This window comes from Coregonus clupeaformis, chromosome 12 (assembly GCF_020615455.1).
Source record: "Coregonus clupeaformis isolate EN_2021a chromosome 12, ASM2061545v1, whole genome shotgun sequence".
Classification (NCBI taxonomy): domain Eukaryota; kingdom Metazoa; phylum Chordata; class Actinopteri; order Salmoniformes; family Salmonidae; genus Coregonus; species Coregonus clupeaformis.
Window position 1 is genome coordinate 53,920,866 of NC_059203.1, and position 51,259 is coordinate 53,972,124.

Sequence of the window (51,259 nt, forward strand, 5' to 3'; positions counted from 1 at the left end):
CGCGTAGGATGACTACGGTGGAACTCAGTCAGGAGGGATGGATCTAAAATGTCCCTCCTAGGCACCCAGCACCGTTCCTCCGGACCGTACCCCTCCCACTCCACGAGATATTGTAGACCCCCCATCCGACGTCTCGAATCCACGATGGACCGGACTGAGTACGCCGGAGCCCCCTCGATGTTCAGTGGGGGCGGGGGGGTCTCTCTTATCTCACTCTCCTGGAGTAGACCAGCTACCACCGGCCTGAGGAGAGACACATGGAACGAGGGGTTAATGTGATAGTCATTAGGCAGTTGCAACTTGTAACACACCTCGTTCAATCTCCTCAGGACTTTAAATGGCCCCACAAACCGCCGGCCAAGCTTCCGGCAGGGCAGGCGAAGGGGCAGGTTTCGAGTCGAGAGCCAGACTCGATCTACAGGGGCGTATACTGGACCCTCACTGCGGTGGAGATCGGCGCTCGCCTTCTGCCTGCGGATGGCCCGCTGCAGATGTACGTGTGCAGCGTTCCACGTCTCCTCCGAGCGCCGAAACCACTCATCCACCGCAGGAGCCTCGATCTGGCTCTGATGCCATGGTGCCAGAACCGGCTGATACCCTAACACACACTGGAAAGGGGTCAGGTTAGTAGAGGAGTGGCGAAGAGAGTTCTGAGCCATCTCTGCCCAGGGGATATACCCTGACCACTCCTCCGGCCGGCCCTGGCAATAGGATCTCAGAAACCTACCCACATCCTGGTTCACTCTCTCCACCTGCCCGTTACTCTCAGGGTGGTAACCCGAAGTAAGGCTAACCGAGACCCCCAAGCGTTCCATGAACACCCTCCAGACTCTAGAGGTGAATTGGGGACCCCGATCATACACTATATCCTTGGGAACCCCGTAGTGCTGGAAGACGTGGGTGAACAAAGTAAGGCAGTAGGGAGACCCGGCATTGGAATGAGACGACAGGCCTTAGAGAACCGATCCACAACAACCAGAATAGTGGTATTCCCCTGAGAGGGGGGAAGGTCCGTGACAAAGTCCACCGAGAGGTGAGACCACGGCGTTGTGGAACGGGCAGGGGTTGTAACTTCCCCCTGGGCAGGTGTCTAGGCGCCTTACACTGAGCGCACACCGAGCAGGAGGAGACATAAACCCTCACATCCCTAGCCAAAGTTGGCCACCAGTACTTAACACTAAGGCAGTGCACTGTCCGGCCAATACCTGGATGTCCAGAGGAGGGTGACGTATGAGCCCAATAAATGAGACGATCACGGACCTCGAGCGGCACGTACGTCCGACCCACTAGACACTCTGGGGGAGTAGGGTCGGTGCGTAACGCCCGCTCAATTTCCGCATCGACCTCCCATACCACCGGTGCCACCAGACAAGACTCCGGCAGTATGGGAGTGGGCTCAATGGACCTCTCCTCTGTGTCATACCGCCGGGACAGGGCGTCTGCCTTACCGTTCTGGGACCCTGGGATGTAAGTGATCTTAAAAACGAACCGGGTCAGAAACATGTTCCACCTAGCCTGACGAGGGTTCAATCTCCTAGCTGCCCGGATGTACTCCAGGTTACGATGGTCAGTCAGAATGAGAAAAGGGTGTTGAGCCCCCTCAAGCTAATGCCTCCACACCTTTAGGGCTTGAACCACGGCTAACAGCTCCCTGTCCCCTACGTCTTAATTACGTTCCGCCGGGCTGAGCTTTTTAGAATAAAAAGCGCAGGGACGGAGCTTAGGAGGCGTGCCGGAGCGTTGCGACAGTACTGCCCCAATACCGGCCTCTGACGCGTCCACCTCTACCTGGAACGCTAAAGCAGGGTCCGGGTACGCCAGCACCGGAGCCGAAGTGAACAGGTCCTTCAGTTTACAAAACGCCCTGTCCGCTTCAGCCGACCACTGCAAACGCACCGGGCCCCCCTTCAGCAGGGAAGTAATGGGAGCTGCCACCTGTCCAAAACCCCGGATAAACCTCCGGTAGTAATTGGCAAAACCCAAAAACTGCTGCACCTCTTTAACAGGGGTTGGGGTTTGCCAGTTACGCACGGCTGACACACGGTCAATCTCCATCTTCACCCCTGACGCGGACAACCGATGACCCAAGAAGGAGATGGACTCCTGGAAAAACAGACATTTCTCTGCCTTGACATACAAGTCATGCTCCAACAGCCTACCCAACACTCGGCGCACCAGGGCTACATGCTCGCTCGTGTAGCAGAGTACACTAGGATGTCGTCAATGTACACTACCACTCCCTGCCCATGCAGGTCCCGGAAGATCTCGTCCACAAATGATTGGAAGACTGAAGGAGCATTCATTAACCTGTATGGCATGACAAGATACTCATAATGACCTGAGGTGGTACTAAATGCCGTCTTCCATTCATCTCCCTCCCTAATGCGCACCAAGTTATAAGCGCTCCTGAGATCCAGTTTTGTGAAGAAACGCGCTCCGCGCAATGATTCAGTCATACTTGCAATCAGAGGAAGAGGATAACTGTATTTCACAGTGATCTGATTGAGACTACGGTAATCAATACACGGGCGCAACCCTCCATCCTTCTTCTTCACAAAAAAGAAACTTGAGGACGCAGGGGAAGTGGAGGGCCGTATGTATCCTTGTCTCAGGGACTCAGCTATGTATGTCTCCATAGCCGCCGTCTCCTCTTGAGACAGAGGATACACATGGCTCCGCGGGAGTGCCGCACCTGTCTGGAGGTTTATCGCACAATCTCCCTGTCTATGAGGTGGCAATCGCGTCGCCCTCGTCTTGCTGAACACGAGTGCCAAATCCTCATACTCAGGGGGAATGTGCATTGCGGGCACTTGGTTCGGACTCTCCACCGTGGTCGCCCCAACGGAAACACCTAAACATCGCCCAACACACTGGCCAGACCATTCCTTGAGAGCCCTCTGTTGCCACGAAATGGTGGGGTCATGGGTGATTAACCAAGGAAGCCCCAGCACCACGGGATACACAGGAGAGTCAATTAGGTACAACTGAATAATCTCCTCATGACCCCCCTGCGTCTTCATCTTTAGTGGCGCTGTGACCTCCCTAATCAACCCAGATCCCAATGGGCGGCTATCTAGGGCATGGACAGGAAAGGGTGCATCGACGGGCAGGAGGGGAATCCCTAACTTAGAACAAAATTTCTGATCAATAAAATTCCCAGCTGCGCCTGAATCGACTAGCGCCTTATGCTGGGAATGAGATGCAACCTGAGGAAATACCACAGGTATACACAAGTGAACAACAGAGAGCTCTGGGTGAGTGGGGCGCCTACTCACCTGAAATGACTCCCCAGTGCGCGACCTGTTGCCCAGATTCCCTGGAGACCCTCCCCAGCACCTAGCCGCAGTGTGTCCTCCACGGCCACAGCTGGTGCAGGGGACGGCCCCCCTCGGGTTCTCTCTCCTTCTCTCTCTAGCGCCAGCACCCCCGAGCTCCATAGGGCTCGGCTCGGAGGTGCTGGGGGATGGAATGGACGGCCCCAACTCGGGACGTCCGTGGGTGGCCAGCAGGGTATCCAGACGGATGGACATGTCCACTAGCTGGTCGAAGGACAGATTGGTGTCCCTGCAGGCCAGCTCTCGACGAACGTCCTCACGCAGGCTACACCGATAGTGGTCGATGAGGGCCCTCTCATTCCACCCCGCATCCGCCGCTAGAGTCCGGAAATCCAGGGCGAACTCCTGTGCGCTCCTCTTCCCCTGTCGGAGGTGGAACAGACACTCCCCCGCCGCTTTACCCTCAGGAGGGTGATCGAAAACAGCCCTGAAGCGGCGGGAGAACTCCGCGTAGCTGATGGTGGCGGCGTCTATTCCCCTCCATTCGGCGTTGGCCCACTCCAACGCCTTGCCGGTGAGACAGGAGATGAGGGCGGAAACGCTCTTGTATCCCGAGGGCGCCGGGTGTATGGTGGCCAGGTAGAGTTCCACCTGAAGGAGGAACCCCTGACACCCGGCTGCGGTGCCATCATACGCCCTCGGGAGCGAGAGCCGAATTCTGGAGCTGGATTCCGGAGCTGGTCTGGTGGGGCTGGCCGATGGTGGTGGTAATGTAGGAGGAGGTGTGGGCACGCCTCCCCTTTCCCATCGGCGCAGGGTGTTCATCACCTCCTGCATGGCGGAGCCGAGTTGCTGGATCCTGGCGTCCTGGCAGCTGACCTGATCCTCCAGCGACTCGGTCGCCGCCGCTGCTCCTGCTGACTCCATAGTATGGTGTGTTGTTCTGTCAGAAGCTGATGTGGATGTGGTGTTGGAGTCAGGCGCAGGACACAGAAGCTTAGTCGAAAACGACTTTAATTGTCACAAAGACAAATACAAAATAACGGCCTCAAAACACAGGAGGCGAGCGATTACGCAAACAGTGCATAAAACACTAACAACTAGAAAACAAATAACATTCACCAGCGGACAGGCGGACAACAACACACAACTGCAAACAAAACCAAAGGAAACTTATAGGTGACATAATCAATACATAATACGAAACAGGTGCACCAACAAGACAAAAACAAACAAACACAGAGAACATCAAGCGGTAGCAGCTAGTACTCCGGGGACGACGAACGCCGAAGCCTGCCCGAACAAGGAGGAGGAGCAGTCTCGGCGGAATTCGTGACACTGACTAATCGCCTCCCCCAGAAAACAACTACCATGAGACATCCACTTTCTCATCAGGACCTCCTCTTGGAGAAAATAGCCCTGTGCGACATCTCCCAACTGTTCCACAGGCACAATTTGTTACCGCAACTCTTCTAATGTAGGGTCAGTCCGTTGCGCCTCGATTAAATCGGAGCGGGATACAGATAACGAGATAACAGGGAAAACAGTAACAGACTTCTTTGTGGTATTCTTGTTAGCCAGTTCCGTGACCAGGTCGTCATGGATCATAGAACGTGTCACTGCACACGCAGAGAACACCTCTGGGAAATTCTGCGCACTCTCATCAGGAATCCCTACAATTGAAGGCTTAGTGGAAACCACTAAAGATGGAAACACGATAGGCCACACACGCTCCCCAGCCAAGTTATTTCCAAGGATCACGTCAATACCCTCAATAGGCAATGAAGGACGCACCCCCACAACAACCTCACCTTTCACCAGTCCACAATCCAACATCAGTTTATGCAATGGAACTGACAGTGTTCAAACCTATTCCCCTAATTAGAACACTATTCCCCGAATCAGTCTCCGCAGAGAAGGGTAACACAGATTCCAACACAAATGATTCAGAGGCACCTGTGTCTCTTAGGATCTTTACTGGCACTAGGTTCTTACTTCCTAACATAGACACAAAACCCTCCGTAATGAAAGGTAAATAGTCGGGATCAATATAGCCTTTCACATGGCCCTGGGCATGAGACAATGCGTCAGGAGTGAACTGATGTGGAACAGGTGCTGCTAACGCTGTAGGCCTCGATTTACCATAAGCACCTATACTGAATTTACCCCTAGACCTAAGAATCGGACATACATTTTTCCAATGACCTAATTCTTGACAGTAGTGACACTCTTGACCAAAGTCAGTTTTACCACAGGTATCAGGCTCAACCCTAGTTGAATGAAACTCTGCCCGGGAACCGAAGTATCTCGGCGAGCGAGGCCCAAATCTCTGCGAACGCCCCCACTCACTCCGAATACGGGGTTCTGCAAAAACATTTTTGTGAGTCAACACATATTCATCTGCCAAAACTGCAGCTTCAGCGACAGTCTTTATTTTTTGTTCGTTAATGTACGTCGCTATACGATCAGGGATTGTGTCCTTAAATTGTTCTGACATAATCAGATCACACAGCCCTTGGATAGTCATAACTGCAGAGGCGAAACACCAGCGATTAAACTGTGAAGATAATATTTGCGCAAACTCAACATGAGTCTGCTGATCATCCCTTTTTAAAGTTCTAAATCTTGGCGGTAAGCCTCAGGGACCAATTCGTAACTCTGTAACACAGCCGTTTTAACCTTATCATAACTAACACTGTCGGCTACACTAAGAGCTGAATATGCTTCTTGCGCTTTACCAGTCAGCACACACTGCAACATCAAAGTGCTATCAGAATTAGGCCAACTCCTAGCGTCAGCAACACGCTCAAACAACGAAAATAATGTCTCCGGGTCCTTTTCATTAAACTGGGGCAACAACCGTAAATTCCCAACAATATCAAATGTGTCTGGATTACGACCAAAAGAGGAACGACCCCTACGTAACTCTGGATCACCTTCCCAGAGCAAACTCTCCCCTGAGAGCTTTCCTTCCCTAACCAACTCTAGTCGCTCTTGTTGCAGCTTGATTTTAGCACGCTCCATATCCTGTTTAAATTCCAATTCCCTTTCATATTTTACACGATCATGCCCTAGCTGTAACAGAAGCAGTTCTTTCTGCTGTTCAAAAAGAAGACTACTATGACTAACCGATGGAGCGGTCATTGTAACACTATCGGGGAGACAACGTGTCCTCAGCAGAGGCTGCCCCAGTGGTAACTTCAAGAATACCACTCTCCATCAAATTGGCCTTCAATATTAACCTAATAGAATTTTTTTGACGTTTATCACTAATTTCAACCTTGTAGTGTTCAGCAACCTTCAACAGCTGTTCTTTAGTACATAATTCTAACAGTTCTTCTGATGGAAAGCGAACGAACTCGTCTACATTAGACGCCATAATCAGGAGAATAAAAAAATATATATATAAATCATAATAATCTCGCTCAAACCCTCTGCTGAGCACACCAGACACAAGAGAAATGACAATCACACTGAGCACCACAGAAGAGAGATGGGATATGGAGCTTCCCCAAAACCTACAATACCTCAACCCTAGTCTTCGTGCGGATTCGCGGTGGGTAATTATGCACTGTAGCCCGCTGGCAAGGAATTAAACCCCCCAGCACGCTGGTAGATTCCCCCAAGCCACGGATGTGCCCCCGAGACAACTGCTCAGTCCACAGACAGCACACAAAAATAACAAACATTTAACCATGCCCAACGTATTCCAAAACAAAACACGTCACTAAGCCTATCAGGGGAAAAAGCTATAGCTCCGGGTAGCAAATGTCACTACCCTACCCAATCTCCCACTGAGGTACACAGCCGATTGTACTCACCTCCGACCGATGTCCCAACAGCGAGTAGAGCAAGAGATTCCAGGCTGGGCCTGGTAACTGGTAACTAACCAATGTACTCTCTCCAACGTAGTACACAACCCCAAACCCAAAGGCAACCAATACTGGGCCTATCAAACTCAAACAAACTAACAAAATGTACAAACAAAGACCCTACAGAATTTGACATTAACTCCACGTTCTCCCAAACACAACGAGTTCAAGATCCCGGACGAACCCCCACTTGTCACGAACCGGCTCAAGTTCGTAACAAAAGGGAGACACGTGGAGACAAGGAATACTCAAAGTATATATTTATTAACTAAAGTAAACTAAATCAAATAACAATGGTGTGTGTAATCAGTAATCAGTAGTGTAAGTGAGTGTTTGCATGCATAAATGTAATATGGAAAGGTGTTGAAAGGTGCCAAAGCAAACAACCAAAAAGCCACAAAAATACCACAACCAAAATCAAAGTATCTGCCTGGAGAGAGTCTCGTCAATGAATGTGGAAGAGGTCCATTTATGCTGGGACACACCCGGCCCAGGTGTTTCCCATGTAGCTGACGACCCTCCTAACTCTGCCCACCGGCATCCTAATAAGGAAACAAGAGCAAAGAGAGAATACGGCAGACAGAGTGGGAGGGTCGTCACACTTTGGAATACAAGGACCCCTCAAAGAAAAATCTATCAGGCAGCAGGATCAAGTATTAGAAATGCGTATTAAGAATGAGTGGTGAAACATAATACTTTGTCATATAGTCAATGTTAATAGGGATGTTTTGGATTGGAAATTAACTGAACTGAACTGTTGTGATCTGTCCTTTCCTGAGGTTACTACGGATGGTGTCGTAATGCAAAGCAGAGATAATTCGGTCCAGAATGGTGTAAACCTCAATAAAAACCAAAAACCCTCTACCCGGCTGAAGAGGAGCAACAAAGGCGTTGAAGACGTTCCTGTCCGACACCACCTCTGCCAGGAGACCTGAATCCAGCATCAAATCAAAGCAATCAATTGCCTTCTCTTTTGTGCCTTTTCTCTCAATAATGTGACAGGAGTCCATGTGGAGTGAGCAGGAAGAGAGAGATCTATGCCAATACAACGTTCTTCATAGTTTGGGTATACTGGTTGGCAAAATGGACAAAACAGAATGATGGTGGAGGTGGGGCGGCTCAGGTGTGACATTGGAATTGGGACATTGCCATGGGCAATCCAAGATGAACTATGAAGCTATCTGAAGGACATAAGGAGGATGCCAGAAGATTGAGTGCCGGTAGAGGAAGGGAGTGTTAGTTGAGGTAGTATGTTGGATTGAGGAGTTATTATACACTGCTAAATTGATAGTAATTTAGACTAGGAATGCATTAAGATACTGATCTGTTGTAATTCTTGTTATGAGGAAGGTAATGCTAAAATTATGGATAATATAAAGGTGCAGTCTGGTAGTGTCAATATGTGCCAAGGTGAGAGTTTTAACTTTGAATGATGGAACCAAGGTGACTGACTAAGAATTGTCATTCAAAATTGGTTTTGGGTAATTCATTTGAGTATGATTATGAATTGTAAGCTGACTGATTGATCTGAATGAAGATATGTGAGTTAAAGATGTTGACACTATTCTTAAACATGTCCTAGGTAGTATGGTTAAAACAATGCTACGTTAGTTTTAATGTGTTAGGAGACTAACACTTATGTTGGAATTATTTTGAGTAGAAATAGTGATATTTTTATTATGAGTATAACATTGAATGCAAAGACTGGGATTGATAGCATAAACATAATATACTTTTATAAATTTATGGGATTAGTAATCCCATTGGGAGGGATATGATGTGTATTTTTAATGGATTATCAGATGAAATTGAGTTAATTATGAACATATAGTTAACATTCTTTGTGGCTAACTGAATTGGGCTGTTTGTTTTTGTCTCTCTCTTCAAACACAGTGAAGGGAGCGGCACCAGGGTTGAATAGAGTTTGGGCTAGACCTTTGTCTCCTTGGTATCTTCTTGATTGATTACAGTTTGAGGGGGTGAGGAACAGGGGAGCGGGTGATTGGTTGGAGTAATAGTTCAGCCGTCCTCAGGGACAAAGGAAGTGGGCGGAGCAATAAAAGAGCGGGAAAACTGAAGAGGACTATATAAGATGGAGGGAGACCTTAAGAATGGGCGCCCCTCTGCAGACGGGTATCGGCTTTGTTGAAAACTTTAATAAAGTAATTTCTTGATGCAACAAAAACTCTGTAAGACCTTATTTGTAATAAAGTATAGTGGTTATTTTCCACAACAATGAGAGCTTTATGGACGCTACACTGGCGTCCAAACTGGGCATCCCCACTCAGCCCCTCTCCATTCCCATGGACATTAGAGCGCTGGACAGGTGCTCTATAGGCCGGGTCACCCACAATACCACCCCCATCAACCTACGAGTATCAGTGAACCACAGCGAGGCCATCCAATTCCTGCTAATTAAGTCTCCTAAGGTTCCCGTGGTATTGGGTTTCTCTTGGCTCCAGCGACACAACCCCTTTATTGACTGGTCCACTGGTGCCATCATGGACTGGAGCCCGTTTTGCCATGCTCATTGCCTGCAGTCAGTGCAGCCTGCCCTCTTCCTTGGGTCCCTTAGCTTCTGCCGCACCGACCCTATGACCTTGGAATCAACCTTCTCCCAGGCACCACTCCCCCCCGGGAATGACTGTACTCGCTGTCGGGTCCGGAGACCAAGGCTATGGAGACCTACATTGAGGACTACCTAGCTGCCGGGTTCATCCGTCCTTCTGCCTCCCCCGCCGGCAACACCCTGTGCCCGTGCATCGACTACCGGGCCTCAACGACATCACGGTGAAGAACCGCTACCCGCTACCACTTATCTCCTCGGCCTTCGAGCCGCTCCAAGGGGCCAACGTGTTCTCCAAGCTGGACCTACGTAACGCCTACCACGTGGTGCGGATACGGAAGGGGGACGAGTGGAATACTGACTTCAACACGGCCAGCGGTCACTACGAGTATCTGATCATGCCATTTGGCCTTACCAATGCTCCAGCTGTGTTCCAGGCCCTGGTTAATGATGTTCTCCGCGAAATGTTGAACCGTTTCGTCTTCGTCTACCTCGACGACATCCTCATCTTCTCCCGCTCCACCCAAGAACACGTGCTCCACGTCCGACAGGTCCTCCAACGCCTCCTGGAGAACCAGCTTTTTATGAAAGCGGAGAAATGCGAATTCCCTCGCTCCATCATCACCTTCCTGGGCTACAGAGTGCAGCTGCAATGTTTCCTGGGATTCGCCTTTTATTGCCGCTTTATCCGGGGTTACAACACCCTGGCTTCCCCCCTGTCTGCACTCACCTCTCCCAAGGTTCCGTTCACATGGTCCCCAGCTGCTGACCGGGCGTTCCGGGACCTCAAACACAGTTTCACCACTGCTCCCATCTTGGTTCATCCTGACCCGTCCCGCCAGTTCGTGGTGGAGGCCGATTCTTTCGATGTCGGAGTGGGGTCGGTCCTGTCCCAGCGTTCGGCCCTGGACTTCAAGCTCTTCTCCCATCGCCTCAACTCCACAGAGAGGAATTATGATGTGGGGAATCATGAGCTTCTCGCGGTGAAGATGGAGTTGGAGGAGTGGAGGCACTGGCTGGAGGGGGCGGAACATCTGTTAATTGTGTGGACAGACCATAAGAACTTGGAATATCTCCGCACCGCCAAGCGTCTCAATTCCAGGCAAGCTAGGTGGGCCCTGCTTTTCACCCGGTTCAACTTCTCCCTCTCATACCGACCAGGATCCAAGAATGTCAAGCCAGATGCGCTGTCACGCCGCTATAGCCCCGCGCCTACACCCCCAGAATCCGAGACCATCCTTCCCACCTCGTGCTTTGCGACGGCACTCAGGGGAATAGGGAAGCAGGTCCGGGAGGCACAGCGTTCCCAGCCGAACCCCGGAGAGGGCCCTGATAATGGAATGTATGTTCCTGACGCTTTCCCCCAGGTTTGTCAGCCCTTTCCCTATCTCCAAGATCATTAGCCCCTCTGCTGTTCGTCTTCTGTTGCCCCGTACTCTCCGTATACATCCCACTTTTCATGTCTAGGATCAAACCCACGTCTCACAGCCCTTTGTCTCCTGTTTCCAGGCCCACCCCTCTCCTCCGTCTCATCGACGGCTAACCGGCTTACACAGTGAGGCGTCTCCTGAAGGTTCGACCTCGGGGCAGGGGATTCCAGTACCTGGTTGACTGGGAGGGTTATGGCCCGGAGGAGAGGTGCTGGGACCCCGCTAGGGACATCCTGGACCCAGGAATGGATCTTTGCGAAGAGATAGCCATGTACAACTAAGTAGTGATGGGAAACTGAGAGGCTTTGATACGAGCCCCTCAAAGAGCCTCACAACTCAATAGGCTTCATCTAGAAAGACATCTGAGAGCTGCACAGTGATTGGTTGCTCACAGCCAGGCCAGACAGACTCTGTTGACAAGTGTTCTTATAACTATACCTGTACAGCATTGTCTGGCTATGTATTTCATCAATACAACTTCACCTGTGTCTGTTTGATAGCTGTGTTTGCTTTGATTGAATTAAATCTACAGGTTTGTGTTGGATGATTTGTTCACATGCATTTTGTATTGATCCGTAAGGTCCATTATCCATTATGTGATGTTGAAAGGCCAGTCTTTGGAAAGAAATGAGCTGCAATACATGGCTCAACCAGGAGAGGTCACTGCTCCACTAGTAACAGGTCTGGTATGGAGTCATGGAGGCCCGTTCTCCAATCTGGGCTTTGAGATCCGCAGCACTGCTGTTTCTTATTCTTCTTCTCTATTCAGACCCTGATTCAGATCAGAGCAAAATCTCGGCTTTGACAGATAGACAAATATACAGAGAGATGTGTGTGTGCATATCCCCCCTCCCCCACCCCACCCATAAAAAAAAAAGAAGAAATGTGGTTGTCCCACTGGATATCATAAGTTGAATGCACCAATTTGTAAGTCGCTCTGGATAAGAGCGTCCGCTAAATGATGTAAATGTAAATGAAAATGCATATCCCTCAGCAGTAGATCAATAGCCTGATCAGGACAGCTCAAATTCTGTTTCAAGTGTTTACAGAGACTTTACACTCTGTTGTCCCAGAGAGTTATAGCAGTCCCCTCTCTCGATTCCTCTCTGGTCTTTTTTGCAGTCTACGTCTATCCTGATGTAAAAGTGGAGAGAAAACAATAAGGTAAATCAGCCTTATAAATTATAAATAGTGTTTGCTAAATTCAATGCAAATCAATGATCAGCACTTGGCTATTCCTACAGGAGCATAGTGTTTGTATTTAGGAATAAACAGTAAACATTTCACAATCGTATCACGCCAGAGAGGCAATATTACTCTGCATGCTACACAAGTGTTTTCTTTCTCTTTCAGCGTGTCAGAAATTACAGAGGCGCAGGCAACGAGCAAGGCAATTTCCTCCTCATTAAAAACCTGCAGGAATGAAGCATTTGGGTGACACACACACAAATGCAGAGCGACGCTGCAGAGCTTTACTCACACTAACACAACCTGACGGAGTAATCAAAGTCATACACATTGATTCCCTCTCTCTCTCCCTCTTTCTTATATATCTGTCATATCTTTCTTTCTCTCTCTCCATCTCCTTTCTCCTTTTTTTGTTTCACCAATTCACTCTCCTTTTCCTTTTTACACTCTCTTCTCTTCCTCCATTTCTCTCCATTCTCTCTTCCTTTTCCTTTCCCCCTTATCTTCCTTTTTCCCCCTTATCTTCTCTCTCCCTCCTCTCTCTCCATCCTTCTCTCTCCCTCCTCTCGCTCTCATCCTTCTCTCTCCCTCCTCTCTCTCTCCCTCCTTCTCTCTCTCCCATCTCCCTCTTCCCTTTCTGTGTTCACATCAGATGCTGTAAGCCTATACACAGAGCATTGCAGCCCAGCCCAGTTTCAACAGCCCTCTCGTTTGTTCTCTGTTTCCTCCCTCTGTCTCCTTCTCCCTCACCCTCTCTCTCTGTGCTGTTTTCTGGGTGGGGGTGGAGAGGTAATGCGATGCAGAGAGAGAGAACTGGAGCGAGACCAAGCCCTATCTCAGTCAGAGAGAACACAGAGGTTCACATAGGGCTGGGTTACACCTCCCCGAGCCTGCTCACACACACGCACACACACACACACACACACACACACATGTAGAGTACATACTGTATAAACATACACACACACACATTGGTGATTGCAATTTCCATTTTCCTTTTGTGTGTATACAGTGCCTTCAGAAAGTAGTCCTACCACTTGACTTATTCCACATTTTGTAGTGTTACAGCCTGAATTCAAAATTGATTAAATTTTGTTTTTTTTCTCAACCATATACACACAATCCCCCATCATGACAAAGTGAAAACATGTTTTTGAAGTTTAGCAAATGTATTGAAAATGAAATACAGACATATCTAATTTACATCAGTATTCACACCCCTGAGTCAATACTTTTTAGAAGCACCTTTGGCAGTGATTACAGCTGTGAGTTTTTCTGGGTAAGTCTCCAAGAGCTTTCCACACCTGGATGTGCAACATTTGCCTATTATTCTTTTCAAAATTCTTCAAGCTCTGTCAAATGGGTGGTTGAGCATGGCTAGACAACCATTTTCAGGTCTTCAAGTAGATTTAAGTCAAAACTGTAACTCGGCCACTCAGGAACAATTACTGTCTTGGTAAGCAACTCCAGTTTAGATTTGGCCTTGAGTTTTATCCTGCTGAAAGGTGAATTCATCTCCCAGTGTCTGTTGGAAAGCAGACTGAACCAGGTTTTCCTCTAGGATTTTGCCTATGCTTAGCTCCATTCCATTTCTTTTTTATCCTGGAAAACCCCCAGTCCTTAACGATTACAAGCATACCCATACCAACTTATTATGTGACTTGTTAAGCACATATTTACTCCTGAACTTATTTAGGCTTGCCATAAGAAAGGGGTTGAACACTTATTTAGTCAAGACATTTCAGCTTTTCATTTTTTATTAATTTGTAAAAAAAAAAAAATGAAAAACATAATTACACTTGGGGGTACTGTGTGTAGGCCAGTGACAATTTAATTTAATTTTGAGGGGGAAAAGTCAAGGGGTGTGAATACTTTCTGAAGGCACTGTATGTGTGTGCATGTGTATGTGTGTGTATCTTTGTGTGTGTGTGTCTGTGTGTGTGTGTGTTTGCGTCTGTGTGTATGTTTGTGTCTGTGTGTGTGCATTTGCATGTGTTTCTGTGTGTATATATTATACACCTGCTGCAGTGCTGCCCATTTGTGAAAAGGTAAATTGAATTTTACAGGCACAAAGCGGAGTTCCCTGTGGTCCTTTGGAAAAAGCCCACTTTGTGAGTCTAAAGCTTTTAAAAGATTTTCTCTCTCTCTTGAAATGGGGGTGTGAGAACGGCTGATCAATACGCTCATTAAAGAGCTATGTCTTTCTAAGGCTCTGTCTCAACGCAGCTCGGCAGGAAACTCAACACACAGAGGAGAGAGAGGGAAACGACCTCAAGTAACAGCTTTTAAAAGAGTTCCTTATCTTAAAACTTCCCCATCACACCTCTGATGATGAGTTCCAAATAACTAGTCAAAAGGAGTTTCTAGTCTAAAAGTAGCCAAACACAGTTCAGAGTTGCCAGTGTAAAACAGGCGGCAGGTAGCCTCGAGGTTAGAGCATTGTGCCAGTAACCATATTGTCATTGTGCAGATGGTTTCTTCAATCTGTTAATCACATATATTTTTAGCAGCCTGTATCTTCTGTTGTGCTATAACATGTCTCTCCACTGAATGTACCCACACATATTCGCACGGCATACGCATGCACGCACACACACACAGGGTTTTTGTGATGTGTTGTTCTTTCTCTTGTAGTTATTATTATACAGTATGGTGTGTGGTAACACTGAGAGGAGATCAACAGCAGGGCAGAAAGGCTGCCCACACAATTAACTCACTGTGTGAGGTTGTCAGGTAGAACACAATTAACTCACTGTGTGAGGGTGTCAGGTAGAACACAATTAACTCACTGTGTGAGGGTGTCAGGTAGAACACAATTAACTCACTGTGTGAGGGTTTCAGGTAGAACACAATTAACTCACTGTGTGAGGGTTTCAGGTAGAACACAATTAACTCACTATGTGAGGATGGTAGGTAGAACACAATTAACTCACTGTGTGAGGATGTCAGGTAGAACCCAATTAACTCAATGTGTGAGGGTTTCAGGTAGAACACAATTAACTCACTGTGTGAGGGTTTCAGGTAGAACACAATTAACTCACTGTGTGAGGGTGTCAGGTAGAACACAATTGAATCACTGTGTGAGGGTGTCAGGTAGAACACAATTAACTCACTGTGTGAGGATGTCAGGTAGAACACAATAACTCTCTGTGTGAGGGTGAAGGTAGAACACAATTAACTCACTGTGTGAGGATGTCAGGTAGAACACAATTAACTCAATGTGTGAGGGTGTCAGATAGAACACAATTAACTCACTGTGTGAGGGTGTCAGATAGAACACAATTAACTCACTGTGTGAGGGTGTCAGATAGAACACAATTAACTCACTGTGTGAGGGTGTCAGGTAGAACACAATTAACTCAATGTGTGAGGGTGTCAGGTAGAACACAATTAACTCACTGTGTGAGGGTGTCAGGTAGAACACAATTAACTCACTGTGTGAGGGTGTCAGGTAGAACACAATTAACTCTCTGTGTGAGGGTGTCAGGTAGAACACAATTAACTCACTGTGTGAGGGTGTCAGGTAGAACACAATTAACTCACTGTGTGAGGGTTTCAGGTAGAACACGATTAACTCTCTGTGTGAGGGTTTCAGGTAGAACACAATTAACTCACTATGTGAGGGTGGCAGGTGGAACACAATTAACTCACTGTGTGAGGATGTCAGATAGAACACAATTAACTCAATGTGTGAGGGTTTCAGGTAGAACACAATTAACTCACTGTGTGAGGGTGTCAGGTAGAACACAATTAACTCACTATGTGAGGATGGTAGGTAGAACACAATTAACTCACTGTGTGAGGATGTCAGGTAGAACCCAATTAACTCAATGTGTGAGGGTTTCAGGTAGAACACAATTAACTCACTGTGTGAGGGTTTCAGGTAGAACACAATTAACTCACTGTGTGAGGGTGTCAGGTAGAACACAATTGAATCACTGTGTGAGGGTGTCAGGTAGAACACAATTAACTCACTGTGTGAGGATGTCAGGTAGAACACAATAACTCTCTGTGTGAGGGTGAAGGTAGAACACAATTAACTCACTGTGTGAGGATGTCAGGTAGAACACAATTAACTCAATGTGTGAGGGTGTCAGATAGAACACAATTAACTCACTGTGTGAGGGTGTCAGGTAAAACCCAATTAACTCACTGTGTGAGGGTGTCAGGTAGAACACAATTAACTCAATGTGTGAGGGTGTCAGGTAGAACACAATTAACTCACTGTGTGAGGGTGTCAGGTAGAACACAATTAACTCACTGTGTGAGGGTGTCAGGTAGAACACAATTAACTCACTGTGTGAGGGTGTCAGGCAGAACATAATTTACTCACTGTGTGAGGGTTTCAGGTAGAACACAATTAACTCACTGTGTGAGGGTGTCAGGTAGAACACAATTAACTCACTGTGTGAGGGTGTCAGGTAGAACACAATTAACTCACTGTGTGAGGGTTTCAGGTAGAACACGATTAACTCTCTGTGTGAGGGTTTCAGGTAGAACACAATTAACTCACTATGTGAGGGTGGCAGGTGGAACACAATTAACTCACTGTGTGAGGATGTCAGATAGAACACAATTAACTCAATGTGTGAGGGTTTCAGGTAGAACACAATTAACTCACTGTGTGAGGGTGTCAGGTAGAACACAATTAACTCACTGTGTGAGGGTGTCAGGTAGAACACAATTAACTCACTGTGTGAGGGTTTCAGGTAGAACACAATTAACTCACTGTGTGAGGGTGTCAAGTCGAACACAATTAACTCGCTGTGTGAGGGTGTCAGGTAGAACACAATTAACTCACTGTGTGAGGATGTCAGGTAGAACACAATTAACTCAATGTGTGAGGGTGTCAGATAGAACCCAATTAACTCACTGTGTGAGTGTGTCAGGTAAAACCCAATTAACTCACTGTGTGAGGGTGTCAGGTAGAACACAATTAACTCACTGTGTGAGGATGTCAGGTAGAACACAATTAACTCAATGTGTGAGGGTGTCAGGTAGAACACAATTAACTCACTGTGTGAGGGTGTCAGGTAAAACCCAATTAACTCACTGTGTGAGGGTGTCAGGTAGAACACAATTAACTCACTGTGGGAGGGTGTCAGGCAGAACATAATTTACTCACTGTGTGAGGGTTTCAGGTAGAACACAATTAACTCACTGTGTGAGGGTGTCAGGTAGAACACAATTAACTCACTGTGTGAGGGTGTCAGGTTGAACACAATTAACTCACTGTGTGAGGGTTTCAGGTAGAACACAATTAACTCACTGTGTGAGGGTTTCAGGTAGAACACAATTAACTCACTGTGTGAGGGTGTCAGGTAGAACACAATTAACTCAATGTGTGAGGGTGTCAGGTAAACCCCAATTAACTCACTGTGTGAGGGTGTCAGGTAGAACACAATTAACTCACTGTGTGAGGGTTTCAGGTAGAACACAATTAACTCACTGTGTGAGGGTGTCAAGTCGAACACAATTAACTCGCTGTGTGAGGGTGTTAGGTAGAACACAATTAACTCACTGTGTGAGGATGTCAGGTAGAATCCAATTAACTCAATGTGTGAGGGTGTCAGATAGAACACAATTAACTCACTGTGTGAGGGTGTCAGGTAAAACCCAATTAACTCACTGTGTGAGGGTGTCAGGTAGAACACAATTAACTCACTGTGTGAGGGTGTCAGGTAGAACACAATTAACTCACTGTGTGAGGGTTTCAGGTAGAACACAATTAACTCACTGTGTGAGGGTGTCAGGTAGAACACAATTAAATCACTGTGTGAGGGTGTCAGGTAGAACACAATTAACTCACTGTGTGAGGATGTCAGGTAGAACACAATTAACTCACTGTGTGAGGGTGAAGGTAGAACACAATTAACTCACTGTGTGAGGATGTCAGGTAGAACACAATTAACTCAATGTGTGAGGGTGTCAGGTAAAACCCAATTAACTCACTGTGTGAGGGTGTCAGGTAGAACACAATTAACTCAATGTGTGAGGGTGTCAGGTAAAACCCAATTAACTCACTGTGTGAGGGTGTCAGGTAGAACACAATTAACTCACTGTGTGAGGGTTTCAGGTAGAACACAATTAACTCACTGTGTGAGGGTGTCAAGTCGAACACAATTAACTCACTATGTGAGGGTGTCAAGTCGAACACAATTAACTCGCTGTGTGAGGGTGTCAGGTAGAACACAATTAACTCACTGTGTGAGGATGTCAAGTAGAACCCAATTAACTCAATGTGTGAGGGTGTCAGATAGAACCCAATTTACTCACTGTGTGAGGGTGTCAGGTAGAACCCAATTAACTCACTGTGTGAGGGTGTCAGGTAGAACACAATTAACTCACTGTGTGAGGATGTCAGGTAGAACACAATTAACTCAATGTGTGAGGGTGTCAGGTAGAACACAATTAACTCACTGTATTAGGGTGTCAGTTAAAACCCAATTAACTCACTGTGTGAGGGTGTCAGGTAGAACATAATTAACTCACTGTGTGAGGGTGTCAGGTAAAACCCAATTAACTCACTGTGTGAGGATGTCAGGTAGAACACAATTAACTCACTGTGTGAGGGTTTCAGGTAGAACACAATTAACTCACTGTGTGAGGGTGTCAAGTCGAACACAATTAACTCGCTGTGTGAGGGTGTCAGGTAGAACACAATTAACTCACTGTGTGAGGATGTCAAGTAGAACCCAATTAACTCAATGTGTGAGGGTGTCAGATAGAACCCAATTAACTCACTGTGTGAGGGTATCAGGTAAAACCCAATTAACTCACTGTGTGAGGGTGTCAGGTAGAACACAATTAACTCACTGTGTGAGGATGTCAGGTAGAACACAATTAACTCAATGTGTGAGGGTGTCAGGTAGAACACAATTAACTCACTGTGTGAGGGTGTCAGGTAAAACCCAATTTTCTCACTGTGTGAGGGTGTCAGGTAGAACACAATTAACTCACTGTGTGAGGGTGTCAGGTAAAACCCAATTAACTCACTGTGTGAGGATGTCAGGTAGAACACAATTAACTCACTGTGTGAGGGTTTCAGGTAGAACACAATTAACTCACTGTGTGAGGGTGTCAAGTCGAACACAATTAACTCGCTGTGTGAGGGTGTCAGGTAGAACACAATTAACTCACTGTGTGAGGGTATCAGGTAGAACACAATTAACTCACTGTGTGAGGGTGTCAGGTAGAACACAATTAACTCACTGTGTGAGGGTGCAGGTAGAACACAATTAACTCACTGTTTGAGGATGTCAGGTAGAACCCAATTAACTCACTGTGTGAGGGTGTCAGGTAGAACACAATTAACTCACTGTGTGAGGGTTTCAGGTAGAACACAATTAACTCACTGTGTGAGGGTGTCAAGTAGAACACAATTAACTCACTGTGTGAGGATGTCAGGTAGAACACAATTAACTCACTGTGTGAGGGTCAGGTAGAACACAATTAACTCACTGTGTGAGGGTCTCACGTAGAACACAGTTAACTCACTGTGTGAGGGTGTCAGGTAGAACACAATTAACTCACTGTGTGAGGATGTCAGGTTGAACACAATTAACTAAATGTGTGAGGGTGTCAGGTAGAACACAATTAACTCACTGTGTGAGGGTGTCAGATGGAACACAATTAAATCACTTAGACTTTTGTTTAAAAAAGAGACAACGCCTACACTATTCTGGTTCTGCTGTGTGTGTGTGTGTGTGACTGTGTGTGTGTGTGTGTGTGGGCAGGTACTCAGCTCTAGTCTTGCAGAAGAGTTTTCAACTAGATCTAACCTCAAACAGTGGAGATAAAGGACAGGAGACAATTAGAGAAGAGGAGACCACTATAGACTATTAAGAAACACCCTGGTACACCCTAGTAGGAGTCCTGTTACTTTGCTGGGTTCAGTGGCTGGACTGGCCAGTTCTGGTTGCCAGGGTTACCAGGTCCCTGTGGAGGGTCAGTGTTCTGTTGCTATGCTAATGAGACTGGATCAAAGTGACCGGTAATAGCCAGTCACTTTGATCCAGTGTGTGTATGTGTGTGTGTGTGTGAGTGTGTGTGTGTGTTTGATCACTTTGTGTGTGTGTGTGTGTGTGTGTGTGTGTGTGTGTGTGTGTGTGTGTGTAAATGTTGATTAGAGATTGGGCAAAACACAAACTTAAAAGGTAATGAGGCATATATCTGGATGAGGGTAGGAATGACGTGTGTTTGGGTGGGTGATTATGTGTCACTTTTGAAGGTCTGTGCCGGTTGCTTGAATCGAGGGTGTGTAGTAAGTGGAGGGTACAGCATCCATTATGTGTTTGTGTGTATATGTCATCACCACGCTGCTTGTGTGATTATCACGGGGTCACAGAGAGGTGAGAGGTCTTAATGTGAAATGCAGAGGCAATCATGAAATTGTGAAATTTACCAAATAACAGCAACTTAGCATTTTATTTTATAGGGTGGAGAATATTTAGCCTCTCGATTGTGTTCTCTTGATTTGTTCTGCTCATTTCCCTTTCTCTGTCTATACCTGCCTCTCTTCCATTCCCCTTTCTGTGGAATCATCTACTTTAGAAGAGAGGAGAAGGAGGGAAGGGAGGAGGCTGGGTGGAGGAGGGAGGATGAAGGAGAAGGAGGGGGAGGCAACATACGTCTTTATTTCAGACTCCCAGTAATGCGTCTTTATTAAGCTGCAGTCATCACATCCAGAGCTGCCTCCCTCATATCAATGTCACTTAGCAGTCAGACCATTGGGAAATGGTTTACTCCGCTTCATTAAATATCTCTAATCAACTGTAAATTTAGAAACAGGACAATTGTATTAAAATAATCTAAGAGCAGTTGTAAAAACCATACAAATGCAAACGTCAGGGAGTCTCAGTGCAAAACAAGAGAGCTTTAGATTTAATTGACTGGAACAGAAAGAGGAAAGAAATTGCAAGAAGGAAAAATATACGTTTATTAATCAGAGAGGCATGAATTACAATATAATTTTATCATGGGTTCCTATAAATATGGCTTCTTTAATAGTAGGAATCTATTATTTATTCATAAGCACAGATTTAAAAGGTACACATACACACCATAGGCAATCTCCACAGAGTTGACACAATCAAATATACAGTGAGGGAAAAAAGTATTTGATCCCCTGCTGATTTTGTACATTTGCCAACTGACAAAGACATGATCAGTCTATAATTTTTATGGTAGGTTTATTTGAACAGTGAGAGACAGAATAACAACAAAAAAATCCAGAAAAACGCATGTCAAAAATGTTATGAATTGATTTGCATTTTAATGAGGGAAATAAGTATTTGACCCCTCTGCAAAACATGACATAGTACTTGGTGGCAAAACCCTTGTTGGCAATCACAGAGGTCAGACATTTCTTGTAGTTGGCCACCAGGTTTGCACACATCTCAGGAGGGATTTTGTCCCACTCCTCTTTGCAGATCTTCTCCAAGTCATTAAGGTTGGCAACTCGAACCTTCAGCTCCCTCCAGAGATTTGCTATGGGAGTATGGTCTGGAGACTGGCTAGGCCACTCCAGGACCTTAATGTGCTTCTTGAGCCACTCCTTTGTTGCCTTGGCCGTGTGTTTTGGGTCATTGTCATGCTGGAATACCCATCCACGACCCATTTTCAATGCCCTGGCTGAGGGAAGGAGGTTCTCACCCAAGATTTGACGGTACATGGCCCCGTCCATCGTCCCTTTGATGCGGTGAAGTTGTCCTGTCCCCTTAGCAGAAAAACACCCCAAAGCATAATGTTTCCACCTCCATGTTTGACGGTGGGGATGGTGTTCTTGGGGTCATAGGCAGCATTCCTCCTCCTCCAAACACGGCGAGTTGATTTGATGCCAAAGAGCTCGATTTTGGTCTCATCTGACCACAACACTTTCACCAGTTCTCCTCTGAATCATTCAGATGTTCATTGGCAAACTTCAGACGGGCCTGAATATGTGCTTTCTTGAGCAGGGGGCCCTTGCGGGCACTGCAGGACTTCAGTCCTTCACGGCATAGTGTGTTACCAATTGTTTTCTTGGTGACTATGGTCCCAGCTGCCTTGAGATCATTGACAAGATTCTCCCGTGTAGTTCTGGACTGATTCCTCACCGTTCTCATGATCATTACAACTCCACGAGGTGAGATCTTGCATGGAGCCCAGGCCGAGGAAGATTGACAGTTATTTTTCTGTTTCTTCCATTTGCGAACAATCGCACCAACTGTTGTCACCTTCTCACCAAGCTGGTTGGCGATGGTCTTGTAGCCCATTCCAGCCTTGTGTAGGTCTACAATCTTGTCCCTGACATCCTTGGAGAGCTCTTTGGTCTTGGCCATGGTGGAGAGTTTGGAATCTGATTGATTGATTGCTTCTGTGGACAGGTGTCTTTTATACACGTAACAAGCTGAGATTAGGAGCACTCCCTTTAACCCTCCTGTTATGTTGTGGGTCAATTTGACCCGTTTCCACTTTTGCGTTGTCTAAAATACTAGTTAACCACTCTTTTTCGCCATGAAATTACATGACTTTTCCTCATTTAGGGTCATGAACCTAACTGCAAAATGTGGACACACTGATGTGTTGTGGAATGTCTGTGTACATTTTGTATACAAACATGATGTTGTGGGTCATTTTGACCCGGAGGCTTTCATGTGTATATATATTTGCACAGGTGCAAAACAAAAAAGTGTCTTTGATGTATTTTGTTTTGACTGGTCCTGGTTGCACTTTTAGAATTGTGTTTGGGTTAAAAAGGGCTTTCCCAAGCTTCTCCTCAGTGTGAGAGCAGCAGGTCCCTGACACAGACACTCAAAAATGAGCTCCAAAAGATTTTCAATCAATGAAGTCTTATCACAAATTCTGGACTGTGACAGTGAAAAAGAAGAAGAGGTTTCAGAGACAGAGGATATTTCAGAGATGAGGACAATGCTGTTGATTATCCAGATTTTGTCTTCATTGAAGAGGATTCAGAGGAGGAGTCTGCCGTACCATCCCCTACATCAGATGAGAGACAGAGCATGCAACAAGCATCATCAAGAGAAGAGAAGACATGGAAGTCTAAAGATGGTCATATTGAATGGTCACCGTCACCACAACGAGGTCAAGGTAGACTCTCAGCTTCCAATGTAATAAAAATGGTTCCAGGACCTACACGATTTGCTGTCACTCGAGTCCATGACATACAATCAGCTTTTGAGCTCTTTTTACCCCAAGCAATAGAGAAGATTGTTCTGGACATGACCAACTTGGAGGGGAGCCGTGTGTTTCAAGAGAACTGGAAGCCACTGGATCGGATTGACTTGCATGCATACATTGGATTGCTCGTATTAGCTGGAGTCTACCGGTCAAACGGAGAAGCAACGGCCAGCCTGTGGAATGAAGAGAATGGAAGGCCAATATTTCGGGCAACAATGTCTCTACAAGAATTCCACATAATTTCTCGGGTGATTCGCTTTGATAACCGTGATACCAGACCGGGTCGACGTGAAAGAGACAAACTAGCTGCAATCAGAGATGTATGGGATAAATGGGTGGAAATTCTACCGTTACTGTACAATCCCAGTCCTCATGTTACAGTTGATGAACGCCTTGTTCCATTCAGAGGACGTTGTCCCTTCAGACAGTATATGCCAAACAAGCCTGCAAAATATGGCATCAAAATATGGGCAGCATGTGATGCCACATCAAGCTATGCATGGAATATGCAAGTTTACACTGGGAAGCCACCCGGCGGAGTGCCTGAGAAAAACCAGGGGGATGCGGGTGGTGCTGGACATGAGTGAAGGGCTGCAAGGTCATAACATCACGTGTGACAACTTCTTCACATCCTACCGCCTTGGTGTTGAACTACAGAAGAGAAAGCTGACCATGGTTGGAACAATCAGAAAAAACAAACCTGAACTTCCCAGTGAGCTTCTGAAAATGCAGGGCAGAACTGTGCATTCCTCTAAATTTGCTTTCTCTGAAAATGCAACTGTTGTTTCATACTGCCCAAAGAAGAACAAGAATGTTCTTGTAATGAGCACAATGCACAAAGATGCATCGCTGAGTGCAAGAGAGGACATCAAGCCACAAATAATACTGGACTACAATTCCACCAAAGGAGGAGTTGACAATTTGGATAAAGTCACAGCAACATATAGTTGTCAGCGCATGACTGCCCGCTGGCCTTTGGTGATTTTCTACAACATTGTGGATGTGTCTGCTTACAATGCCTATGTCCTGTGGACTGAAATCAACCAGCAATGGAATGGTGGCAAATTGTACCGACGCCCGGCTTTTCCTAGAGGAGCTCGGCAAAGCTCTCATCACTCCCAAGATCCAGAGGAGAGTCCGGCCTCCTCGGTCGACAGCAGCTGCATCTGCCGTCCAGAAAATTCAAGCTGGACCATCAACACATGCCTCCAATCAACCAGAAATGGATCCAGTGGATACAGGCAGTGGCAAGAAACGGAAAAGATGCCAGCTCTGCCCCCCTCGACAAGACAGTAAAACAAGCACCACTTGTGTAGAATGCAATAAATACATCTGCAGAAAGCACACACACACATTGTGTTCAACATGTAGAGAGAAAGACTGAAGGGATAATATGGACCAATAGGGGGGGAAAAAACCTACTTGGGGAAACTGAAAAATCTTGTTTGTGAGAAAGGAAATATGTTTAACAAATAGTTCTTAAATATTGTTTAAAAAAAATAAAAAGTATTGTATTTCTTCTTTCTGAAATGTCTGATAAGACAAAATAAAGTTGTTTCTGTTTTTACTTAATTCTTTGACTGTCTTGAGTGTGTTTAAACTGTGCGGGTCAATTTGACCCGTAACATAATGGATGTCATTTTTTTCCAGCAAAGCACAAGGGTTAAGAGTGTGCTCCTAATCTCAGCTCATTACCTGTATAAAATACACCTGGGAGCCAGAAATCTTTCTGATTGAGAGGGGGTCAAATACTTATTTCCCTCATTAAAATGCAAATCAATTTATAACATTTTTGACGTGCATTTTTCTGGATTTTGTTGTTGTTATTCTGTCTCTCACTGTTCAAATAAACCTACCATTAAAATTATAGACTAATCATTTCTTTGTCAGTGGGCAAACGTACAAAATCAGCAGGGGATCAAATACTTTTTTCCCTCACTGTACATGAATATCATATTACTGTAGGAGAACATAGTTTCAGGAAAAAGGAAAGATCATAGAGAACAAGAGCAGAGAGAACCAGAAGAAGAGAGAGTCTGGAGGGAGAGGTGGGTCAAATCCTGATGAGAACAAACCCATTCTCTCACACTCAAATGTTGTGTGATACCACAGTATTCTGAGAAAGATGCTTTATATCGTATTTCATATGTGTGTCTGTGTGTGTGCTTTTAAGTGTTCCTCAGTGTCTCTTTCACACTATCTCCGTCTCTCTTTCTCCCTCTCTATCTATCTCTCCCGCTCGCTCTCCCTCTTTCTCTCTCTCTCTCTCTCTCTCTCTCTCTCTCTCTCTCTCTCTCTCTCTCTCTCTCTCTCTCTCTCTCTCTCGCTCTGTGTGGTCTGGTCTGGCTGTAGATAGCTGTGTTAAGATGACCCTACACCTCTTTAATGAGGCTTTGCTGCAAAGAGAACTCCACAGACCTCCAACGTGCTCCGCATCCCAAGCACACAGCCCATCACCTTACACATCACCTTTTCTGATCCGAGGACCAGTCTCTGTCTGAGGATCCATACCCAGCCCTTCCCTCTCACTATCTCTTCTCTCTACCTCGCCCCAGGTGTCTGGGTGGGCGTTTAATATCATTCTCAGGTTAACTAACACCTGTCTGTTTAGAACAGAAATCTGCCTTAGTCAACATACTCTGTATTCTGAAATATCTGAGATCTCTCCTATGAAGGTCACTTTGATTTTCTAAGCTGGGTTTTAGAAGACAATCAGTGTAGCACTCTCTTTTCATCTAGAAATTATGTGAATACAAGCCGTAGCAGTCTTCTCCTCCAATCACAAAGCAGCTGGTCTGTGATTGCCATAGACACCTCGTTAGGCGCCAAGAGCCTGTCCAATCAACTCCATCCTTCCCCTACAGTGCATGCGTGTGTGTGTGTTTTATGTGTGTGATGTCTGGAGACAGACACAAATTGGCAATCAGGTAACCCTGCCATGGATATAGGACTCTCCTCAGAGGGATCCTGACTCCAATCGCCTCTTTCATTCCTCTCCTCCATCTCCTCCTTGGCTCCGGAGCGGCTCCAGCTCGACCCTGACAGGTGCTCCTGACAAAACCCATTACCATCACAATTACACCATCTCTCTCTCACTCTCTCTCTTAACCTATTGCTCTCTCTCTCCTGCTCTTGAAATATCTCTCTAACTCTAACTTCTCATCCCTTCTCATCTCCCATCACCCTATCTGTCTCTCAATCACTAAAGCTCCTCACTTTCTTTCTCTTCCTTTCCTGCTCTTCTTTCTACCTCAAATCTTGCCTCTGTATGCTTCTCTATATCCTAATCCCCACTCCCTGTCTCTCTCTCCTCTCTTTATCACTATATCTCTATCCACCTCTATCAATCTCTATCAGTTCCCATCTCTTATGGCCTAATTAGAGCATTAGAGTAGAGAGCTCACGTTAGTCTTCATTAGGGAAGAGAGGAGAGGGGGATGAGGAGAGAAAATGAGGTTTTCTTCTTCCTCTCCCCTTCCCTCCCCCTATATTGCGGGTGTGAGATAGTGAGGTATTGAGTAGAGAGAGTGAGAGAGATGGTGGGAGGGATAGAGGGAGAGAAAGCATAGTGAGACAAAGAGAGAGTGAGAAAGGAAAATAGATGAATATCCTCCATATGTAACACCCTCTGCCCCGCTGGCTCTTCCCTCCTTTTCTGACCCAAATCTAATCTGACAGCACCCATTTTCTCTCCCTCTCCCTTTTGCCTTTGTTCCTGCTTTTATAGGAGTCGCAAGGCCACAATTTTCCCGGCGGCATCGATGGCCATGCCCACTTGTGTGGCCATAATGCCCACTAAAAAAATCCATGCCTTGCGGACAGTGGCCGTTGTGCCCTTGGACTGAATATAGTAGGCTAATTATAATTCCCTTCTCCACGGCTCTGAAGCACCTCTCACTCACATGGCTCTCTCAGATATCTTAATTCTTATTAGCCAATGCCATTCACGTGATCGGGTCCTTCTCACAGCCACCGAAGCTCCAAAGTAGGCTAGAAGTGAAGAAAAGACAGATTGGGGATGCAATGGCAAGCGTCGAATTCCGAGGCTCATATTGAAGATGTTAGAAGAACTGTCCACATATACTTTTTGTCAGCTAACAAGATGAGTAACAAACAGCAAAAGCACTAGCCTATGTCAATCTACTATCCCCTGTAGTACAAAAGTTGACCTATCCTGTTGGTCAGCTTGTCCTTCAGTGCAATAAATAAGTATTCCAAACATTCTCTGGAACAGTGCAAAAGATCCCAAAATAATACAAGCACTGTACATACAAAAAAACTTTCTAAAGCAATGAGTAAATGTAACAAATCAAAATGTTTATCTTAAAATGTTGATAAACTATTAGGCTATTTCTTCACATTATAAGCGCAGCAATGTGCACATGGCAATAGGCTTTAAGGGCGAATGTTCCAAAATGCAATTAGAGGGAAAACACCATCTCAAAAGTGCACTGCAAATGCGAACGGTTTCATATGACAGAGATTACAATATCCTTCAGAAATGTAGAAAGAAGGAAGATCTAAAGATGCAACAACAAGCATGGGTTGTTAATATGACTAGGATTGTGTCTTTGGCTGCTGGACAAGGAAAGAAAGTTAAGAACATGAGAGAAATACTGGCTTCAATGACATATGAGGAAATGTTTATAAAATAATCCCTTTAACATTCCTATGGTTGGAACATGGTAAGATATGCCTCATAAAATGACAAAAAAACATCCAGGTTTGAAACAATTAGGTTTATGGTTAAATAGTTTCAAAATGTTGACTGCCTCCACTCAGATTGCAAGGTGGGTGATGCAGTGTGCACCAGGAACTAGCCTTTCTATCCTATCTGAACAAAGAGTGCCTCAAGTATGTCAACAGAATCAAGCCTTTAGATATTAATAAGGATCCTACATTATATTTGACTGGCGTTTAGCCTATATATATTTAATGAAAAGTCACATTAAAGTTTGGCTACATTTCCTGGCGTCTCCCTCATGTCAGCATCTGTCAGGACTTGACAGCCTGTTGCCAATACTTATAGGCTATCACCTACACTTCAAATTCATTGAATTGCCTATTTTGGTTAATGGCCTTGGTGCCCTAGAAGATGGCCTTGTTGCCCTGGCAGATTGGGCACCTCTAAGGCAAAATGGCCTTGCCCCTAAAATCTGGAAATTCCAGGCCTGGGAGTCGCTATATAGTCACTCCCCTCTATTTTTAGCTATTTGTCCTTGAGTGAGGCTCTGTATTCATGGTATGGATATGATCCATAGAAGACTGTACCAGCTCTCACAGTCTCATGTCAGAATTAGACGTTCATCAATGTTTCTCAAACATCAAATTTCGAAGTTGTTCCAAACGTCAAATTGCACATTGTTTAAGGTTAAGTTTAGGCATTAACTCAGACTTTTTATGGTTAGGGTTAAGTTCAGGCATTAACTCTAAATTCTTAAGGTCAGGCATTAACTCTGAATGGTTAAGGTAAGGGTTAAGGTTTGAGATAGGCTTAAAACAAAAATATCAAAAGCTTTTTATCACTGGATTTGAACTTGGAATCAGAGGCAGATGCTTACACCCATCCACAACACTACCAAAACCGAAACCTACTTGAAGGTAATAGCGCTCACTGTTGCCCTTAGTGCCGGTTTCCATGTCATCTCCCGACGTCCTTAGACATGGATGGATGTCGAATACTGACTTGTATCACGGGTGACCTGGCTGAGAAGACTACACATAGTCACTCAGGTGAAAAACAGCCCTCCCACTGCTAACAACACCCTATTATTCATTTCAGCTCCACTGCATTAGTCAAGCGAATCGTTTCTTTAAACGAGTGTAATGCCGGGATCAGGCTGTACTTTTCTAAACCTCCTTCTCTTGCCTCAGAGAGTTAGCAACTGTAGCCAATTAGCATGACTGCTGAGTATTAGCTCCCTCTTCCATTTCCATCCCTCTCTCATTAACTGTTCTCTCTCTCTCCCCCTATCCGTATCTTTTTCTCTCGCCATCTCTTTCTTGTTAAAAAGCCTTTCTGTAACATGGTGGCTCATAATAGTTGCTCATCTCTATGAAATGGCTTAGCTTTATCCTATTTCACTGTTCTCAATGGTAGATTTGGAAAATTCTCAACCCTGTCGCTTAATCTATTCTTATAAACACACACGTATGCACGCACATGCACACACATGACCACCACACACACAAAAACACACACTCACACGCACATGGGTGCATGCACGCACACACACACACACACACACACATACACACACACACACACACACACAAGCACACACACAATCAGCCTATCCCTTCATCTGTTGTAAAGCATCTTTTGTGGTCTTGGTGAGAGGGCTCCCTGAGCGAGTGTCAGAGTGCTGGTGTTAATCTATGGAGGTGTCAGCCAGGCAAGGCCATGCTCACTGCCCAGAGAGCATGTATTTTACTGAGAGATAAAGAGATTAACAGAGGGAGAGGGAGCAGGAGAGAGAGGGATGTGGGCAAGGAGATTGAGAGAGGAGAGAAAGGAGACAGAGACAGGGAGAAGGGGAGAGAGAAAGAGGTTTGTGTAGCCAGACACAGCCAGACATACAGACATGGAGAGTGAAGGAGAAAGAAAGTCAGAGAAGGAGCTGGGGACAAGAAGAGGGAGAGAGAGAAAGGAGGGAAGGTAAAGGGAGAGGAGAGGTAATCTGGCACTAATAGTGTTTTAAACCTTGAATGGAAATATGCGTGAGGGGATTATCATTGAATACCAGCCGCTGTCTTTGACGCTTTATTTCCGTGACACAAGACGTGTGTGTGTGTGTATGTGTGTGTGTGTGTGTGTCAGATGTCCAGACTGCTGTTTCCTGCAGGGAAAGGTTAATTCCATCTCCACTGGCCAACTGGACGTGCCATGCATAATTACACTGCCTAATGAGAAGGGGTCTGTGTGTGTGTTTGTTTGTTTGCGTGCATGGGTGTGTGTGCATGTGTGTGTGTGTGAAGGCCATTCTGCAGCATATGCATATCTTAACTGGTAGTTGCAGTCATGAAACTCTCTATGGTCCAGTTGCAATGAAGTCTCAATGCACACAATCACATTCACTACTTCCATATTAAACAGGTGACAGGTGACAGGTGTCCCTACGCCCCAGTGGCATTTACAAACCGTTTCAAGAAGCTAGCCATATGTTGCACGTCACTACTTCACAGGAGAGGCATTTGAACGTTTATTTGTATTTTTATGAAAATGCATTCTGGAACATGTGAACTTTCATGTGCCTTAATAACAAACGTGTATGCCATCTGTAAATACGGATACAATTGTTAAATGATGATCCTAGTTGGTTTAGCCATGGAAAAAGACCGGATTGGCTGAGATAATGGATGGGCTGGACATGCCGAGAGATGAGTTCAGATTGGTCAGACATGTAGCATGCTTCTGTCTATAACGTGAGCTGCTCATTATGTGAATCCTGGCTACCGCGGCTTTTTTGAAATATATAATGTTGGACTGCTCTCAACAACATGGACTGCTCTCAACAACATTGCTGCCCTGAATTTTAGCAGGCGCTATAGACAAAGATCAGTGGGATTTTTTTTAGGATGGACTACTACTACGGTCGGTGTGAACCAGAGTGACTTGACACAACACGGGCCAAACAAGCTGTAACTACAAACAAAATGGAGTTAAAGGGGTAGCAGTGAAGCGTTCATCCATGTATGCGGGTAAGAGTCTAGCAAAACCTTCAGATATTATACGTTTCTAATTTAGTCAGAAAGTCGTTTTCATTGCAAGTTAAAGCATATTGTTAGGTAGCTAGCGAACGTTAGCTTGTTGGCTCGCTATCTAACATTATGTGTATGATCTGTGTAGTAATATTATTAGTATATCAGGAAAGCCATTTGCATTGCTATTTATAGCCTAATGTTAGCTAGTTAGCTAACGTTGAACCTAGTTGGTTAGCTTTGGCTACCTGCAGATTCATGAATGGTGGCTAGCTATGACAATCAGTTTGTTTTGCTATTACTGTATGGGTTGGGAATTATGGTTCATTGTTTAGCTAGCTAGCTAGATAAAAAACGTCACTTTGCCAGATGATTACATGACCCATAAAGTTAGCCAGGTGTGTCTGAGGGTGATTACGGGCATCTATTGTATTTCATTAACATGTGTACATGTCTAGACAATTGTGACCCATTTCACTGTACCATTTACACCTTCTGTATCCTGTGCATGTGACAAATAAACTTAGATTTTATTTGATGTAGTGTGTGTTTACCAGAGACGGTAATGTGAAGAACAACATGACCTGCACCAAAGTCAGATTAGGATATAGGTCAAGGACTACTACTTTTTGCACTACTTTCACCACTTTTAGTCTTGAAGTCTTTGGTTGTTTACTACACTCCTCACTCTGTTTAGCACATGGCCTCACATGTTAATCCTTAAAGAGATGGGTGGGGCTAAGGCTTAAGAGGGTGTGAACAATGCTGAATGGGTGTAGACAAAGAAGAGCTCTCCAGTAGGTTTACCAAAACAATCAAGGGCCATTTTCTCAACTCTCAAAAATAATTACTTTCCCATTGTTCCTCAACTGCAGTGTATGATATACAATTTTCTAGCTCTGATTCTCTACTTTTATCCAATGTAAAAAAACAAATTTCAAATTTTGCTACTTAAGACCTACTGTAATCGAGGCAATGAGTCACATTTACAGACCCATGCATATCTTTAATTAATGTGTTTGTGTGTGTGTGGGTGTCCCCTTGGTGGAGGAGATTGTAAAGAACGTTTGTTTTAACATTTGACCTCTACCTACACACTCCAGTGAAGCTGCTGATTGAACAGCTGCTTCAGGTGGAGGAGAGACGCACCACAGCGTGAAGACTGGAAAAGGATCTGGACATAGAATGAAGAATGCCTTAGAAATTAGAATGCCATCATTACATACTGTTCCATCTCCCCATCTAAAAGGCACAATCTGTAGCTTATGTTAGGCAGGACTTTGTAAGTGTACTGGTTTACATGGAGTAACATTTTTTTATAAGAAATTGCAGACTGCACTTTTAAGGTCAATTGAGTAAAAATCAGTGGTACTGAGTGTGTTTGGTGAAAACATCCTGCCTTCACTCCCAAGGACTGAGGTACACAGGAAGGGATTTCAACCGCTTTTCAACCATAACCAAACCAGAGTCTCTGAGAGGATGAAGAGGAGGGTGAAGTCCCTCCAGACTTCCTTCACACCTCCGTCTCCTGATCCCTCTGTTTCTCCTCCATCTCCTCTTGTTCCTCCCTTTTCTTATTTTTCTTCTTCCTCCGTCTCCGGCAAAAGCCGTGCAGACCACAGAAACAGGCGAAGGTGAACTGGGGCATGGTCTGATTGAGACACATGTAATACCTGCAGAGAGAGAGAGACAGAGACCCAGAGAGGTGGTGTTAAAGTACACTGAACAAAAATATAAATGCAACTTGCAACAATTTCAAAGATTCATATAAGGAAATCAGTCAATTGAGGCCCTAACCTATGGATTTCACATGACTGGGAATACAGATATGCATCTGTTGGTCACAGATACCTTTAAAAAAAAGGTAGGGGCGTGAATCAGAAAACCAGTCAGTATCTGGTGTGACCAAAATTTGCTCATGCAGCGTGACACATAATAATAATAATATGCCATTTAGCAGACGCTTTTATCCACATCTTCACATAGAGTTGATCAGGCTGTTGATTGTGGCCTGTGGAATGTTGTCCCACTCTTCTTCAATGGCTGTGCGAAGTTGCTGGATATTAGTGGGAACTGGAACATGCTGTTGTACACGTTGATCCAGAGCATCCCAAACATGATCAATGGCTGACATGTCTGGTGAGTATGCAGGCCATGGAAGTACTGGGACATTTTTAGCTTCCAGGAATTGTGTACAGATCCTCTCGACATAGGGCTGTGCATTATCATGCTGAAACATGTGATGGCGGCGGATGAATGGCACGACGATGCGCCTCAGGATCTCGTCACGGTATTTCTGTGCATTCAAATTGCCATCGATAAAATGCAATTTTGTTCGTTGTCCATAGCTTATGACTGCCCATACCATAACCCCACTGCCACCATGGGGCACTCTGTTCACAACGTTGACATCAGCAAACCCCTCGCCTACACGACGCCATTCATGCTGTCTGCCATCTGCCATCTGCCCAGTACAGTTGAAACCTGGATGTGTCTGTGAAGAGCACACTTCTCCAGCGTGCCAGTGGCCATCGAAGGTAAGCATTTGCCCACTGAAGTTGGTAATGGCGCCGAACTGCAGTCAGGTCAAGACCCTGGTGAGGACGACGAGCCCGCAGATGAGCTTCCCTGAGACGGTTTCTGACAGTTTGTGTAGAAATTCTTCGGTTGTGCAAACCCACAGTTTCATCAGCTGTCCAGGTGGCAAGTCTCAGACGATCCCGCAGGTGAAGAAGCCGGATGTGGAGTTCCTGGGCTGGCCTGGTTGCAACCGGCCTCTGTGGTTGTGAGGCCGGTTGCACGTACTGCCAAATTCTCTAAAATGGCGTTGGAGCGGCTTATGGTAGAGAAATTAACATTAAATTATCTGGCAACAACTCTGGTGGACATTCCTGCAGTCAGCATGCCAATTGCAAGCTCCCTCAAAACTTGAGACATCTGTGGCGTTGTGTTGTGTGACAAAGCTGCACATTTTAGAGTGGCCTTTTATTGTCCCCAGCACAAGCTGTACCTGTGTAGTGCTCGTGCTGTTTAATCAGCTTCTTGATATGCCACACCTGTCAGGTGGACTGGATTATCTTGGCATAGGATAAATGCTCACTAACAGGGATGTAAACAAATGTGTGCACAACATTTGAGAGAAATAAGCTTTTTGTGCGTATGGAACATTTCTGGGATATTTAATTTCAGCTCATGGAACATGGGACCAACACTTTACATGTTTCGTTTACATTTTTGTTCAGTATAGAATCAGATTTTTATGTCAGTAAATATTACTGCACTTATCCAGTAGGCAAACTTCTTATCCAGAAGGCAAAAACACTCTTCAAAGCTCAACTGAAACTTTTCAAGGGGATGTTGAGGCGTGAAAAGTTTAGGACATTTGAGGATAATAGATTCCTTATCTGTTGTGTGGGAAACTCAGAAAGTTACTAAGTGGCAATCCATAGGTCAGCCCATTACTCTGCCAACGCGCGCGCACACACATGCACGCACGCACGCACACACACACACACACACACACACACACACACACACACACACACACACACACACACACACACACACACACACACACACACACACACACACTGCAGTAAGGAATAAATCATCAGTTTATCGATCTCTGTGACTCAAGCAGCAGGAAAGACCATTTTTCATCCCACTCTGAATATCAGCTATTCTCCCTACAGCATTACAGGAAAAATTATATTAAGCCAGAAATAATGAATTATGACAGATTACTCTCCATCTGACATAAAGAACGAGCACAGAAAAAACAAGTGATATGCAACACTAACACTGGTTTCTTCATTGACAGCTTCAGTCTCTCTATTATTTGACAACTTCTTTCTAGAAAGTGTAGCCCATGGATATGTCATGGGGAATACGTTCCCACATATTTGTGTTGATTTTAACTGTCAGAATCCTCTTACTCTCACACATGGATTGACAGTCACAGTTGCAGTAGGATATTTTGTTGGGATAGAGAAAGTACCACGTTAACAGTTCTTCCTCCCTGTCATTAGCCAATCACATGCTGCTTTGAGATTAGGAGACAGGTGGTAAAACTGAGAGCTTCATTAGATACCAGAGTTAGCACGAACAAGCGTCCACTAGCGTGTGTGTGGGGTGTATGTGTGTCCTAAGGAAGTGTTCAGTTCATCTCATACTAGGGCAATTATCTCTGAACCAGACCAGGGCTCTGTGTGTGTGTGTGTGTGTTGACTTATTCTGCAGTTTAATTGCAACCTCTCCTTCCTTAAGCCCTGACAACCTCACCCCATTCCTCTCCTCCTCTCCCCCTCTCCCCCTTCGTTAGCAGATGTTCCACTTCGTACCCGATGGCTTTAGTCCTTGCAGTGTGAATGTGTGTGCGTGTTTGTGTGTGACATAGCAGAGGTTACACTCTGTACCCAATGGCTTTGGACCCTATGTGACAGTAGAAAAAATCACATAGGAATAGAAAGCCATAGAAAACAGCAGCGAGTTAGTCACAGAGACACCCACCTCCCCAACCCCCATATAGACGTGTGTGTGTACTTGTGAGCATCCTCTCCTCTAAGGTTGTTAGAGTTTCTGTCTATATAAATGTTTGTGTGTAGCATTCTCACTCTCTCCGACTTTAACACTTTCAGCTTGTCTGACAGCTCCGACGCCACAGCAGGGAGTTACAGTAATACTGGAACACCACTCTATCACCAGCCAGGTCACCTGTGATATGAGTCAGTATTCAACATCCACCCATGTCCGAGGACATCAGGAGATGACGTGGAAACCGGCCACTAAGGGGCAAAAGTGAGCGCAGTTACCTTCAAGTAGGTTTCGGTTTTGCTAGGACATTGTGGACGGGGATGGCGGATGGGCATAAGAATCTGCCTCTGATTCCAAAGGTTGCAAGTTTGAATCCAGAGATAGAAAGTTATTTTTTTAGATTTTAGTTTAAGCCTATGCATAACCTTAACCCGTACCTTAACCATTAATGCCTAACCTTAAGATTTTGGAGTTAATGCCTAAACTTAACCTTAAACACTTCGAAATTTGACTTTTGCAACAACTTCGAAATGTAACGTTTGAAGATATGGATGAACTTCTAATTCTGACTTGAGACTGTGAGAGCTAGTTGCTATCACATCCACCACTTTCTTTCACTCTGTCCTGTCGTCAACTCAACCAATGTCCCAATGCCCTTCAACTCGTCATCTCAATCAGTAGCCTTACTGCTGTATCTAATGCTCCATCTTTATTCTGACTATACGATCATTTGTACATGAAGCCCTCTGCTATGGCCATTCTTTAATCTTCAACTCTATCTAAGATCTGACATCACGATATAATCCTGCAAATACATTATGCCTATCTCTTCTCCACTCTCTCCTCTCCTCCCACCCTTCTTCTCTTATGCACTTGTCAATGTATCCCTCTGTCCTCTCCTGCACTCTATCCTGTCATCTTCTCAACATTTGAGTCATCGTATTCTCCTTCCATCTTGTTTAGAGGGAGGTCATTATTGGTGCTATGTTACAGGCTAGGCTGAAGATGAGAAAACCCTTTACATTATTAACAGGTTGAATATGGATGAGTCAACGATCAGAGGCATAGGAGAGGTAGTAACACACACATGCGCATGCAGGCACACATGCACGCACACACACACACACACACATACACACATACACACACACGCAAACACACACACACAAGCATGCACACACACACACACACACACACACACTCACAGTAGGCTTTCTGTGATCCCACAGAACAAAATTAGTTGTTTTGTAGTTTGGGAGGAAATCTTCTTTTTAGAGCTCCTAGAGTTTCAGAAGGATAGAGTAGAGGGGAGAGAGGCGGGATAGAGGGAGTAGAGGGCAGGGACAGATTTACGAACAGGCACGCAGGGGCCCTGACCTCCACCTCCTAACCCAAATCTGTCTCTGGTAGAGGGGAGAGAGGGACGGAGGAGGGAGAGAGAGAGAGGGACGAGGGGGAAGAATGACCTGAAATATCATTACCTAAAACTGAAACGGTTAAGAGAGAGAGGGACTGAGAGAGAGGAGGGATGATGCTGGGAATGAGAGAGGGAAATAGGGTGAGACAGAAACAGATAGTAAAAGTAGAGGGAGAGAGACAGAGGGACTGAGAGAGGAAGAGAGGGTATAGTAAAGCTTTAATCAAAGAATGTATTTGTGGTTGAATTGCGTATACACATTTATCTGTGTGTGTGTGTGTGTGTGTGTGTGTGTGTGTGTGTGTGTGTGTGTGTGTGTGTGTGTGTGTGTGTGTGTGTGTGTGTGTGTGTGTGTGCATTAACGTGCGTGTGTGTGTGTGATGAGAAGCCGGGGCCTTGGCTTTGAGTTACGGAATCCTTAAACTGATCTCTATGGTCAACTGCCAGGCAAGTTTAACAGAATACGGAAAGCGTATTAGCTTATTATACATTATTTATACACACCGACACAGATATAATCCAGACTCTGCTGCCTTTGTTAGGCAACCTGGCTGTCTGAGTCCACACTCATGACAGCAGTGATAAGACTGAGATGTGTGTGTGAGTGTCTGTGTGTGCATGTTTGTGCGGTTATAATTAGTCACTATTTCCAGAACCCGTTGTGACATTCTAAAATGGATTGATTACATTGGTACAGCCTGCGTCAATGCCCCCATCTAAATACAACAAATCAAACAAAAAAAGAAAAGGAGGCTGTCCAGACAGGTCGAACATCTCCGCCCACCTTCCCTTCATCCCTTGGTTCACAAATCGATGACTTCCTGCGAAGGGAGGAGAGAAGCGAGCGGTGCCCTGGCTGCAGTGATAACAGGGCTGTGAGTGATGTAAAGACCTCTAGATAAGACACCTAACGATCTTCGCCCCCGGAGAAAGAGGAGGCAGGTGAAGAAAGGGAGAGAGGAAATTGAAGTGAGGGGCAGACAAGGATGGGGGGGTGGGCTGGGCAAGGGGTGTTATGAGTCATCCCCCAGAGTCCCCAAATTACTCCAGTGACACATTGGGATCAGACAGATTCCTTCAATTTTTTTGACATTTTAGTTATTTAGCAGACACTCTTATCCAGAGCGACTTACAGTTTTAGTGAGTGCATACATTTTCATACTGGCCCCCCATGGGAATCGAACCCACAACCCTGCTCTACCAACTGAGATACACGGGACTACACTGAGCTACACGGGACTACAATCTTCCAGACAGATTCCAACCAGCTTCATCACTTCAGAGAAGTCAGAGATTACTGCTGTCTCCTGTTAACTCAAACATCCTCCACGTACAAAGACACAAACATACACACACACACATTGGACCATTCCCTTGTTGAAGCCCCTCTTTCTTACAGACAGACAATACTGTCCCTGTGTTCTCCAGCCTAAGCCATTCACATCCAACCATGCAACATTGGTTATGTTATAGCGTCTGTATCACAGAGTATGGGCTATACCTTAATCAATTATAAGTTAAAATGAATGTACAGCCATTAGTCTAATAATGATATAAGTTAAGACACATAATACTCTGAACAGAACAGTTAGCCTCACAAAACTACAACATAATTTCAAAGACAGAAAACTAGGGGAAATCACTGACGGTCTATGAGTCACTGACGTCACTGGCGTACCACACATCCCCACAGCCCCAGAAAGGCGCCGGTCTACGTTTGCGATAGAAGTGAGAACAGTGAGACGAGGGAAGATAGGAGGGAGAAGGAAAGGTAGAGATAGACGGGAAGTCGGGAGAGTGAAAAGAAAGGATAGAGGGGGAGGTAGCGGACCACACCAGATACTCTACCTCGCCACCTTCTCCTCTACCTCTCCATATCTCATGCTTTACTCACCCCTCTTCTCCATGTTTTCCACAGGAAATGATAAAGGAAGTCTCCCATTCCTGTATAAATCTATGTTCCTTTTGTTAAGACTACTCAAGAAAACATAAAAGCGTTGCCGTTTCTGATATCTACTGCCCTGAATCCCTTCCTTCTGTATGCACCTGTTTTTGCGCTCTCTCTCTCTCTCTCTCTCTCTCTCTCTCTCTCTCTCTCTCTCTCTCTCTCTCTCTCTCTCTCTCTTTCCCTCCTCTCCCGCCCCCTTTCTTCTCACACACAGTGCTCTCTGTGTATTAGCCACAGGTAAGCCAACAGCCCCTCTCCTCCCCTCCACCTGGTCAGATAAAGCAGAGGGCCAGGAACAGGAAAACAGTTTCAGTTGTTCAAACACAAAGACAGAAAAAAATTGAGAGAGGGGGAGAGATAGAGGGGGGTACAGAGATAGAGGGGGATCTAGAGGGAAAGAAAGGAATAGCTAAAGAGGGAGCAACGTAGAGAGGCGGTATAGAGTGAGATATAGAGAGAAGGGGGAAACGTATCATAGCACAGGATGAAGTATTTCGTGTGTGTGTGTTTGCATGAATGTGTGTGTGAGAGTGTATGTGTGGATTGGGGGCACAGGGTTGCTTGGGTGATGGGGGGAGAGAGGGGGGTTGTCAGGTATTACTGTGTGTCCGAGTCTCTCTCTCTCACGGCTCACTGTCTCTCAGCTCTGCTAACAAAGACCTCATTCACACAACCACACAGGGGCTTTCTCTCTCTACTGGACACACATGCACACACACGTGCACACACACACCACCTTCCTGCACTCGGTGTCCAATTAACTGCACCCTATATACACCATAGACTGGCTCAACTCTTCCTTCCTGTGGGCAGAGAATAGAAACACAGAGAACAAGAGCTGTTCTACCCTCAACTACAGAGGATTAAGCACACACTATCAAAGAGTATTACAAGTGGCCCTAGTGCAGCTGTAAGCTCTGTCTCACCTTGACCCTGTCCCTTATAATTGATAGCTGATAGGCTACTCCATAACATGCTGAATATGGGCTGATACCAGTGATGACTGGGGCACTATGAGTCAACTCAAAACTTTCTCCGTCACCCAGCTCATCTCCCAGACACCAGCCGCAGAGGAAAGGGCAAGAACGAAAGAGAGGAATGTGTAAAAAGAGCAGAAAGAGAGAGAACGAGTGTCAGAGCTAAGTATCGGCTAGCGGGATTACCAGAGTCTGGGAAGAGAGAGAAAGAAAGAAAGAGAGAAAGGTCACAGTGATCTCAGAAAAGGAGGGGACAGAGGGAGGAGGAGAGAGAGGAGTCGGGGGAAAATAAAATGACTATTGAATGAAGAATTGGTGTCAGCTCAGCATAGATCTCTTTAAGCAGGCAAGAAAAGAGAGAATAAGAGAGCAGCAGAGCTAGAACGAGGGAGGGAGAGAAAGAGAGAGGGCAGCCTGCCCCAGATAGCTCTCTGTAAGCTGCTCACAATGCAGACATGGCAATGGGCCACGCGGAACGAGAGAAGAGAGGACAGGAGATGGACAGAACAAGAAGAAAGAGGGATAGAAAGGCTGGCTAGAGAAAAGATTAGTGATCAAAGGATGTCGACGGTTAGCCCCCGACCCCTTACACACTCACGCACACATGCACACCCATACACACATACACCAGCTTGCAACGAGTAAATTAACATGTTAAAGCTGCCATCAACCCTCCAACCACATTGTCCTGATTAGATAGAAGAATCCTCTTCGTCTTCCAAATGGCCTTTAACTGACCTGATGTTTAATTAATTTAAAACATCCTTCTGCTGCTGCTGAAACAGAACTGTTCTGTACCCCAAATGAGGACTTTGGAGAGAAGGATGGAGAAATATGGAGAAAGAAAGAGAGGAGGGAGAGCTGATGAAATAGCCAGTTAAGGAGGGCAGCCAGGTCGTTCAAGATTGACGTTGAAATTGGACGTCTATCCATGTCTTGAGGACATCGGGAAATGCCTTCAAAACCGGCCACTAGGGGCAACAGTGAGCACTATTACCATCAAGTAGCCTTGGGTTTTGCTAGGACATTGTGAACTGGGGTGGTGGATGGACGTAATCTCATGACTCTGGATTAGAAGGTTGTGTATTAAATCCCAGGTGGGGGGTTTTAACCGTATCCCAAACCTTAACCCTTACATTAACTATTCAGAATGAGTGCCTAAACTTAACCCGTAACTTCGAGATTTGACATTTGGAGAACGTGGGCGAATGTCTAATTCTGCAATGAGACTGTGAGAGCTTGTTGAAGGAGGGAGGGAGGGAGGGAGGGAGGGAGGGAGGGAGGGAGGGAGGGAGGGAGAGAACACGCTAGAGGAGGAGGAGAGAACTTTAAAAAGCTCACTGCTAATCAGGGCATCCTCCCTCTCAATCTATCATAGCAACCCTTTCCACGCAATCACACACCTACTTTCATACCCACACATGAATGCACACACACGCGTACAGACGCACACGCATTCACACACAAACACACAGGCACGGATGCACGCACACACACACTCCCTCACACACACACACAGAATTGACCTACACTGGTTCACACTGATTTTTGGTATTCCGTAGCCCTCCCACCGGCTGACCTGATTGGCTGATGACAGCTCATTAATCTTGCTGCACATGCAGAGGGACTGGAAGCTACCTCAAATCTATGTGTGTGTGTGTATTTCATCTTGCTAAACCAGCTTTATCCGTCCCAACACTGCCCTTGCAGCATATTACACACTCTCTCACCTGGGCATAGATAGAGGGAGGGAGGAGGAAGAGAAGGAGGAGGAGGGGAGCGAGGGAGATGGAGGAGGAGGGAAGACAATCAACTGATTAATATTTTATTCACTCAGAGTGTTACTTAGCAATAATTTAATTGGCAGAACTGAAATTATTACTGTGTGTGTGTGCATGGGGATGTGTGTGTGTCTATGTGTGTAAAATGATGCAAAAATCATTAGTGATCAGACGGTGGTGGAGCTATGCAATGCCAGAGATGTTTTTCCTCTTTTCCTCTATCCCTCGCTTTCTTCCTACAACTCTACCTCTCTCTCCACCTCCCCCCCTTCCTCCCTCCATCTACCTGGCTGCAGTGATAGAGAGAGAGAGAGAGAGAGAGAGAGAGAGAGAGAGAGAGAGAGAGAGAGAGAGAGAGAGAGAGAGAGAGAGAGAGAGAGAGAGAGAGAGAGAGAGAGAGAGAGAGAGAGAGAGAGAGAGAGAGAGAGCATGTGAACGAATGGATGTTTCTCTGTTCCTCGTTCTGTCCCTCTCTGCTTGCTCCCTGGCTGCAGTGAAAGAGAGAGAGACGGGGGGAGCGTGTGAATGAATGAGTTTTGGCTTGACTTCACTCACACACACTTTGAAGAACACTCACTGGCCTTTACAGTTGAGGCTTCACTCTCCCTCCTCCTCTGTTTCTATCCTTTTTTCTCTCTTCACTGGATATTTTCTCTTTCATCCTCTTCCTGCTTTCCCACTTCACTCTCCTTCCTCCTGTTCTTCCTTTTCCTCTCTCCTTCTTTTTCACTACACTATCACTTCTTTGTCGTTATCCCATTTAGTTGTAACAAACAGGTGTTTGTCTGGATCTGGCCTTCCCTGCTTCTCCAAATCTCTCCCCCTCTTCCTATACCTTCCCCCCCACACACACACACACACTACATGATCTGTGTGATGTCGGATCTGCCAGCTCACAATGGTTCATCTGTGGTTGTAAAACTGGACCAAAGACTCAGACGGTAAAACCCCTCTTCTAATCCTCATCTCAATCCTACTTCTCATCTCAGATCTCAGGGATTTTAGTTGGACTATAGTAGCAGGCTCTTACTAAACTCCTGAAAATGCCAGGATATTTGAAACAGGAACTTGAAATTTGTAGAAACATGTTCTGTCAGAATGAACAAAGAACAAAATCGACAATCAAATATGAAATTGTGTAGCAGCTGAGCTGTAATGTGTGTCTGTGTGTCACATGTGTGCATGTGTGTGGGTTCGTTTGTGTTCGTGCGTATGTGTGTGTGTCTGTGTGTGTGTGTGTGTGTGTGTGTGTGTTCCAGGGCTACAAGAGTGTAGTTTGGGCAACTAGCTCTCACAGTATCACGTCAGAATTAGACGTTCATCCATGTTTTCAAACATCAAATTTCGAAGTTGTTGCAAACGTCAAATTTCGGTTAAGTTTAGGCATTAACTCAGAATTTTTAAGGTTAGGGTTGAGTTTAGGCATTAACTCCAAAATCTTAAGGTTTAACTCCAAATGGTTAAGGTAAGGGTTAAGGTTTGGGATAGACTTAAAACAAAAATCTTGAAAAAAAAACGTTATATCACTGTATTCAAACTTGCAACCTTTGGCACCAGAGGCAGATGCTTACGCCCATCCGTCATCCCTGTTTCAATGCCTTAGCAAAACCGAAACCTACTTGAAGGTGACAGCACTCACTGTTGCCCTTAGTGGCCAGTTTCTACATAATCTCCCAACGTCCTCAGACTTGGATGGACATCGAATACTTACTTGTATCATGGGTGACCTGGCTGAGTTTGAGCACTAGCTCTCTGCTCAGTCCTGATTTAGAATTAGGTCTATTCTTGTTCACCCCTGAGAAATACTTAAATCTGCCATGGAATGTGGTGTGTGTGTGTGTGTGTGTGTGTGTATGTGTGTGTGTGTGTGTGTGTGTGTGTGTGTGTGAAAAAGCAGGGAGTGAAGCTAAAGCCGTGGTCAGTAATTCATAAGCAGAGCGCGTATAGTCCCAGCCAGTCTCACCCTGTGGTGCCACACACACACACACACGCAAACACACACACACGCAAACACACACACACGCAAACACACACACGCACAAACACACACACACACACACGCAAACACACACACACGCAAACACACACACGCACAAACACACACACACACACGTCAACCACAGTTATACCTCGTATTGCAAATATCATTCCATGGGGAATATAGTGAAATGCCACAATTATCGCCCTTGACACACCACTATTAATGATACTACACACAGAAACACAAAAAACATGCAGAAACACAAAAAAACACGCAGACACACAAAAACACGCAGACACACAAAACACACACACACAAACACACTGCCCTCAGGTGACACCAAACACAGAGGAGTATATGATATGGGTAAGGATCGGTGCGTACTCACCTCAGGCTCCCCTGTGCTCCGCGGCACCGCTGCAGAATGGATTGGTTCCCCCGTACACACACACACTAGCACACTCTGCTGTTTGTGAAGACAATGAGACCGGGCGAGTGAGGGAGCGGTAGGAGAAGAGAGAGGGAGTGAGGTGTGACGAGGGGACAGGAAGGCAAAGGAGTGTGAGAGAGGGAGAGAGAGGGATGGAGAGAGAAAGGGGGAGAGGGAGATAAAGAGAAGTAGAGAGAGGTATATGAAGAGGGGATGAACTGAAAGACCAATCAATATAAGAATCAGGAAGGGTAGAGGTCTGTGTAGTAGAGATATGGTGTTCTCAGAGTCTATATGGAGAGATGGAGGAGAGATGGGAGAGAGACAGGGAGAGAAGGGGGCAGAGAGGGGAAAAAATGGGTGATAGAAAATAAATAATTCTGAAAAGGGTCCCAGACGAAGCCAAGGTTATTTTGTGTCTGTGTATGAGTGTGTGTATGAGTGTGTGTGTGAGAAAGTAAGTGTATGTGTGTGTAGGGCGCTATGCCCTAACAGAGAGGGACAAGAATGCGGTTGGGGTGGGAGGGTTGACTAGTCTGTGTGTTTGTCTGTCCGGTCTCTCCTCAGTCTGGGTGCAGGGACCGATGTCTCCTCTTCTCTGTCTCTCACTCTGTCCATCCACAACACTGGTTAGACCTCACATGAAAATAGTATTTTCATTCCTTTCTTCCCTCACACCACTCTGGGAAATATTTTCTAGTAGTCTAGTACGTTTCTTCTCTCACTCTCACATCCATTCTCTAATTTTTCTGTCCAAGCACGTCCAGTTCACACCGGCATTGTCTTGTGTGGTTCACCCCCTCCCGAACACCCTAGGGATGTCAGAGATTTTTTTGTATGTTTTTTTTCTTTTTCTTTTTGAGTGGCAGCCTACAGGTACAGTATGTGTGGAAAAAAACGAATGGAAAATAATGATATGAAGAGAATATGAAATTATAGCCCTCAAAGAGAAAGGCTCTTTGAGTGTTTGCACGGATGGGAATTAATCAGAATGAAAAGATAGAGAGAGTGTCTCTCTCACCTCCGCTGGAGTCCTGAGAATACTCCACAATTAGCCAGAGTCCCAAACACAGCCTGCAGACAGGGCTGGGGAGGAAGAGAGGGAAGGAGGGAAAATAGAAAGAGAAAGAGAGGGAGAGAGATTAAACCGAAATGAAAAACACCAAAGGGACATATAGGTGCTGAAGTTGTTAGGAAAATGATTGGAGTTTTTTTTTACCATACCCTTTAGGCGAACTGGCTGTCCGGAGCGCAATTCCTTTCTTCTCTCTTCCTCTATTGGTCTTTTTCTTTTCTCCCCCACTCCTCCCTCCGTCCGTGGGGCTGGCCATAATCCATCAGGGAAACGGGAAAGTCTGCAGTGTCTTGAATGGACAGAGCTCACTCTTCCTCTCTTTCTCCTCTCTCGGTCCTCTCCTCTACCTCTTCCAGCTTGTTCGCCGATCATTTTCTTCACCACGGTGGTGACACAGAGCGTGTGGGTTAGAAGGGCGCGGGGGCTGGAGAGAAAGAAAGAGCAATAGAGAGATATATGGATGATGGGATGGAGTGAGAAGGAATGAGAGAGGTGGAGGTAGTAATGACAATGGGAGAAGGGAGAGGGATGGAGGCAGGTGGAAGGGAAAGTAGCAGCAGTCTGTGTGTGGAGGAGGGAGGAGGTCCTTTCACACACACCTCCACTACCCCGTCACTGAAGCAGAGGAGGAGAAAGAGAAAGGAAGGATGGATGGAGTGGTGGTGAATCAGCCGACTGCCTCGTTCCTCCCTCTATCCGCTCTTCTCCCTCTATCCGCTCTTCTCCCTCTCTGCTGGCTCTGCCCTCATACTCACGGAATACTCCCTCCTTCTCTGAGACACACACCCCCGCCACCACACACACACACACACACACACACACACACACACACACACACACACACACACACACACACACACACACAGTTAATTACCATTCACTGGTTCTCACTGTGACACGCTTGGCTAACCCACTCACAAAGACGGGGCTGAGCAAGGAGTAGAATCCTAATACAGGGAAGAGGGAGGGAGGGAGGGAGGGGTCAAAGGGATAGGGAGAAAAGGAGTGAGTGAGGGAAGGAGAGGAAAAGAGAGGAAGAAAATTAGTGAGTGAGGGAAGGAGAGGGAGGTACGGAAGGAGGGAAAGGAAAATAAAAAGAGAGAGGGAGAGAAGAGAGAGAGAGAGTGAAAGAAGGGTGGGGGGAGTAGGAGGAGGGGGCATATCAGACTAGCAGGCGTCCTCTACAGTCTGATTATGTCAGTGAATAGACTGTCCTTCTTGGCTGGTTTGCATTGTTCTGTGTGTGTGTGTGTGTGTGTGTGTGTGTGTGTGTGTGTGTGTGTGTGTGTGTGTGCTGTTAGTCACTCTCTACTTAGCTGGACTCAAGGGATCACTAGAAAAGCGTTATTTTCACCTAAATATTCATATTCATAATCTCATTTATCTCAAGAGAACCCAAGACCAATAGGTTTGTTGTCTCACATTTTCCTCACTAACACTTTCTGATTCAATTCATATTGATTCCAGGTTTAACAGGGTGTTTCTATACTCACTGACACTGATAGAATCACATTACCTCTGAAACACAAATAATCTGTAGGTGTTCTTGATAATAATAACCATTCTCCATTGTTTGTCATCATCTCTGTGGTTATGAAAAACGAATTGTGTGTGTGTGTGTGCGTGTGTGTGCGTACGTGATCGTGTGTGTGTGTGTGTGTGTGTGTGTGTATGGAAACTGCTTTTCTTAAATGTCAGGTAGAGCATGGCCATCACCATCCCTCCCCCACACCTCTGGAGGCTCATGGGTAATATTGTTTACAGATCATGGTGAGTGGCTGCTGAGAAGCCAGTGCCCTTTTCCACTGCTATGATTGACAGGAATGAGGGGGTTCTAGGAGAAAATGTTGGGGGTGGTTTGACGGAGTGTGTGTGTAGGTACATGTGTGTGTGTCATTCCTCCAAACGGTTGTGTACTCAGAGATTATAAATGCAATAAACCTATCAAACAGAGAATGTTCCTGTATTTCTGTCAAACTGTCACCATTCTGTCCCCCCGTCCCCCCGTCTTGTCTAGCTCCTGTGTGTTGGGTTCGACAGTAGGATGTCCTAACAGTGATACAGAGTAAGTGAGACTGTCTCGTTTCTTCAATAGGGGACCAGTCAGTGAGCTTCCCTCAAATTTTGTTGGGAGCCACAGACTTTTTCACAGTCTATGTGTGTGTGTGTGTGACTGTGAGTGTATGTGTGTGTGTGTGTGTGTTTCACAGGGCTTTGTCTGGCCCCTCTGGGGCTGAGGGCTCGACTCCACACGGCCATGTCCATCGGAGCCATTCGTCACGCCTAAGGAGTGTGTGTGTCATGGCCGAGCAATGTTGGACCCCCAGACATGAAGAATGAGTTAGCCTCCGCCCTGGTTACCATGGCAGCGGCTAGCTTTATCCCACTTTGAATACCACACAAACACACACAAACACAAGCCAGGTCACACCAGATCCACTGCTGTATTACATGTTTGTCCAGGTCTCCAGGATGACGAGAGATGCCTTCAATACCGTCCACTAGGGGCAACGCGAGCGCCTATTACCATCTAGTAGGCTCGCGGTTTGCTACGGCTATGGCTCCGAGGATCACTGGTCCAATCCCAGTGGTAGACACTCATTTAAATTGTTTCTTTTTTAGCCCTATCCCAAACCTTAAAGGGTAGGAAGCATGAGTTTTTACTCACCAAAGTAACAACACAGTGTGGTCACAGACTTAATAACTTAGTTGTAGTCACGATCTTGTTACCTATAAATACAAACATTGTTATGTTTTTGGGTTATTACATATGCATTAACTTATATCGGTAGCTAGCTCAAGCTGGCTAACGTCAGCATCCTCTTCATGGACTTTGTGGCTGTGTTATCTAGTGGAAACATGTTAGCACAGCATGCTCTGGTGCCTTCTTTTTGTGGCTCAAAACGAAAGAGAAAATCATACCTGCTTGATCTAATTGTGTAGTACCTCATCTGTTCTAATTTTTGTTTTGTCAACTTGTTCTCTGTGAAGTAGGCTATGGGAGTTTTGTAGCTTTTTCCACCTTGGCTTAGTGCTAGCGCTCTGACTGACATCTGGAATCTATCTATTTAGATTTGTCTTGCTATGTAGCTATTGGATTTCCCTCATTGACTCTCCCTGGGCCCAGTGAAGCGCTCCCATCCCCCTTGCCCGCCTCCCCATGCCTCCCAGCCTGCACTCCTTTAAAAGTTTTACCATCGGATGGGCCCAAGCCATCAATCTGTAAGTCTCTGCGCTCTCTTTGCTTTTATCTGCGGTTATGTTTTAGTTGTGTTGTGTTAGTTGTTTTCTAGTTGGGTCTCCAGTTGTTGGGCTCTAGCTTGCTGACCATAACCGTGGTGGTTGGCTAGGCTGGCTAGGCTAATACTTAGTTGGCTAAATAGCTAACGTTAGCTGGCTGGCTAGCTTGCTGGCTAAGATAACTGCATATAGCTAACATTCTTTGATAACATTCTTTGATAAATGGTTAGATGGCTTTATGTATTTCCAAAACTTTGGTGTACTTTAATGTAGCTGTAAGATAGGTGTTGATAGTAACTGGCAGACTCATGCAGTGCTGGTAGGGCTAATGTTAGCAGGCTAGTTGGCTAGCAACCTTGCAAGTTGATTTGTAACTATAAATTCATAAAGTATTTGCTTGCAAGTTGGCTGAAAATTAAATTGAAACAATTAGTCATGTGTGCAAACGATTTGGATTAATTTGTTATACATTTGAAGTCATTTCTGTTGTAGTTTACATTATAGGGAATAGGCTGGCTTGCCGGGTCCTCCATATTACATCACACCCCGGAAAAACATTTTCCGACATGACTTCGGTATTCTTTGGAATTCTGATCGGTTTTATGTAATAACTAAAAAAATAGAAAAGTGAGGTGTAACTTTGCATTGGGACTTTTGATGCGTATACTAATGCAAATCCATATGTTACGTGTGTCACACCCTGATCTGTTTCACCTGTCTTCATGATTGTCTCCACCCCCTTCCAGGTTTCGCCCATCTTCCCCATTTTCCCCAGTGTATTTATACCCGTGTTCTCTGTTTGTCTGTTGCCAGTTCGTTTTGTTTCGTCAAGCCTACCAGTGTTTTTCCCCTTGCCCCTGTCTTTCTCATGTTCCTGTTTTCTAGTTTTCCCGGTTTTGACCATTCTGCCTGCCCTGACCCTGAGCCTGCCTGCCGTTCTGTACCTTCTCGCACCACCCTGGATTATTGACCTCTGCCTGCCCTGACCCTGAGACTGCCTGTTCTGTACCTTTTGGACCCTGATCTGGATTACTGACCTCTGCCTGCCCTTGACCTGTCGTTTGCCTGCCACCTGTTTTTGTAATAAACATTTGTTACTTCGACACTGCCTGCATCTGGGTCTTCTCCTGAAACGGGATAGTACGAACTGGCCATGACTGACCCAGCAGACTCGGACCAGCTCCGAAACGCCATCTACTCCAAAGGAGCCACCATTGGAAGGCACGAGGAGTTGCTTCATGGTCTCATGGAATTCCAGACTTTGGCCGAACGCCATGACCGAGCGTTTAACACATTGCTGGAGCAATTCCGCTGGTTGTCTATTAGGCAGCCTACCACGGCGGTAACCTCCCAGCCCCTCAGTAACCCGGCTGTTAGCAGCGCGGCCTCCCCGGCCACCCCGGTTTCCTTCCTCTCGGACCGCTCTAAGATAGCGTACTTCATCACGCTAATGTCTGTGAGGGCTCTCGCCGTCGGACAATGACAGACAACGCTTTTGGTGGCCTACCATGGTTCCTGACATCTCCGAGTTCGTTGCCGCCTGCACGATCTGTGCGCAGAACAAGAATCCTCTGCAAGCTGCGGCTGGTCTCCTCCAACCTCTGCCTGTTCCTCATCCTTCCATGGTCTTACATATCCCTGAACTTTGTCACGGTTCTTCCCCGTCTGATGGCAACACCGCCATCCTGACAGTTGTGGACCGGTTTTCCAAAGCCGCCCACTTCATTCCTCTCCCCAAGCTACCCTCCGTCAAAGAGACAGCCCAGCTCATGGTGCAGCACGTCTTCTGGATCCATGGACTCCCAGTGGACATGGTCTCTGACCGGGGTCCTCAGTTCTCGTCCCGGTTCTGGAATGCGTTCTGCACACTCATTGGGTCGTCGGCCAGCCTGTCCTCTGGTTTCCACCCTTAGTCCAACGGACAGTCGTAGCGATCCAAACAAGACCTGGAGATGACTCTGCACTGCCTGGTCTCCGCCAACCCCGCCACCTGGTGTCAGCAACTAGTGTGGGTCGAATACGCCCACAACACCCTTCCCTGCTCTGCCACGGGTCTTTCGCCCTTTGAGTGTATGGCTGTCCACCCGAGATCTGCCCCTCCGGATGGAGTCCCGCAAACCTTTCCCCCGGTTTATTGGCCCTTTCCCCATCTCCAAGATCATTAACCCCTCTGCTGTTCATCTTCTGTTGCCCCGTACCCTCCATATACATCCCACTTTTCATGTATAGGATCAAACCCATGTCTCACAGCCCTTTGGCTCCTGTTTCCAGGTCCACCTTCTCTCCCCCGTCTCATCAACGGCCAACCGGTGTACACGGTGAGGAGTCTCCTGAAGGTTCGACCTCGGGGCAGGGGATTCCAGTACCTGGTTGACTGGGAGGATTATTGACCTCTGCCTGCCCTGACCCTGAGACTGCCTGCAGTTCTGTACCTTTTGGACTCTGATCTGGATTACTGACCCCTGCCTGCCCTTGACCTGTCGTTTGCCTACCATCTGTTTTTGTAATAAACATTTTCTACTTCGACACTGTCTGCATCTGGGTCTTCTCCTGAAACGTGTTAGTATGGTTACGTTTATGCTATCTACCCTTCAACCCTTACATTAACCAGTCGGAATAAATGACTAAACTTAACTGTCAATTCTTTTCTGTTTTAATACTATCCCA

At 45.9% G+C, this 51,259-nt stretch overlaps 1 protein-coding gene across 2 annotated transcripts; it reads right to left on the bottom strand.

Annotated features, from left to right (window-relative positions):
* Positions 1-32,770: 32,770 nt before the first annotated feature.
* On the bottom strand, positions 32,771-46,252 carry LOC121577676. 2 transcript variants are annotated; one of them, XR_006002668.2, is made up of 4 exons: positions 45,502-46,252; positions 45,299-45,363; positions 44,236-44,313; positions 32,771-32,883 (listed from the first exon to the last, which is right to left on the bottom strand). XR_006002668.2 is itself a non-coding variant. In XM_041891446.2 (4 exons), exons 1-4 carry the CDS (start codon positions 45,606-45,608, stop codon positions 32,785-32,787), a joined length of 603 nt encoding a protein of 200 aa, XP_041747380.1. In that variant the 5' UTR covers positions 45,609-46,252; the 3' UTR covers positions 32,771-32,784. The 2 variants fall into 2 exon arrangements, 1 of the variants encoding a protein (XP_041747380.1); XM_041891446.2 differs by having other exon boundaries at positions 44,236-44,567.
* Positions 46,253-51,259: the final 5,007 nt, after the last annotated feature.

Bases quoted from the DNA above. Each gene is read 5' to 3' on its own strand.
- LOC121577676 (XM_041891446.2), bottom strand. From the start codon at position 45,608: ATGGCCAGCCCCACGGACGGAGGGAGGAGTGGGGGAGAAAAGAAAAAG. The intron at 45,364-45,501 runs GTATGGTAAAAA...CTTCCTCCCCAG, and splicing joins ACAGCCAGTTCGCCTAAAGG to CCCTGTCTGCAGGCTGTGTT. The intron at 32,884-44,235 runs GTGAGTACGCAC...CTCTCTCTGCAG, and splicing joins GGAGCACAGGGGAGCCTGAG to GTATTACATGTGTCTCAATC.